Consider the following 69,898-nt stretch of genomic DNA (forward strand, 5'->3'; position numbering starts at 1 on the left):
CGATTAAAAGTCCAAGTTCCTCCGCTGGGTGCGGAATCGCATCGTCCGAATCCCTGTGATCGTGTATCAAGAGTTTATTCATTGCGCTGACGAAATCGGAGGGGAACGGTCGGAATGACTCAAGCCGTCGCGTCGCCTCGTGTCCATCATGAAATCCTTGATAAGGATTCAGTTGCAGCAAGATTAGATCTTCACTGGTGATTCTTTAGCCGTCCACGAAAATCCCGGTGTTTCAATTGAGAAGCGAACATGGTGAAGGCAGACTGCTCGTTCGACATCAAACCCCGATTTTAATGAGGCTCGCGAAACCTACTCCGGAGCTCAGACCAAAACCCGAGCCTTCTGCCGACATGTCGGCGCACTGTGATTTCCCGTGTCGTACTAGGGATGTGATCTTGTTGTTCATTGCCCTCATGTTCCTAGTTCCGTTCACCACTGTGAAGCATGAGGCATGATGACTGACGCTAAATAGTGTACGGAAGCGAAGTCTGAGAAGGACGAGAAGTACGTTACGTTTACAAACTTTATTGAATTCGATCACCATCACGATATCGCACTTAGAGAGGAATAGGCAAGGAAGTAGAGTTGAGCAAGAATCACCGAAGAAGAGAGAAGGAGTAGGAGAGTCGGAGAGTGGGGGGAAGGAAGAGAAGGAGGAGTTTCGAGATGTCCGAGCGGAATGAAGAGCGAAGTAGAGGATACGAGAAGAGAAGCACGGGATTTGTATATGTACATAAATGAAAGATTGAAGTCTTTGGCGTCAAGCCTTCTCGCAAGAAAAGCGACACCCTCATTATTAATCATTACAAAGAAGATAAATATCGGAGTGATGAGCAGGGCGCATCCCTTGCGACATGTTCATGGAAGCACGGCTCTCCGCGGTCCATCGAACAGGTTCGAAGAGCGGGGCTTCGACCATCAGCGAGTCGTCGACAACATCGCGCCAGTGGAGATTAAATAACATGGGGCCACACGACATACAACCTCACAACCATTATTAAACTCATTAATTATTGTTCGCCGATATCGAGTTCATCGTCGCCTCGGTTTCCGAAAATCGTGATCATTGACATACTCGTCATTAATATTATTAATGATATGATTATTATTTTTACGGTGATTTTGTGTTTTTCGTTGTCTTAATAAATTATTTACATTCAGTTATAGAGTGTGAACAGCCCGAGATCGGCCCCGTTGAGCGTTCTGAGAGGCAGGTCAGACCTGGAGAGAGAATGTCGAGACGGGCCGCTCAAACACAAAATAGAGGACTCAAAACATAACGCCACAAAAAGGCGCCGAATTCTATCATCGATGTCAAAGTCGAGAGGCGGACATGGGGCCAGTCATCGAGGCAAGTCCCGCCGCGGTGCCCGCACCTAGGGGGATTTGTTTCCAATCGGAAGGAAGCTCGTCCGTCTCTTGAGTAACGTTGGAAATCTTCACTAAGGAAAGCAGCTATGGTCGGATGTGAGCCGAGTCGGTTTTCGTAGAGGAAGAACGAGGAGGAATCCGTCAGAGGCAGAGGGAGGATATGCCTGCCAGTCGGAGGAAGAGAGAAAGCCCAGACGGATCCCTCCAGAAATCCCTCCGACGGAACGGAGAAGATCAGGGTATAGTGGATTAGATAGATTGGATTGGATAAATAATCGAGTGATGGAATAAGAGGAGAGGAAGGGAGAGCGAGAGAGAAGAACGTGAAAGACAGTAGCAGATGAAATTAGGAAGAGAGTTGCAGAACGCAGACTGGAATCTAAAGGAGTAAGACTAGGAGGACAGGCTGATCTCTCAGTTCCCACGGAGTACTTCAGATCGAATCCGACTGCAGAAGAGAATATAGAGCCTATAGACGGAGAGTAGAAAAAAATCAGGAAATTCAGTCAAGGCGCTCGCGAGAAGGAATCGAGCGTTTCATGTGAAAGTGGAAATAGCAGCTTGAAAACCGACTCGTCATGAGGAAAATTCCAGGGAATGAAATGGAAATGACTTGAGAATAGAATCTTTTCTAAGGGTGAGAAAGGTGATAGAATAAATTAGGGGGAGGGAAAGTCCACAGTGTAGGAGAAGACCGGAGGGTAGTCAGGGGGAGTGTAGGAGATAGGGAGAGAATGAGTTTCCCAAAGAAAAGCTCCAGCCAGAGTTCTGAATTGAAATCGTAGAGCAGAGAAATCATGGAATGAAAGTATGGAAATTGCAGAATAGAAGAAAAGCCTAAGAACCCATTGTAACTAGCGTTTAACTAGACTTCTTCGAAGCGGAAGCTGCCGCCGATGACGACGATGAGGACGCCGACGAGGAAGAGGAAGCTCCAGCAGCAGAGCTCGGGCTGTCCCCGAACTTGAGGGAAGAACCAACTGTTCTCGTAGACTCGAACGATGCGGCTTTCTGACCGTATTTTGCTGCTTGAGGAGCGCTCTCGGCGTATGAGAGGCCGCCGCTGTTCGAGGAGTATCTGATCGAGCTCGATTTCACGGGGCTGGAGTAAGCTGCGACTGGTTTCACAGGTGTTGAGTAAGAGCTGCTTCCGCTCGACGAGCCGTACTTCGAGCTTTTCGAGGAGACGGGGGAAGCGTAAGAGCTCGACGAAGTCGACGAAGACGTTGAGTAGCTCGTGGAGGTTGCGTGGTTAGACTGAGGGAGTTGATGGTTGATCGGTACTGCGGGCTTGCCGGGAACGTACTTCACGTTACCGTTGGCGTAATCCTTGAGGGCCCGAACGAGAGCCTCGTTGCCTTGCCCGGAGCTGTAGCCGGATGAGTAGGCCCCTTGACTACCCGACGGGGAGTAGGTCGCGGAAGGGCTCTTGCCGTCATACGAGAGAGATGATCCGACCACGTAGGTCTGACCCTGTCCGTAACCGCTCGACTGTTGCTTGCTGACGTCAGCGGATGAGCCATAGCCGGTGGCGAGTCCCGAGTAGCTCTGTTGCTGGCTTGGGTGTCCAGAGACCTGTTGCTGATAGCTCGAGGGATACTGCAGGGATGACGTATCGATCTGATATGCGGGTCCGACGCTGCCGGAGCCCTGACCTTGGCTGGAGTGAGTCTGGAAGCCGAGAGTGACTGGCACGCCGATGTCATAGCCGGCGATCTGGGACGGGGCCCCGGACGCTCCGGACGACCCGCTCTGTTGAGCCATGAGAGCCTGAGCTACGGAGGCCTGCGATCCTTGCGACGCGTACATCGAAGGGTCGAAGCCCGAGGACGAGGGTCCGGAAAGAGAGGGCGCGATTCCGCTCGCAGAGGAAATCTCCGAGTCGTCACTGGATCCGTAGCCGTGACGAATACGGGGCGGGGCCCGATCGTACGGGGACCCGGAGATCTCGTGGACGCTGGTGGCTGCTTCTTGCTGGTCCGATCCGGAGGACATCGAAGATCCATCGAACTGGCCGCTCTGGAGCGCGGAAATCACGTTGGGCGGCAGGCCAGCGAATGGGGATGATGAGGAATCAGATGAGCTGTAGTAGGAAATGGGTCCCGAAGCGGACGCGGACCCCGGACGTCCGAAGAACGACGGATAGTGGCTGCTGGCGGAGCTCTCAGAGGCGAAAGACGGTCCGAAAGAAGGGCCCGGACCCCCCGGGCTCGGGCCGCCGCGCGGGGGCTTCGCGAAAGAGAAGAAGCTCGGCCGAGGAGCGCTGGCGGACGGCAGCAGATTGCTGAGGAAGGCCGGAGCGCGGATTCCAGCGATCACGGTCTTGTGCAGATTACTGGCAGCGGCCAGAGGGTTTCTGAAGAACGAAGGTCGGGACGGTTTGGGTGTCGGAGATACGACGTAACCATATCCTGGATTGCCTCCGGGTCCCCCGGGGAAGACGGGAGGACTCCCCTCGGAGTGATAGTAGTTCTGTGCGCCCACATTCTGGGCTAGGAGCACTGCGGCACAGGGAACGATCTGTAATTGAGGACGGAAGTCGTTAGGGAAAGGTTTTCGGTTGTTTCGAGAAGGGACAACCGGACGCGAGTACCTTCCTCGAGCACTGAGCCTTCTGGAAGTCTCTGTTTCCGAATAAATCTAGTCATCCATCATCACCGCCAGCCGCGGATATCTAACATAAGTCTCATCTGGCGTATCCGCCGTGTCAGCCGGCAAAGCCGGCTGATCGAAAAGGATTTGGCAGCGAATCGAATTCTACAGTCTGGCCCAAATACTCGAAATAGAGCAAATATCAGCCGCGCACGGAACGAAAACGAGAGGAGAAACTGAAATTAATTGAGAGGATTATCTCCCGTGTTGGCATTTCTGTGTCAGGCGTCCAACGCTTCTGGAAGCAGCCGCGGCGGGCGTATGAACGGAAACGAATCGACTGCGAGCCCACCATCGGGAAGGGATAGTCAGCCGTCGTCGACGACGACGACCGCTCTAATGATCAGGCGAGCCGTACCTCGACAGATTCGCAGCGGCGGCCGCGACATCGAGCATCGTCGAAAGAACCGGATAAACTTGCCGAAATCAGGAATACGGACTTGTCTGTTCCTCCTTCTTCTGGCTCACTGGGTCATGGCCTTGCGCCGGGAAGGAATTCAGAAGACCGGACTCATGAGAGATTCTGACTCCAAGAGAAGCAGCCTCGCGCCCAATATCCAAAGCGTCGAGCAGTAAAAATTCTGAAGGAATCTCTCCCTGACGATTCGATGAAATCGTTATATCTGAACTATTTTGCCCTCTGCGATGAACACGAGGTTCTTATTGGGGTCAGGGCCACGCCAAAAAGAAAAAACTGGGAATCTCGAGTCAGAATCGTCTTGTAGGGGCGTAATCCCCGCCCGTAGATCGCGGAGTCCCCGCCAGAGATGTCAGCGGAGCGAAATCGATGTACGCAGGAGGGGAAATACCGAGAATCCAGGAGACCCGCTGTGTACTGACGCTCCACAGTGTCTCATCCAGGTCAGCGACGCATTTGAAGCGACATCCGTCGATAGACGGCATATGACTTTCTGGTAATCTGGTTACCGGGGCGGATTCGTGTCTCGCTGTCGACACGGCTGACTGACTGACTGACTGACTGTCTGTCTTACTGACTGGGTGACTGCTGGCTCCTCGACTGGTTCCTTTTTCGCTAGTGGTGTTGGTGGTGGAGGTTCTGGGTCCGGTCGTGTGCGCGCCAATTAAAAATGATGACCCACATATCGCAAGCGCTAAAGCAGCAAGCACGTCTAGCCGAGAGCCCGCCGCCGCCAACCAGCTCCAGAATCGTTTTCCATGACGAAGATCTGTTGTATTTCGAGGCGCTGCCAGCGGCCGGGAGCCGGGCAGCGGAGGAAGTCACACCACCGACAGCATCAGAAAAACGATGAACAAACGCGGCTGCTCGGTCGGTCCCATCAAGTCTGTCAATTTCTTGGTCACATCGACACCGATCGCTACGTGCCGGTATCTGTGTCGCCGTCTGTCAGATGGATAGATAGATAAATAGATAGATAAATGGCTAGTCAGTCGCCTGCTTCTTTCGCTGGCTGGCTGGCGACTTGCTAGGTAAATAGATAGATAGATAGAAAATACAGCGAGCGAGAGAAATCGGTCGTTATACAGGCCACTAGGCCAAGCGGTGAGACGCACCGCGGCGTCAATGTCGGCGGGCTTTGGCTAAACATGGCATAGAAAATGATGATCAACTCCATTCATGGGCTGACCATTCGGAGGGGGTCCGCTTGACAACACGTTCCCGAGATGCATGGAATACGAAAGGACTGTTTACAATTTCGAATTAATTCATCGAGTCGCCGTTCCCTTTACTCCCTCGATCCTCTTCCTAAGGCTTCGGGGAAAATTCCCCTGCGGTGGTAACGACGAACGGTCGGCGACGAGCTCTTGCTTAAAGACCATCGTCCATGGCTCGATGATGAAAGATTTGAATGAGAATGAATAATTGGGACTGAGATCGGAAGAGTTCGATCGTCTCTGGATCGCAATCATCATAAACAATGAGAGGAGCATGAGAACGGACTGATAATAGAAGCGGAAGCGGGTGGCTCTCAATTCCTGACGCAAATATGAGCCGAGTCAATAGAGCGGCGTCGTTGACCATTAAGTGTTAGCATCGGAAGCGGCGGCAGCAGGAAGCAGAATAATCCGCGAGAAATAATGGTGCTACTGCTGCTGACGATCATATGGCGAAGATGATGATCATCATCATCATCGCCACCGTGAGCTTCATCACGAGCAACAGGATGATGATGTTCCCGCCGCCACCACCACCACCGCTGCTACTGCTACCGTTGCTGACTACGGCGATGCTGATGATCATGATGAGAACGGAGGCGCGAAAACGAACAAAGCGAATCTCGCCAACTTCCGAATCTTGCTGGAAAAAACAGCCAACGACTTGGGAGGCAACGCAGGCTTGCACGAATTAGCTCCACGCTCGCCGAACTCTCTTGGAAATGCCCTCGGCTCCATTTCACTTATCGGCTAACCGTCTTCTTCGCGATCGAGGAGACCTTCGACTGGCGATGCGAAGTCGCTCCGAGAGTGGATCGCGACGGCGCGCCGGGAATCAGAGGCATCAAGATGTGAAGACGCACACCGGATGGGGGACAAGAGACAGGAAGAGATGGTGACTCGAGCATTTCAGTGGAGTCTTCTGCGAACGAGATTTTGATCTTCTTCTGAACGATCGCATCTAGATCTGGACCAATCGATAATTATTTTATCGTTTTTCCTACGGAGCGGAATCTCTCGCGATCGTAAACTCCAGCTGCGGCTGCTGCTGCTGCTGACTTCGATGTCCATCCGTGCTTATTGCGGCGATGAGGCAGAAGCAAAATCGTCATCGGACACACTGAATGAGGCAAGCAGGAAGTGAATGGGCAAGCGGTTCAAGTCCGTCATCAACATCATCATCATCGCCGTCGTCAGCCCAGCGGCAATCATTCTCATCATCGGGCTCTTCATCATCGACATGATCGCAATGGTGCAGCCTAAGCGCGGTCGCTGCGGCAGACCGGTCGGTCAGTCAGTCAGTCAGTCAGTCAATCCGACTGGCGAATCAGTCAGTCAGTCAGGCAGACAGACAGACATATAGATAGACAGACAGAATTCCGGGTAACGTTTCCGACGTGAAAGCCGAACGTAATGGTGGTCGAGCTCTCTTCCCGAAACTGGTCCGCTCGCCCGCTTGCTCAAAAACACAGCTTCACGGACAAAAGTAGCAGCATAAGGGAAAGTAGTTTTTCCTTTTCTTCCTCTCGAAGATTGCCGACGACACGAACATGAGAGTGAACTAAAAGAAAGAGCAGCGGAAAAGAATCAAAACAACGTTGGTGTAAATTTTGACCACGCGATCAGCTTCCGAGGGAAGGGGGCAGGGGGGCATCTCGTCACGACTGCAGTCATTGGCCGACATCAGGAAGAATCGGGGACTTTTTCCCCTCATTGCCTTCGGACATCAACGACCCGAGGAGCGGCGCTCGAGTATCCTAATCGCCTATTACAGAAAGGGAAAGCTCGCTCCCGGTGATTTCCCCGGTCTTCTTCGGGCTGCTCCGTCAACGACTCTTCTTAAAACAATGCATGAGAATGGAACTCGGATGTCTGAATGGACACCGTAATGAAGGAGTCTCAAAATAAACGAGCCCATTGTCAACAGAAAGCGCGATATACTATCTTGGACGAGCCGGAAACGTTCAGAAGCTCCGTCTGAAGTGAGGAAGAAAATCCTGCTTCAAGTTGATCTTTCACGTGGACTTCACAGATTGCTCCCATCAGGTCCATGTTCCGGTGACCGGGTCTTCCGTCAGAGAAAGACACCGTCATCTCGGGCACGAGCCCTTCCGATCAGGGCACGATTGAACCGATTCTCGAACGGTGGGGAGCATATTCGAGCAACAGTATCCCGTTCGGTTTGGCTACAAAAGTGTCCGGAACTATTGCTCCGGCATTGCCATAACCGGTCAATACTGGTTTTTCCCCGCGCATATGTTCCGGAAGGAGCTCCTCCCTCGGAAAATGAAGGAATTGCATCGCTCCAAAAACTCCGAAGATCCGGAGCCACAGATCACCACGGGGATAATCACAGAGCCAGTGATTGACCGAGGTGATTGAGGAAATGAGCCGATAGAGGATCGATGGATCTCTTCCAGCCGGGACGGCCAGAAGTGAGCTCCATTCACTCGATGCTCCGCATCAGATGACAAGGGCGCCCTCGACTGATTCGCTTTTAATCCAGAGTAGTTGAGGTCTCGAAAGATCGCACTGCTGAACCTGTACGCCGGTGGAGAGATGCTCTATCACGATGCTCACCGAAATTAAGAACCGCATCGTTGTCACGGAGTTTGGCACGTTAACACGGGTGCTGCAGTCACAACACACTCCGGGTAGCCTGCGAGTATCCTGGGAGTTGAACGCCACTGGCGTCCTGTTTCCTTGCTCACGACGTGGATTCTGGCGCAGCGAGCCTCGCCTTCGGATTTAAACCCGGAGCGCTGCTGCAGGAAAGGGAACCGTCGCTGGATGACTGACCCAGTAGATGGAAAGCAAACCCTCGGAGCGTCGGCAAAACCTCGTGGCAACTTATGCCCACCCGGATCAACGGAAACGTCGCAGCGGCCAGAACGAGGGACCAGCAGACCTACGGACGGACGCACAAATCGCGGACAAACGGACGAATCGATGAACCCTCAGAAAGTACCGTTCCCGAGGTATTCGGAGTCTTCTCGATCGCCGTAGTGTCGGCGTGTCCATTGCCACCGCCGACACTTTCATTGGTGAACTCATGCTGGAACGAGACTGACTCTGACAAGACGTTATGCGTAAGACAGTGGAATGTCAGGAATTCAGCAATGGTCTGAAGTTGGAGAATTCGACTTTCCACGAAGCGTCGGATGTCACATTCCTTCTGGTACAAGGAGGGGAGCTCCGCGCGTTCGCCGTGTAATCCTCGGAAATTGACAGTTTCCAGAGTTCCCGGCTGACTGACTTCATTCCTTCATAAATGGTCGCCGGGATGTCTCCGTTTGTCTTGAGAAATAATCTGGCAGCCCGACCCGGCTCGTCTCGGCCGGCGCATTTCACCGCTCGCTGGAAAGATTGGGCGATCTGTGACAGAACTACGCTCACCTTCGGCCTTTCACTTTCACCATTTTTCCCGTCCGCCGTCATCCCAGTGAAACTCTCGTTGACTAAGCCTGGAACTTGCTCTCAGGGAATGACATGCATATATGGGACACCGAGTTGCTTTTTCAGAATTTTCCTGCTATGTAAGCTGAGCGGCTTCATTCTTCGCGGGGCTTCCAGACTGTGAATAACGGCGGACGAGATACGTCTGTTGGAGTCTCTGCTCATTCGCGAACTCGGGAGGAATTTCTCAGAAGATTCGAGTCTGCTTCAGTGCACTATCGATTCCCACGGTGCATATGCCGTGAGAGGAGCGTTCGCGCCGAATATCATCATCATTGGGAGCCTGCTTCAGTCCGTCTGGTACAGGATCATACCGGGATGGTGTGGGAGAGATCGGCCCAGGGGCTCTTGTTTATGATTCAGAGAGGAGTCGTGGGACATGGACTCTTTGAACTATAAATCATCTCCATCGGCGCGGAAGATCGCGCTCATTCTCTCGCCACGGTCAATTCAAGTCGCTGTTCAAGGGGTTGAAGCAGTACAGCTCGATTTCTCCGACGCAGTATCAACTCTGTCCCGCGGATTTTTCCACGAGCCTTACATTGCAGCCAGACGCCACCGATTTGTTCGGTCACATTCTCGCCGGTCGCGATCACGATCCGGCATCCAGAAGTCGATGTGAGAATGACTTCGGAAAAAAAAGAGAAAAAAAGCAAAGCTGACAATGGGCAACGATTGCAACCTGGAAGTCGTTCGTGTTCATCACATCAAAAGTGGAATATTTCTCTGTCGCATCAGTGGCACAAGTTTGCAGATCATTCCTTCTTGTCCGCTTACTCCGTTTCCGGTAATTCTCGTTCTAGGTGGCGGCAGCGGCAGCGCTGGTTGCTGTGGCGGCTGCGGCGACGCCAGCGATGGCTTGCGGTAGCGGTGAGCGGAGACGACGTGAGTGTGTCTCGATTCTTCGTCTTTTATTTTGTGTCTTGAAAACTTGGCCATTTAGGCGAAATTGCGAAGGGATGCCCGCTTAACCGTAATCCGCGTCCACATCGAACGGAGCCTATTATCTCTCCCAGGTTCTGAGAAACTTTTTGAGAGGCTCGAAGCCACGCAGGCCTCCATAACTGCGTGGTGCGTGGTCGCCCATCGACTGATAAATCGTTCCGGCTCTCTATCTCCGACTGTTATTTGGGAAATCAAGGCTCATCGACCACACGATCAAGGGATCAGAGGAGTCTCTCGAATTTTCTGAGCTTTCTTCTCTCCATATATAGAATTCATCATCTACGTCAAGCTGAGGAACATTGGTCGGTAGCCGGATGGAAATACTGGGGGCACTGGAATGCCATGGGGGGTTGACGGTGGCTCCGGTATCGCCGCATTTCCACATCGACTACAAGCGCGTAGAGGCGAGATCCCACGGACAGAAACGGCTTCGTATCCGGTACGTAGGCCGTAGTCTTCTGCCCCACAAACCACGCGAGGAAGGATTTCCACTCTGTCTGGGTCACAAGCTCCCGTGGAAGCGACGAAAGCGACAGATCGCTATTGGAATACGACGAATAGTCCGATGGTATGGACCGTGTCACTCAAGCGTTGGGCTTCTGAGACACGCATTGCTCGGTCGAGTTTCTTAAGCAGCATTAGCGAGTCGGAGGCCCTTGAGGGGAGGGGTGTGTAGTGATTCGATCATCCGCTTGGAGAATAGAGTTCAACGCTTCCGGGCAAGCGGCACGGTGATTCAAGCCCCGATTTTCTTGGGGCAACCGGCTGAATGCCCTATCCAAACAGCTCGATTGAGCGGAGCGTAAGTCTGCGAAAGGAGACGTGTCGCCGCCAATGTTGCTCGTCGCGCTCGGTAAAGCGGGGTAACGACGCTCCTAATTCAACAGTCTCCGCGTTTATAAGCCTATGTTTCTGAGCTGGACTCGAGGAGACTAATCAATCAAAGCATCGCCGTCCACCGCTGGATAATGAGCGGACTTTAATCGTGAAATCAAGAGGGACAAGAATAGTAGAGCATCCGATCCGGAGGTGCATATTATATGTCGTATTATTTAGAATATCATATGGAATATACGTAGGGATATGTGTTCCACACTTCTACATATTGTACTCGTGATTTTATGACCGAGTGCCGGTCTGCGACAAGAAAGGTAATCTGGTATATGCATCTCAGTCTGTCCCCCTCGTAAAAGCCCGAGTTCGGAGACCCCTGCACGGCGATTGATGATTTCATTCATGTGAAGCCCTCCAAGAACAACCGTGTGGAGACTTCCAGGCGGCGGGCTTCGGAAAAGTTCTTCTCTGCGTGAATAATCAGTCGGTTCCAGGCCGGTGGTTTATCCCCGCTATGACATCCGAAACGTTCCGAAAGGAAAACGTTTCAAACGGAGGATAAAAGTGGAGGCAGCTGTCAGCTTCACAAACAGCGCAAGATCAACGGAATACACCTAATCCAATGTGGTTCAAGTGACAGAAAAAAGCAGGAAGCCCCCGTCATTCCGCCGGAAGTGACCGAGCCAACGGATCCAGGCGGGGAAGCCAACACAAGGATCCACAGTTCTCCTCGTCGAAGTCGTCAGTTACGATGAGGGAACAAAGTAGAAGAATACGCACCAAGTACCGAGATGAGCAACTCGTTGCAAGGGCTCGGCGCGTATGAGGAATCTGCGAGAAAAGTGAATCTTGACCAATCGAGCTCCAGTTCGAATGCCGTCGAGTGTTTGAGTGGTGCCAGCCCCGTGTATCTTCCTCCGTTCTCGGCGGATTCCCACCAGAACGATCAAACCAAAAGCGGCGACTCCAGCGGGCGCGGCATCCCCCTCTTCTGTATCAGAAAAGAGCTCCATCTCCACATGACGACACTTCATCATGGCTTGTCGGGACGATTCGATGACCGAGTGCCTGTCTGCGATTTACCATCCTTCGTTTACTCCTCGTTGAAACGACGGCATCAGATAGAGCTGACTGGAGCTGTCCGCAACGCATCGGTACGGAACCTCTCTCGTTCCGAGGCCCGACCGGCAAGATGTTCGTGACACTCGCCGGGAAGAATGAGCCGGCGATTCCCGTCCGGAATCGGACGCCGCTCGATGCGCTTTCACTGACCGCTCGGCGGACTAACTACGGCCCCCGCGCGAACCGATCCTTGCTGCGATTAATCGGACCGATTGTTTGCTCAGTGCTTCAAGTGTTGTAGATGATGGTGTTAACGGTGTAATCGGTTTCGAAATACATTTGTCTTCACAAAACTTTCCCGCGAGCCATCCATCCATCGGAAGACTTCTAGAGCACTTGTATGAACCCGGCTGGGAATCGACGAGTGTGGCGAATCTGTTTCAAGACCAACTCGGCCCGTCCGTCGCCCGTGAGCCGACCGGCCGATGAGCCAACGACCAGGGAACAGGCGGGCGGGCCGTTGGTCGGTCGGTCGGTCGGTCGAGCCGTCGGTCTTGATGAACGCCCGGAACAAAAGCCAGTGCGAAGAAGAAAACGTTCGTCACAATCCTGTAACGGTTACGTGGTTACTGAAGCGATTAATGCCGCTGCTGCTGCTTCTACTAGACAAGATAATATCATCATCGCTATCTCCATCAGCAGGAGCAGCGGCGGCGGCGGCGGCGGCACAAACTTCATCGATGGCGTCCAGGTTGCTCGGTTTGCTTGCTCTGCTAGGGTTTGGCGAGGTATCGTGCACAAGAGATGACTTTTGCCGGATACAAGAAACTTCAGCCAAGCAAGCGAGAAACTGCGAGCGCAACAATTCGGATAATCTAGTCGTCGATTCGACTGCCCGTTCGTCCGTGAGTCTGTCGGTTCGGCCGTGTTACCCAACACCGAGAAGGCGATCGATCCTCACCGTCGAATCCCACCGTTGAAGACAGAACTCATGGAAAGTAAGTCCGATTCGGAGCTTCAGGATCTGCCGAACTGACCATGCTCCCAGGACTCCCCATCCCTTGCGGTCCTCTGACGAACACAAGACGGTCACGGATTTTTTCGAGCTCTCGCCGAAGATCGGACCGAAGATGGTGAAGTCCGGTGCAGGCCAGAGGGTCAAGACTGCGGAAGCTTGGGCTGGACAGCTCATTGTTACTCGGCTTAGAGGAGAGATATTCGATTCAGCGACAGGATACTCGATTTAGGATAAAGGACGATAAGGAAGGAATCAGAAACAGCTTCTCGAGCCCCAGGCTGTCACGTCGGAGTCCGCAGTACGCCTTGCGGATGACGGATTTTAGGAAGTACATATACCGATCTACCTCTTCCTCAGAGGTTTCCTCGCTATCGAGACGACGACATTCTCAGGACGATTTCCAGCATGGAGCCAATGATTATTATGGATCCGGAGTCAACGTTCGGACATCTTACGGATTGGTATGGGATGGTTTGTCCGCGGTCCGTTCACCAAACTGTCCAGGCAACCAGTCATCGGAGCAGCCGACCGGATCCGGACGACGTCTCGGTGGTGGTGAACGGCTGAGGGATCCCGTTGACTTGGATCGGAACGTGCTCCAGAAAGCGATTTCTCTTTCCGTTGCAAATATCAAGCACCGCAGCCGCACAGTCTTCGGCTGAAAGTCATACGGGGAATCGATTGTAAGAAGTCCATTCGTTCGACAACTCTTCATTTCGCGAATCGAACCAACCTACTCCGACTCGGCTTCGAGCTCCGATCTTTCCGCTCTGGAAGAGCTTCACGTACGGTCTGTCATGTTTTCCGAAGTCGGACTGTCAGAGCCAGCCGGAACACACCGATCAAGAATGGAATTCTATCAGAAACTTTCTCTTCATGAGCGCGTTCGCTCCATCGAGAAAATACAGTGCTCATGGTTAGATTATTTCACTCGGATCGCCGCCAAAGAAAAAAGAAACGCGCGGTTCATTCAACCTTCTGAAGAGGAAGGAAAAGTGAAAGCCCATGTAGTCTGTCTATGAGGTGGTCACGGAAACCGACTTTGCCAAGATCGCACCTCCCTTTCGATGCCAATGATTCCGGCGCCGGCCCGCGGCGAAGTAACGGAACGCTGTTAGCACTGCGAGCTGGAACAAGGAGGAATCGTTGAAGCGACTTACTTGACTAATAAACTAACTCACTGGTGCTCGAAAGTGTTGCTGAGCGAGCCACGTGATAGGAGGATGCTAAGCCGCCAATAATCATGTCCTGTCTCGGTTTTTTCTTCTTCTTCTGAATTTCCCTCTGTATCCGCTGAATCGCCGTCCGTCGACGCTCCGTGTGTCTATCCGACGGTGTCTCTGCCGCTCGTTCTCCTTCTTCAAGCGCCGCCGTCCACAGCAAAAGTCACCGTCGACGCTCGCTTGCTCGCTTGCCTTCAAAAATGGGTCGCGCGCCGATGGTATGATATTTAGTGAGTGACACAGTTGCTGCAGTTAAATCACATCATGAGGTCGTCAGACTTAATTAATGAGGAAGGAAGCCAGTGAGCGAGCGGGCGAGCGAGCGAGCCAACGGTAAGACAGTCGAGCAGACAGTCGACGCGATAGGAGGTCACGACCAGAAATTACACTGCCGCCACCGCCGACGACGGCGACAGCGGACACACTGGGGGGAACCTTCCTCCACGGAATAAGTGAGTAGCAGGCAACGTCGTGTTCAGATGTCGCAGTCGCCGCTGCTACTTCGCTCCGTCCACCGACATCCCATTGTTTTCCAGACCTAGAAACGCAGCTCCACGTACAACACCGCATACAATGATTTTTTTCAGAAATTGGGAAAAGGACGCTAGTCCCTCTGGGCGCTGGGAGAGCTCAGACCGTGAGGGAAGACCCAGTAAGGAAGTCGCGGCATGAGGACCTCGTTCCCCGAATTAATTATTCTCACTCAGATATACTTCAAGCACATCTTCCACCAGGGGCTGCGTCGGAGACAGTACAGGTGCGAGCGTCAGATATTCACGAGAAGGACTCAAACAGGGACCGCGAGCTGTCGGTTCCGCGGTCCAAGGCTTCCGTGGTCGGATTCCGGCGCGATAGAGGAGACCGGGCTCAATTTTCCGGGAGCTCGCACCGTTCCGCTGATCATGCAAGAGGCCAGAAGGAATAGACAAGACACGGGCCGTGAACGGTCACGGAGTGGCGATCGCTTGCCGGACGTGCCAGAACAAGTTGGGAGAGGCGCTCGAGCGATCGCCAATCGTCTCGCGGGTCTGATGACCTCTGTGTATCTAAGGCTTTTGGGTGTCGATCCCTCTCTCCATCGATCACCCCCTCCGGAGCTTCCCTGATTCCGCTATTGCCCATGCGTCCGTCGATCGAGAAACTCAATCGAGAACGCTGACCAAACCCGTGGAACATATATCCCAGACGCGGGAATGGCCTCATCATCACATCCGTCGAATATCTTCATGTCAGTTTACAGTCAAGAAGCGCGTGCCTTGCGAACCAATCGTCCCTCACGGACGAAGGTCTCGAATCTCGAAGCAAAACATTGCCGAATTATGAGAGCCGAGACCACGCCGAATCTCGCAATGAGAAGGAGCCCTAAATCATTCAGTTCCTCGGAGAACAAGGAAGGGGAATTCCTCAAGGATAACGCCGCCGGAGATTCGGAAAGCTCACAAGTGAACCGAACATCAGAGTGTTTCGGATGGGAATTAGCGGTAGGAATCGCTGCTGCAAGCATTGTCGTAAACTTGAAACGCAAGAACAAGATCGCTAAGAAGATTTCATCAACTTGAGGAGCTCAATTCGGGGAGGGCAATCGAAAAGAGATCATCATCTGTTGCGGGTGGAATCATTGTTTCATGACACGTCATTCGCGTGGCAGCAGGTGCAAGAGGGCCTATTGCGTCGACGGGAGCCTCGCCGGGAAAATCTCATGAATCGACAAACTACAATGCTTCGCGAAGTTGATGATTCGAGATCGTGATGCGCGATCCTGCGGTGGACCTCGCTCGAGGTCATTGGCGTAATTTGCCCTCCTGCGGTGGCTTAAGCGATGGTAGATATGTGTCGGCTCTCCCCAATGTCCTCAGTCGGGGAACGAATAAGACCAAGGAAAGTTCGACAATCCAGCAAGCAGAGTACCCGAGAAACCGGTGTCGGTGCACCTTCCCACGGTAAGGGGGATCGTACCTCGAGAGGTCTTGCAGCATCCGCCTCCTTGCGGCCCCCCGCCTCGGAGTGAAGCCAGCCAGTCAACGAAGAGCGAGAAGCGCGTGTCATACCAATCGGTCATACAACCTGAGACTGGGATGGCCGATACCCTATGTCGGGGAAGATTCCCTGATCACTCTCTCAGGGCAAGACTGAATACCGTGATTCGAGATTCATGCACTATCCTACAAACGGGAGATCCATCGAACATCTTGGCTATGTTGGGCAGCGGCGTACGCAGGATATTTCCTCGGGGTCGGAGGGGGGCTAGATCGGGTCTCCGAATGGGTCTTGAATCCAATATGGCGATTCGCTCCTATGCCACGGCATTACGAAGGGAGCATCTGGGAGGGCGCTTCGGCCCTCTGTGTTTGCCCCGGTATCCGAGGGTCAGCTTGTTTTCATTGGATTCTACGCGCGATCTGCGAATAATAATGTCGACAAGGAGAAGAACTCTTCTCCTCCTAATGGTCGAGTCTCTTTGAATCTTCGGTTCGATTTCGATGAACCACGAACGATGCCAAGCGAGTCTGATTCCTGATTTGCTTTTCCACTCTGTGCCCAGGTCTGTGAGAGAACCGTATGTGTCGAAATCGCGAATCGGAATCCCTGGCCTTCTCCGAGCAATCATTCGCCTCGCATTTTGTTCTAAATCGATAGAGGCAACTTACTGAAATTAGCCGTCTCCGCCAGACAGGAAGTATTGCGTAGGGAGATGGGTTAGAATTGTAAAAAGAGCGATCACGTGATTTTCATTGTTACCTCCCTCGACGATAATGGCACGGAAAAGTCGATGGTGATGAAGATCTGTGTTCTCAAATTTTTCGGGGGCGGCCGCAGTAGTGGAGGTGGAGCGAGCGCGCGGCAGTGAGAGAACGAATTTACCTATTACACAACGGAGTCACTTGAGCGATTCGTCGTCGTTATTGCTGCAATCTGGAAAAAAGGGAAAACAGTGTGTTAATCCTCGGGTTCTTGCGTTCGGGCATCCATTCGGTCGTGGAAAAAACGGCTTCCCTCCTCCGAAAACTGGAGCTGCTTCATCGTAGACGTCTATCATAAACGTTCGGATCAAATCAATACTCGAAAGTCCGGATTAAATCAGTGCTCTTCATTGCAGAATAACTATTAGGCGGCGGAACCTATGGCGCGTCTCTGCTAACCTCAAACATCGTGTCACGTCACCGAGGATCCGTCGAGAATCATCAGTCCGACAAAAAGGAGTGATCGAGGTGGGCTGCCGGCCTCGCAAACGGAATGTGCTCTCAAGCCAAAGGCCCAAGAAATGAATTCTGGCCGTAACGAGCGTTCATCGACGAAACGAAGGATACTTCGCTCCGAGAGTTGTCTGTGATCTTCATTTTCTTGGCGTTCCGTAGCTTGGCGGTGGATGGCCCCCACGGAGCGTTGTTTGAATTATTTCGACGAATTGAAGACTGCAAGATTAATGCCAATCGTCCGGTGTGGAATATCAAACTCACTTAACAATAATTTTCGTCCTGTATGATAACAGAGTCGTTCCAAAGTAGACTGCTTCGCATCTAAAGATGATGTTTCAGATAGGGTTGACCGGAAGCAGCATTGACGTAATTAGGGTGGTGGCTTCGCTCAGCTCGCAACGCGATAAGCTCTGCGCTTCACAGTTCTTATAGGGCTCTCAAAGAAATATATATATAGGACATAAAGACCGCAGCAACCAATTATCGAAACCTCAGGCTTCGCATCAATTTCATCGTTCAGCAATGGCTCACTTCGTCGACTGGCTTCCTGTTTCTCGACAAGAACGGCGCTGAAAAGATGGGCGCTTCGGGTCGACTCAGTCAGAAAAAGTTGAACCTCATTAGCGCTTCGAGCCAATCGCCTGGATCGTCTGAGCGAATGACGGCTGTCTTGATCACAGCCCAAAGTCCGATGATCCGGGCTTCTCGTCAGTTCGATTGTTGCACCGGATAAGGAAGGTATTGTGGCCGTCGCAACAGCCGAGGCGGCTTCGGAAGCTTTTTTCCCCAAGTGAACGCCGCTTACTCTGACTGATTCATTCGCTGGACGGTCAAGTAGCCAGTCAGTTAGCTAACCGGACCGATGATCAAGTAGCGACCAGGCAGGCGATCCGTTCATTGCGTTATCTTATGTCGTAGCTTGACCGAGGTGGATGAACGGAAAGAAGAAGCCCCGCATAACTTTCACTGACGGCGAACGCGGCAGTTAACGGCTTGTGTAGTGAATCGACGTCCACTACGTCGGAGGGAGCAAAATCAATGAAATCTAATCGAAGTCCTGCGTCGGAATACGCGAGCGGTTTCCTGTGCGCAGATGAGTCGAGCAAGCCCAATGGTCAGTGCGGTGAGACGGCAGGCAGCTGACCGAATCGACCAGCAGACGGACCGACTGACGGGCAACCGGACAATCAGCGACAGTTAAGCAGCGGCCGGACGCGAAATCGCTCGCAGCTGGTCACGGCAACGGCAGGATCGCGCACCCAAAAGAATGTCGTCGTACGCCTCGTACCCAAACGATCAACGGGCATCCATCCCACGGACATATAGATGAATTGATGAGGGAATAGGCCAGCGCACGGACAGATAGATAGATAGGTAGACCGACCGGCTGACAAACAGACATGTTTGGCTTTACGCACAAATGTCTTCCTGCGAGCGTGGCTGCGTAAGACTTTCTTCAATGATCCGAAGGCGCAGCACCGTTCCTTGAATGAATGACTCAACAAATGAATCGATGAATGAACGAACAGACTTCCAAGCCGCTTACCCGAGTGGGCCATCAGTCTGCCGAATTCAGATTATCCTGCTCCAATCCGGACAAATGAAATCTCCCCTTATTCGCGGGTGAGGATTCAAAAATAGGCAAAAAATCATCCGAATGTGTCAACCTGAACTCAACTCTAAAATAATAGTTCCCAATGGTCGTCTCCGGATCGTAGCCCTGAATTACCGCTGAGCTGCCTACGATCTCAGCTCTTCCGATGTTCCCGAGTAGCCAGCGAAAGTTCGTGGAAGACGATTGCGGACGCGGGAGCAGAAAAAGCGAGGTTCGCAACGGGGATTAAATCGAAGCGCGCGGAACACGAGGAGAAGCTGTTCCGAGGTGCGAATAGGACCGGGGGGAGCGGAAGTCGTGAAATCACAGCGTCATTCTAAAATGGCTCCGCTTCTTCCCGTGAGAAAACGGTCGAAGAAGAGCAAACTGCGAAATCTTCTCACCAAGAAGATAAGAAACAGCGCATACTACGGGGCCAGTGAGCAGAAAGCAACGAATCGATCCGCCCGGGCCGTCGGTCGGACGACAGTCAGAACCGACCCATCAGCTGGTCTGGCAGGGAACACCCACCTGAATTTGTCACCCATTGCGTCCGTGAGCCTTCCGGCCCGTGATATCGTTTCCAGTGATCTCTATCCCGAGAGAAGAACTTGATATAAAAAATGGGCACGAGCCGGGCCCTGGGTTTCATTGACCAGAAACTCACCCCTCCGGAGGAAATCGTATCGACAAGCGCCGAGGATAGAGAAGATATTTCCTCCCTTCAAACGACACGTCAGGCTGGCTATCATCCCCGTTGAATCACTCGGAAATTGGGAGACGAATGAAATCCTTTTCCCCATGGGGAAGCAAAATCAGACATCCAAACCCGTGATACCGGTTGAAGCTCTCTTCTGATATCGCGCCCTTGGCCTGTGCCTGAATATCCTTCCGATCAGCCTTTAACCATGACTCCGCTGCGACAAGGGGAGTGACAGCGCGCCATGGCGAGCTTCCTCGCTCCCCCACGCGTTTGTTCCCACGGTGACGGGGAGGTCCGATCACCGACATCGGAGTTCCTGAAACAAGATAAAAAATCGTGACTGGATCGAGATCTCCGGAGATCGAATGATTAGGAACATCACAATACGGGGAACCGCGCGATTCTCTCAAAGCGAAGCGTGAACAGACGGCTTCACTCATCCGACTCGGAAGCAGTGATTCCGGTGCCCCGGATCTGATTCGATACTGATACAGAATGGATATGTACAAACTGAACCGTGTGCCTTTCCAGCGGCAGCCACGGTGGCTTCTTCCCCGTGGTTCCGCGTCAGAACGCCACTTCTGGGACGGACGCTGACTACGGTATCATCGGTATTTGGTCGATCCGGTCCGCCTGTCCGGACTCGTTTGCCGACTCAGCCCCGCTACCGTTTGGGGGATTCCGCCGGGCGGCTGGCAGGCGGGTCGCCTGACCAGTCCGTCGGTCGGTCGGTCGTCTCGCTGGCAACAGAGGAAGTCGTCAAGAAGACAAACGTCATCCGTTCGTTCCCTTGTCCGGCTGCTCGGCTTCTCGTAAGATTACAGCGCGCGACCCACACGCTATACGTTCGGCGATAAAGTTAAGATGGCTCGGGATCGGCTTCGATCGACCAGAATATATTATCTAGGAGCTCAGACTCTCTCTCACACATCAGTGACGTCTTAGTCTGACATGAGACATGCCGATCGAAGCGAAAATGGAATTGAGTCAGCGCGTCCTACAGCAACTACGCGGGCCAGCATTCATGCGAGTCACGGAAAAATTTCACTGGGGGAACGGAGTCCATTGATACGCGACTCCGACTCTGCGACAGCGCCCGATGCCCTCGAATGATTCACTCGGATACTGTTTCTCGCTTCCTTGTCTCGGTTACCTTCCACTAAACAATGCATAAGTTCCCCTCCGCAAGTCTATGCAGAGTCGTCTCGAGCGGTCGCATTCAATCAAACATCGAAACCTTGGACCACTCGGAGTGACTGCCCGGGCACGCCGGCGACGGTATATTGGTCGGCGCCATTTGGAACGAAGACAAGCGGAAGAATCCGAAAAGATCTGAAGGATGTTCTTGAGCTGGATCGTCGTATCGAATCATCACCATCATCGTAGCGCTGATACATCGAGGAAAGAGATCTTCAGGATCAGGCATGCTAGGGCCTATCCGATCTTCTGACCCAATGGGACAATAAGATGAGATTGCATGATAAGATTGAATGGAGAAGATTGGCCTGGAAGTGTCCATCTGCTGGGAGAAACATTTAAACCTTCCGGGAAAACATCTTCGAAGTGCGAATCGCTGGTGCAGTGGCGATAGTCAGTAGGAAAAGCGTGCTCGCTCCGCGAGAATCACGAGGCCTGTTGGCATCCTGACCCGATGCGACAGTGGGATCTGTTTCGGCCACGGAAGGCCTGGGGCCAGGGCTGTTCGGACACCGTTCACGAAGATGATTCGTGGATTGGCATACTGAGCGACATCCAGAGGCACATCAACGAGAGCCAGGGAACGGACATCTGCTTCGGTACGCGATTTCCTTTTCCGAAGAAGACCGTATTGATTTCCGGACTCGACCTTCAAAGATATTTGCAGGCGTTCATGGCACAAGTACCTTGTCAGCTATTAGTAAATCTGGCAATCGATTAGATTTATCGATTTTATGAACTTGTTCGAAGTTCTGAATTTCTGGTGAGTAAGATCCATGCAAGAGGGTTTCTTCTTTTCGTCGGATAGTGAGGCTCGGTATCGATCGCCACTGTCGTATGAGACCGCCTATGAACGCAGATATCCGGAGCTTGATCCTGTGGCTGGAAATTTTGAGCGTTAAGACTCGCGGGGATGACAACGGCGCCGATAACCCGCGCGTGGAGCACGGAAGAGTCGCCGCGCTGTGTGTGCTATGTGCGCGTGAGTGTTCGTCCAGACATGTCCGTGTGCGTGCGACTTTGCGCGTCTTTGCCACTTGATTCAACTCATCGAAGATGAGCAATGGACCGAAATCGATGATCCACTTCCGCTCGGACGTGGCAACGACCGGAAAAAAGATTTCAAAGTAGCCGAGCTTTCACTCCGCCTTGCGCTGCTGCCGACTTTCGAAGCCTTCGGCAAGTCAGCGGGCTCCGCAGCAAGAGGTCGTTTCACTGGCCTCTTCCAACTTCTTCAGCGGTTCTGTCCAGAGACCAGAAGAGCAGAGGACGAGGCAGCGAGATTCTCTAAACTTTATGGAAGATTTAACTTTCCGACTTCGACGCGGCTCAAAAAACATCTGCGCGATAAAGACGTGGCCTGGGGCAAAGTCACTTCCCCCGCCGCCGTTTCGCCTATGTTGTAGTGCTCGATGACCTGAACATACTATTCTACCGAAGCACCACCAGGATACCAACGGTTTTCGAGTTATTTGTGAATTTCGATTTTTGAGATCGAATCCGAGGATACCCCGAAAATGGTCGAGATTTGTGTGATGCTTCGGTAGAAAAATGTGCTCAAGCCACCGAGCCACATGGATGGGAAAATATGTTGGGTGAGAAGGAACGGCTCAGTTCTCCTTCGTCCATGCTGTTGAGCTCGATGACCTGAACACATTGTTCTACCAGACCCAGGGAAAGGTGACAAATCTCTTTCTCCAACTACCGCCCCATTTCACTTATCTCCATTCTATCCAAGTTCATGGGGAAAGCCATCAAGTGTCAGCTCCTAACCCATCTCGAATAGTCCCTCCTCATTAGTGATCGTCAGTACGGCTTACGAAGGGGTCACTAACCTGGCGATCTTCTTCTCTACGCCTTGCACCTTTGGAACTCAGCTATCGAAAAGCACGGCGAGACCCTTGCCTTTGCTCTTGACATTTCCAGGGCATTCGACAGAGTTTGGCATTCCGCTCTTTCAAATGAGCTATCTTCCTTCAGGCTCCAACCTAATCTCTGCAACCTTTCCATGAGCAAAACCCGGCCCTTAACTCCATTATTTCTTTCGCTTGCTCCCTCCATCGACAGTCTCTACTTCGAGCGTCGGGACTGGAATCTCACAATCACATAGCGAACATGGACAAGTGAATTTCTAAAAACTAGGGTTTTTCTTTCGAGCCGAGCGCTATTTTTCTCTCTCTGATCTTGTGTTGCTCTATAAAACCCGAATCCGCCCCTCTCTTGAATACTGTTCGCATGTTTGGGGGACACAGCTCCATCGTCCCTCTCTATCCTGGACTCGATTCGAAGCCGTGCTAGTCGTCCAATCGATGGCACAGCCTTCTCCTCTTTTCTTGAAACTTTATCCTCTCGACGTACCGTCACCGACCTCTGTCAATTCTATCGGTACTTTCAAGGGAAATGCTCAAGTGGAACTTCCCTCGTTCCGCCCATTCCGGTCCCAACTCGTGAAACCAGAAACAGTGCCAAAGAACGCTCTTTTCCTGTCCAACTTTCCACAAATCGTTCCGCTCTTTTCAAGTCTTTCTTTTCCCGCCGCACATCCCGTCTGCGGAATGCCCTTCTCAGTCACGTCATCCCTTCAACGTATGATCCCGAGCTCTTCAAGTCACGGGTTTATTTCCCCCCCCCCTCGAGCGCTCGCAGCCAGCAGGGTGGGGGTTTTTCATCACTCGGTGGGACTATCATTTGGGCAGAGTTCCAGCAAAATTAACGGGGGCACTCCGTAATGTTCCCTGTGAGTTCCATAACTTGATAGTATCAGGCAGCATTTATTCGGATAATCCCTGCTTTTTTTTTCGGTTTCTCTTCTGAGGGTCTGCTCCAACGCCAACTTCTTCAGACCTGTTGAGAGAATTTTCCTAGGAAGTATATCCTCACAGTGCGATACAAAGTATTGGTTCAAGCGTCTTACGGAGGCATTTCAGGAAGCGCGGTCGCTCTCTATGTTCTACCATTAGTATTCGGGCAGAACGAAGAATGCACCGCGAATCGCGAAAAACGCCTATCGATATACAATAACCAAATCTTCATATTCACTCTTCTCGGTTTGGGAACATCTATCACATGTCACCCACAGGAGAGCGGGCGCTGTATTCTTCACGGTGAGCCCTTCTGGCACGTCGCTTTTTATTGTCCCGAAAACCCAATGCTCCGAAAAAATCAGAGGCGCCTCGAAAACATCGAAGCTCCTAACGGGAGAGAAGCTCTCGCGCAGCCGGGGGTGGAATCCGAATCGGCGGATCGCCGGTGTTCATGTAGGTCAGAGGCGTTGCCCATAACCTTTTTGCCGATGGGACGTCTCGAGATTGAAACTTGGAAGTAGTCTGGAAAAGTCCGACAGGAACTCGGGTTCATGGAACTTGTATATTTCTGATACGGGCTCTTCGTTATACTAATATTATTACGCGAGTCGTCTTCCCTTAGCTAACAGTGTCTCTTTTCATTCATCGGGGAATGAGTTTTGATAATCATTGGTATTCGTTCTCGGAGAAATCCGGGTCGAGGTTCGCTGTATCCGAGGCACCTCTCATTTTTTCGGCGCAATGGATGTTCGGGACATTGGGTTTTCGGTGCAACAGAGGCAATGGGCACGTGTCCAGAAGCACTCACAAAATGCGGTGTTCAGCAAAAAAGAAAGCTTTCTTGGGACTTTCTTGAATTTTCACGAGACTTGAAGAGGGAAAGCAACGAACTCCCGGACTACTCGCGCAGACGTGGATTGGAGCGCTCGAAGGAGTGGAAGAGAGTCATTCGGCATCAACCCCACGGTCAATCAATCGTTCCATCAGTTTCTCACTCTCAAGAGCTTGCGAATGCCAAAGCAACAATGAATGAAAAGCTTTGCCGAAACTCAATCATTCCTTATCCGGTGCAAGAATCATATCCAGTCGAGTACAGTGCGACCCGCTCTACCTGCGACGATCGGGTACAAGCTCGTCTGACCGATTAAGCGCGTTTGCCGCGTAGGCGGATCTGCTGCATTTTCAAAACATGATACAGCACGGGGGAACGGGTGGCAGCGCGGAGAGCCGCACTGGAACCGCAGTGGAGAGCCGAGGCTTTCCCGGACATTTGCAGACTTAAGCTCCCGATATAAGCGATGAGGTATAGCTTCCTTGGACGGATCCTCAGAGCGTATGCACCCAGGGGGAACAAGGTCGGGACCTGCTTTTCTGCTGGCAAACGAACCCCCTCTTACGGGTATCTTAGGACGAGCCCATTCGGCAACCGTGATTGGTCTACGACTGAGGCCGAGATAGTTGCCGCCAGCGAAGCGGCTGAAGAGGCTGTCTGGCTCTGGCGTCTCTCCTGAGGAATAACGGAGTCAGATATGGTTCCCATGCTGTTTGTGGGCAACTCAGCCGCGGTGAGGCTCTCAGAAAATCCAGAGTTCCACAGAGGCGCGGAGCACATTGCAGTGCGTCTCTTTTAGCGTAGAACTACGCCATAGCCCACCCCAGTGGGTAGGGAAGGTGAGGTGCGAATCGCGAAAAATTGTCATAAACTTAATCCCTCGCGGAGAAAATTGTCATGGTCGAATATGCGTGACTCATAGTGAGGCATCGTCAGAAGATCATCCCGACCTCGAAAATCTCCTCGCCTGGGACAATAGACCAAAATATAGGCTCAGGACCATGATACTCGAGAACTACGCAGCCTAGCGAAAAATCGTTATGGGAGGAAATGTCCAGCCCAAGCAAAATGATCGCGGCTCGATTCCGCCAACTAGGCACGAGGAGAAGCGGACTCATGTCTCACTCTCCGAAATCTGTAATTTGGTCAATCGATTCGCGACCCATTCTGCGAATTCTTCACTTCCGGGGGTTCCGAAAGGCAAATTCATCTGACACGTCCTCCGAGCATCTTGATACTACGGGAAGCGGAGCTAGATCGAACCGGAACTCTGGCCCGGAATGAAATCATGGGAAAAAATTTTGGCTCTCATCGAGCCAGCCTTCGCACATTGGTCATGTGAGAAGGCAGTATTGTACTAAAACAATTTCATTTTCAAGGGAATCTTCTAGCTAGCGGACTATGACATCATCGGAGCACGCGAAAAGTCCTCAATCTGGAACGCTCTGTGGGGCACGAGACCATCCAGGCGTATGGAGCGGGGCATGGGGAAGAATATATACTGAATATAATAACTTCTTCAGTTATTTATTTCGTATTCTCTCCAAATCGGCATTTTCCTGTCCTAGTCCTGGCGAACGGGCTCGAATCCGAGCTCATTCTCATTGGTCGCGCCGTTTCCTGTCCCTCTCTCGCGCGCGCTAAATTCGAATTCGCGGGTTCATTATCAAAATGACTGCAGCCTCGAAGTGCTATCCCGGTTGGGGAACATCTACTCGTGTGAGAATTTTTCTTACGGCGCGGCGGTAAGGTTCGGCGGAAAGTGGAGCGTTTTGGTAGGTCGCCATTATTCAGTAAAAATGAAGCAGGAACTATGAACTATAAGGTGAGATACAACAGACCCCTGAATTGTATGGCACGCTATGGGACAGCAGTGCGCTCAAAAGTCGGCAGCCTGCCAAAGAGCAGTCGGCTCGTCTGAACGGCCAGAAAGTCATATCCAGAGCTTATTTCATTAAATGAGGGGATAGGAGTCCACTTCACTTCCGAGCACCCTCCGTTTCTCGTTTCTAGCTACTTTAGTTCTAAAATATCCAGATGTTCCTCCGTAATCGTGGCAGACGTTCTGACGTACTTCATAACGACTGCATAAAGAGATTCCGCTGCTTTCGAGCATCACGTTGACCTTCCTATCCTCAATCAGCTGATTCGGAAGTAGTCAAGAGCTGAGAAAAAAGCTTCTGATGAGATCCGCGACTGATTGACGTGAGGGGAGGCGTGAGGATGACGACTCGAATTCCCGGCTTCCAGCGACAGTGGAGTTATCAACGCGAGCATCTATCCCTGAATCGTGGAAGTCGCTCCCTGTCATCGTACGCGTGGATTCCAGCTCGAGTCTTGCAGTAGAAACTGGAAAACTTTTCTCTTCCGCTCCCTAGGTCGCCCGAATGCTCATCGAGCTGTACAGGATAAGCGAAGGAGAACGGAGCCGTTTTTTCGCCTTTTTAAAAAAAACGGAGCCGTTTTTTCACTTGACATATTTTCCACCCATGTGGTAGAGCTCGATGACCTGAGCATGTTGCTTAACCAAAGCACCACTCAAATACCGACGGTCTTCGAGCTATTCGCGAATTCCGATTCTCGGGATCGAATGTCTGCAACAGAGGCGGAAATAAACTGGAGCCGTTTCTCCGCCCTTTGAAAAAAAAATGGGGACTCGTTTCCGTGAATCAAAATTGTACTCCGAAAAGGTTACGTGTGGCAGAAAATCTCCGCTTTGAGGCACGATAAGTGTTCCCGACAAGAGCCGAACCCGGAGCGTGCTCCTTAGCCCGCAGGCTCGATCGAAGCTTGCCTAACCGAATCATGCAGGAGCCCCTGCCGAAAGAACTGTCCTGCTCTTGAAGTGGTTTCCATGCACTGTCATACGGGAGGGGGCGGACGGTCCGGACATGAGGCGCTACAAGCGCAGAACTTGAGATCATCATTGGTTGTTGTCATGGCAGTATCCCATTCGGACTTCGGAATTCCCCGGTTCTAGGACTCGGGCGAGGGAGAGCCATGCACTTCGAAAGGAATGACCCGCGCGTCCCTCTAGAGACTCCCAATTTGGCCCTCGAGATTCTCGGGAGGAGCCTACAGTGCGCTAGGTCTTCGATGAAATCTACGGCAGAGGAATGTTATCTCCCGACAATCTTCATGAGATTCCAAACCTGAGCTGGGCAGACCCGCGTCAGCAATTTTATTCCACGCTGCAACCCGAGGCTCGTTTCGTCTCATTCCTCAGGAGAGAAATTCCTCCATGGAGGATCATTTTACGTGGATTAGTATTAATCCGCCATGTCATTCGAGACCTATCTGCGGGCACTTGCGGAACGGGTCTCGACTCTGGCTGCTCCACCTTGTTTGAATCCATTCGTTCCCCTCTCAGCACCATGCGGAGGGTAAGGCCGCCCAACGTACATAAACTCCCTCCGCATGGAGGACTCCCTCTCGCTCTTCCGGAATGACCTCTGTGTCCCGACAGAGAAGATGCAGCTCCGCATCGGATTCGTTCTGCTCTGTCTAGTGTTAATGTTTGTCGGAAGCCACTGCACCACGGAAGTAAGTAAACCGTTCTAACTCGACCATGCAACAAGCAACCGATACAATCACCATCGACCCCTGCGCTGGTCGAGGGAAAGACTTCGGTAGCCCATGTCAGCAAGGGCCTCGATCATTCGGGTGCGGCGTCTAGCCATATGATTGATGTCATCGGCGGAAATTTTGTCCTGAGGCAGGAACTTTGTTTGCAGGCAACTACTCGAAAAACACGCTCAGGATATCGCAAACTAGGTCTGTACATCCTCGCGAATCCTCAGCGGGGAGTGCTCTCGAGAGTGCGACAGACCTGCGGTCTAATTCGCGGAATTCCAAACTATAGTTCAGATCCTTCTATTTCTCCGCTCACCTCGCGAAATCGAGGGACTATGACTCTAACTATGATTTCTGTCGTCTCAGATCGAAGAGAGATCGAAGAGGAAGAGCTACGTGTCTTGGCTCAATTCGCAGCGAGCACACTCGCAAAAGCCGAGAAAAAACCGTATCATGACACCGTGCTCAACATCACCGAAGCTCATCAGCAAACCGTGGCCGTAAGTCGACAGAAAATACAAGTGGAACCGCTATTATTCGCGCGGAACTTGCCCTGATTATCGAACTTGATGTCATGCGGCGAAATGACGAGTATGAGTCGATATTCCTTCCAGGGATGGAATACCAAGATGAGACTGTTGATGACCGAGACCGGCTGCCCGATCCGCAGTCGATTCGATGCCGCTCACTGCCCCCCGAAAAACGGTACCATACCGCGCAGCTGCGACGTCGTAGTTTATGAACGCCCATGGGAGCACATCAAGGAGCTGACTTCGTATTACTGTCACGAGCAACAATCATCCAACTCTACAACAGTCTAGTTTCTCAATTGAATTTACTCTTGTGTCAGTTTCAATCTCTAGCGAGGTACCTCTACAGATGGCATTCAATAATCTCTGCTAGCCATGAAGGTTACAAACAGTGATACAAAACTAGCAGCACCACTTAAAAGTTCCGCCCAACCGTCCAGCCTACAGCTCATGTCGGCGACAACTTTTTCTCATTCCATGACGATGAAGTTGATGGCAGCTCTCTTCTCACCAAGAGTTTCTTCTTCTACATGTGAATGTTCGTAGGTACACGGATTACAGATACGAGACGGAGCATTCGGACTACATCACGCGTAGCAGACATATCAATCCCTTTCCCTTTGGGTATTTCTTCATGATTGAGGGTGGAGGGAACGTAATTCGTCAATCGCCACCGTCAAATCAAGGCAGCTCTATTTATTCCTATTTCTACAAATATAATAACATCGAGATGATAGTAATCTACTTCGAAGATGTTGGCTCTTTTCGATGTGCAAAGACCACGGAGCAGATGCGACATCTGCTATGAAGAGGAGTCGATGTCGACTCAGATAAGAGGAAACTGGAGAAATAAATTCATCGGCGATGAGGACCCTCATGTATTCGTTCTGTTTCTAGTGGGGTTGAGAACTGGCTATTGTTCTCTAAACGGGGATCGATCCACTTGGATTTATAAAAGCTTCTTTATTTTTCAAGTTCTCGGAAGACAATAATAAAGCTGCTCTCAATATCCTTGCATCTCGGACAAGATGATTTACACTCGATGACCCATCCAATCCGGGGATGAAACTCCAACGAACTAGCATGTACCATGGAAAGTTGCGGGCTATGATGAGGAACCGACACGTGGATAATTGTCTGCACGTATCATACGTTTATCAAGCTGTGCGAAATTTCTAGATTCGGCGTCGAAGCTGAGGCTTACGAAAAACTACCGGTGCTGCTGCAGCAAGGCTCGTAGCGAAATCTCAGGACAGCACAACGTATTATACATATATATATATATAATCCATAAAACAATAGCAGGTATATGCAAGTCGACGCAGGTTCGACGTGGCAGCGACGAATAACTGTAACAATTTGACACCTGAGTTCGGTTCAGGATCGACAATATACAATACGGAGATAGATTGACCTCTCAACCAGAGAACCCTTTGGTCCTCGCATGGATTGTCGAGAGCTTCCGAGTTCGTTCCGACTCCTGGAGTGAGGTTGACGGGGAGGAACTAGGGATGAGGGAAGAGTGACGCGAGACAACAGTGCAAGCCAAATAAATCGTGCGCGGTTCCCACGGCGCGCGTCCTTCCCGAGACAGATGAGTTTGAGCAGGAGGGATTGCCGGGAAATATATGAATCTCTCATGAGATGGAATAATATTCCTGATGCGCGACAGAGAGGTCAGAGAGAGAGAGAACTGACCAACAAAGCTCTCCTCCCTGGGAATGTCCAAATCCAATACTCCTGAGACAGAGGTCATCGCAAATCAACCATCAGCCCTGACGATCCGGGGTGTAGACTCTTATCCCCTACCCTGACGCCTAGGGACCGGTACTGCTGGGAATCAGGCGTCAGTCCGATGTGACGCTGAATGCAATGTCAGATAGCCAGAACATTCTGATGAGCTGGCGAGGCACAGAACCGCAGGAACCCGAAAGTCGCGACAATTTCCAAGGTCAGTCTGAATTCTTCCTATGACACGAGCTGTTTGACGATTCTACCTATTTCGCGATTGAAAACTTCTTGCAGGTCGCTAGAGGGTTCGCACCATTCAAGAACATACGAAATCATTGAGGATACCGTATCGCTCTTCTGGGAGTGGGGTATAAGATCCCGGTGACAAATCATCTCTCAGCTTGCGGCGGGCGCAACTCCGACCGAATCCACCGAGTCAGACGGCTCCCAGCAATTTACGTGGACTCCACGCATACGGGCTCGCTGACGTTAGTGCTGGTGGACACGCTGTAGATGAGATGGTATCTTGATCACTGATCCATCGGGTCAATCCACGAATGAATGATGAGCGAGTCGCACGATAGCCGACTCCCATGGCCGCCACCGCCGCCGCTAAAATCGATGTCGTTCCTTGATCTGGCCCGGAATTTTCTTCTTCCTCGTCATTTCTGCCCTTCTTCAATTAATTTACGCTCCTATGTACACTTAGACGCCACGTCCGTGAACGTCGCCTTGAAGTCTATGTCATTCGGGTCGATAAAGGTACTAGTCGCCCGTTCCTAGTTTGATGGACACGCCTCCGCAGGGGGCGTGCAGAGTAATTGCTATGTAGCATGAGTGGCGGACCCGCCTCCTCGTCCACCTCCGCTACCTTCTCAGGCGTCCTGAATCTCTTGCACGTATGTCTTAGGGAAGAAACCGAATTGATTGTTCAGCTGACCTTTCCACCAACCCCTCTCATCGCCTTCCTTCGACAAGATTGCTACTCGTTCACCTGTGGGAAATCGATCCACCATGTTATCGCGGAGAAAAAATCCCTCCCAGGAAATTATGCCAAAGTATCGCACGGCACCAACGAAAGGTTCTATCAAACCGAAATTACGCACCTTTGGCAAGCGGCAAGAACTGCGCTTTCCCCTGATCGCTGGATGCTGTATGGCTCGGTTCGAAGTCATGAACAACGAGCGCATATGAGATCACAGTTGGACCACCACTGACGGCTTTGTAGGGTGTTCGTAGGGTCTCATCCAAACCCGCGAAACTTTCCGCGAGCGTGTGGTCCTGGTACCAGTTGATCAGGTCGGGAATGGTCCGGAACAGCTTTTTCTTGCAGAGATAGAGGAATTCCCCCGTGCTCGAAGTTCCCGGAGCTTCTCCAACAAAACTGCACACCCTCATGTGCTTGACAGTGTCGCCTACTTTCAGAGATATAGCATACCCGGGAGCTCCCTGCTGGCCCGAAAGCTGCTTGTTGGAAATCCGAACCAGGAAAGTCCCTTGAGGACAGGGTTCCAGAGTAGCTTCGGCTCGCTCGCGACTCATCGTGCCTAATCAGAGGTCGAATATTGTCAACAAAATCGTTCAGCTCCAAACAAGATTCTTCCGTTTTCGAAGTGAGAGATCTGTCTTTGATCGTGAGAGCGACAGTACGGAGAAACATACCTGCGAACCATGGGTGCTCATCGAGATTCATTTGACCAATCTCTTCGACGTACTGCGCCGGGAAAAAACCGACGTTGTGGCCCAGACGTCCTTCCCAGAGAACGACGCTGACTTTCCGAGTGACATCAATGACGTTCCCTTTTTGAAGGGCAGATGAGCCTCATTGTTAGCGCCATTGTAATTCTGTTTGGCACGTGCAACGGCGATCGTCGGAGAATTCAGAGATAAGGGTAGGGGAGTGGAGCTCGCAGCCGACTGTATCTGGCAAACCTTCGAGTGTTGAATGCAGTCGCGATGGAGTATTTTGTTACAGCTGGAACGAAGAAGGGGAGAGTGAATTTTTTCCCTTTGCCTCGAGCACGGGGGGCCGGGCAAAAAAAAGTCTCAAGATTGACAGTAACACATCGATCAGAAATTGGCGAATGAGAACCCTCACCGACTACAGGAGTATCCTTGGTAGAAGATGCCCTTCATGAGTTTGTTGCAGTGCGAACAGTACGACGGAGCTTGGAACGTTGTCATATCGAGCCGCTCGTGGTCGGTCTGCCGCGCTGCCGGTGGATCTAAGTTGTCCCTGCGGAGAACCAGTCGTTTTCTTGCTTGTACGGATCGCATCATAGTGAGCTTTCGGGAGGACCATGAGCTCGAAGAGTTCAATTCCATAAGTTCGATTGACTCACAGAGCTTTCTGAATGCCCTCCATCCACTTCAATTTATCATCAAGGGTCTTCGTGGCTATCGTGTAGGCAGTCTTCTGGTCGAGATGTACCAGCAGGAACTGGAACTGCCACGACTTCGCGTTGACCAATGCGGAATTACTCGAGCTCGCGGCACCGCTCATGGGCTGGCAGTCTTCAACCCGGTAGGTGGACAAGGATATCGCCTCCTTATACACGTACTGGTCGCCCTAGAAGACGCGAGGCCGGATATGAATTTTTGTTGGGTGCATCTGACATGGAGGCAAGGAATGAGCCCGAAACCGGAAAGCCTGACACCGATGAGCAGTTTGCTCGAAAGCACGGGGGATGAAACAAAGTGACGAGGCGTCGGATCTCTTCAGGTACTAGAATCGATTACAGCACACCCAAATCCTTGCCGATGAAGCTCTCATTTCCGGTGAGATTAGTGCGCGCAATCTTTAGGTCGGACTAATGTTAAACGGGTTATTCTGCATCTAATCTACTCACCCCAAGCCACTTATCCACCATCTTAGCAGTTTGAGTAAAAATCAGAGAAATATCGAGAGTTAGAGATCGAAAATGTTAGTAAATCTACTGGAGGGGATTACGATCTTTCGATCAAGCTTGAAGCGAGCTTTGCACGACAGCATCATACCGAGAAAAGGAGTGAACTCGTAATCGAGCCCCCAAGGACCAATAAGGATTTCCGGCTCTGCTCGAAGAATTTGTATCGGTCAAAATAAAGGGTAACGGAGACGAGACGCAGAGAGAAAAAAATACAGAACTTGGGGAAACATCTCCCACGCTATGTTTCCAGACCAAGTCCGAGACATATTCGCAAACCCTTGGCAAGTTCTCAATAAACGGAGTACATAATCATCAATTTATGAAAATGTTGTGCAAAAAGTGCAGAGATCGAGTTTTGGGGTGAGAAATCCTGCACAACTTGGCATCACGGCGATGTCATCATCACTTCATACCCTATTCGCTAGATACCAGACCCGTTCCATGTACATATGCGATCAAAGAACAATCAACGACTCGACAAACTCATGGAGCACGCTACATGATCCGTAAGCACTCACCTTGGTGGCTTTACACAGCAAGAGCATTTGATCGAAAACAAATACGTAACGGTTCTTCACTCCTTGATCTTTGTGGCTTTTGACTTTGACTTCTCCGTCTTTCAGTAATCGCCCGTAATCTCTCAAGTTGACGTTTTTAGGCAGATTATAATCGGTGATCGAGTTCTGAATGTCTGCAATTATCTGGAGCATCTCTGAGTCTCGTTTGACCTCATTAATGTAGGCCGAAAGATCCTGAAAGATACGGGACGCAGAGTCAGAGGAGACAAACACTCATCCCTCCGGTCCTCTATGGAAGACCAATCGGAATGAAACTTGTCGAGCGCGGTCGACCGATGTTCGGTTGATCTTTCTGGGTATCCGTCCGGAGAGAATGTTGCCGATATCTATTTCCTAGACCCGGGCTTAAATTTTTCGCGAGCCACATTCGAGCGCCGCAGGTGCCCGCGGGCTAAATTTCGTACGGGCCACACACTTTCGTATAAAAGGAGAATATTCGCCTATCGTCCATGAAAGAATGCTTTTCCAGCCCCCGGATATCGAGGGAAAACTCATCGTTCGGTCTTACGGAGGGATTAACTCCACCGATCTGATTCGATTTCCAAGCATTCATTCGAAATGGTCGGCCTCGAATATGTGGGGAAATAGTGGCGGGCCACAAAAGAAGACCTCGCGGGCCACATGTCGCCGGAGGGCCACGGATTTGACACCCCTGTCCTACACCATCTCGCCTCTCGATGGCATCGATCGGTCTCGGGTTCGAAATGAAGCACGACGGAATAATTAATGGACGGAACAACGATGCGACTCATTGACCACAATATGAGAACTCTTGGAATGATCTCTCGGGACTGTGAAGCTCAAACGCGCCGATGAATTCCATCCTTCGTTGGGCGATCGTTTGATGTTTCGGACGAGCGACGAACAGGAGTCGCCGATTGACAGCATGGCAGATTTTTATGCTCCAACGACTACTCACCAGCATCGCGTCGAGTGCCTTCTCGAGGCCCAGATAATCGTCGTGTTGTGGCAGAGTATTCTTGACAAGCTCTTTGAGCAGCAGATGATATTTGAGTACGCGCTGGATCGGTACACATAGCAGAGTATTGAGCTGGTAGCGACCGTCATTGGTTTCCCGTTGGCACCTGGAAGAATTAGAGGGCCATTCAATGCGCGCGAAACCGCAGCCGGAACTCACTCTCTCGGCTCGAGACCGCAAGAATCTAAACCTCCCGGAAGAGCATCCGTTCCGTGGTCACTAGCTTCCTGTCCCGCGGATCATATGGGAGTATGAGAGGACTCTCACTTATCGATGGCTTGAGCTACAGCGTCGTTCTTGGCCAAGAGCTCTTGTAAAAGCTGCTGGGCTCTCGGATAGTTCGAACAGTATTCTCCGTAGATGATGAGCGAGTTCTTCCAGCGTAAGAAGCATTCTGAGATTCTGCCATTCGGGACCTGGTTGGCAACATGGAGATCCGCAAGGAGACCGGTGTGCACGTCGCTTAAGGTTCTGATATGCTTGAATATAACGCCAGCATCGTCGCGGCTCATCGCTTGCTCAAGGGGCTGTTGGAACTTTTTACGGATCATCTGGAGGGCTTGAATATAATTTTTTTCCGTTTCCAGGAGTTCTTGGATGCATAAATCACGTTTTTCCAGCGGCACCTGAAGGATAGGTATCATGATCACTCTCTCAGACTATTATCTCGAATTCGCCTTTACTCCGAGGGATTAATTATAGTCTCGATGAGTCAGAATCGATGAGGATATCAACATAAGATGAACCCTAGAAAATCATTCTACTCTGGCGAATAAAGAGGAGTAGGGCGGGAAGCCTTATTCGGGCAGGTGAAAACAAACAAACAAAACAAACCGTTTTGGGTTTCGGGGCACTTCTGGGAGCAACGCAAATTTTGTGATAAATTTCTTCTTCCTCCGTGACGCGAGGATGTTTCGGTCCATGACCATTCAGCCTGAACGGTAATGAAACGAAAAACAGAGTCGATCAAGGCTCCCGAAACATCTCTTCTAGGTACCTGAGGTTTTGGCTTAAGTTTCAGTGAGACATAGCAGAGCTCTTCGTAGAGGGCGTCAGCATGAGACTTCCCCTTAGAATCGTGGATTGGGAACGTAAAAGCCATGTGAGTTGCTTCACTGTCGCTGCAGCGTGCGGTTAATTCGAAGGTTAGTAGAGAAAGATCGGCGTTCTCTTGAGCTCAGTCCAATGAAAGGGTATCAAAGAAAACATTTGAGGCGAGGAGTCGAGTGGTCGCAACATTCCCACTCAAGATCTCCGCGTAGCCTTTAGCGATCAAAAATACACGGCAACTCACCCGTTGGTATCGAAGGAAGTCCCATTGTGAGGCGTGTCCTTGAGGAACACACTCTGATTATAGTATTCGCTATTCCCGACGGATTTCGGCGCGGTGAAGCCCCTACGAAGAGGGTCTAGTTAGACCGGCAGCGAGTGATTCGCCTCGGAAATTAGCTAGGAGCGGAGAGTAGACCGTCGTACGGAGTAGGTATCTTACACTCATTAAGGAGCCTCCGAAACGATTCATGGAGCACTCACTTGACACCGAATTTGGTCGCTTCTGGCGAATTGGATAAGACTGAGAGAGAATGCAAGACTTGTTTGAAGTCAGTGTATTCGAATAACATCTCGGGCTCGAACAAATCCATTGGTGATGTGATTCCTAGAAGGGAGGAGCATTTAGCGAGGCATACATATACTAATCGCTTCTGGCAGATTGAACGCCCTCAGATCGATAGCGCTTTCTGCGAAAGATTCTGACAAACAATATTCCTCACCGAAAGTATTTGTGAGAGCTTGTAGGAAAGCTCTGATATTCTTGTTGCACAGAAACTGCGACATTTGGGGTCGAAGCGACATATCCTTATGATCCATGCACCCAGGATGTAATTTCAGTGCTAAATTACACAGAACCACCCCGTCCCGGAGGGTGTATGCGAGGTTTTCCACCTAAATCATCCAGGGTATAATTTTCAATCAGATTGAAAGGTTTACAGACTTGTTCACGGCTAGGATCGAGACAAGAGCAAGAATCGATTTGGATTTATTCACTACAATCCAGCGAGCGTTACTTCTGTGCTACAGGGAGGTGTATCCCGGCTGTCGCACGTCTTTGCGAGAGACCAGTGGATCAGGTGGATCGCGAGCTACTCATTCCTGCATCTATCGAATGTTTCAAAGTTGCAACTATGCAATCCGGATCAAAATGAAATTCTCGCTTACCCTCGCATCGGGCCACGTGACTCGGTGGTCGGAAGGAATCATCTCAAGATCCACGAGCCACCGAACGGCTTCCCTCCACAAGACGTCATCGTCACTCTTCTCGAGCACGGGGCTCGACGGCCCCGCAGACGACATCCTACGATGACGACGTAGATCCTCACAGCTGCTGCTGCTCCCGTAGATCGTTCGGCATTCTATAACGAATCGGAACAGAACTATAGTCACCTGATTGACATTATCCATTGTTTCATCTCCGCGACAACCTATCCCGAATGCTATCTACGCATCGCATGGAACTTCAGCCCCGGAATCGCCGTCGACTGGAAGCAATTGATTCCCGAACGCGAGGATCAGAGCGCTGCGGGATCTCCCGGCGTCTCCCCGTCGTACTCGATTCAAGATGCGTCGGTAGAAGTCAGTCAATGGCTTGAATAGGGACAGAGGTCGTTTCTATTCCGGACTTGCTTCGATCCAATCGGAAGTGACCGAATCACGGCAGTCGACCGATCGGTGGGAAGATGTACCCTAACTCGACAAAGAATACCTAAATTCAAGTCTCGGGTCACAGCCGCTTAAAACTAGTGGGATGAAGAGTTTCTGAGAATCCTGTCTCCGAATCGCTGACGTGAAAATGAAAGCAACATTCCACCGAAGCCAACGTCGAATGTTTCGCTGACTGCGTGAATAGTCGCGAGATACACAGATTAGGAATGATCTCCTCGAGGACGCGATGAGCGACCGGCTTCCGTTTTACTGCATGAATAGACTGACCGACTGGTTGATCGTCCGATGTGAACAAGAAAAGCGGCTGCATCCCATGAGAAGGAAGATATCGAGTTTTGCTAACAGCGCAGAGACTTCGCCATAAACATTGAATCGGCAGTTTACAGCACAGCAGGAACGGAGGACGATGAGCTGGCCCCGGCGGATCTCTCCACAGAAACACGACCGGCCATTCGTTCCTTCGAGTGAACGAACCAGAGAGCCTCCGGCATCTCTGCCCCCGTCCTTCGGAACGGCTGGAATTTCCGCTCGCGGCAACTCTCGAGACGCGGTTGATATCCGGTCGTCTCGGGAATGGGAATGATTCGTCCCAAATAGGATCAGGAGAAGCCTTTGCCAGCGTAGATACTTCTAGGCACCTTCCGTGGTCGCATTCGGAGACGCTGTTTCCTGCACAGTACGTCGCCGGAGGCGTATCCGGAGGTAGTGTGTCAATGCGTCGATCGAGAGATTAATACCGGTGATATGTTTTCTCGAGTGGTTTCTTTCGGCTCCGGGCCAAGGATTGGACTTTGAGCCGATCTCCCGACGACGAAGTGATCTGTCCTGTTTATCCAGTAACATACGCTGCGCAGCGCGAAAAGTTGTCGATCACCAGGCGATATCTGTGTAGATGAAGCGCCGTCCTCTTCCTCTGAAGTCTTCTTCGTAGAAGGCAACGGGATTCCAATTGTGGAGAGAGAGTAAGAATTCCGTGGCGACCACTCCGCATAGGTGAAAAACCGCTCCAAATGGGTTTCACATTGTCTCATTCGGATGCTTGCGACCTATGGAAATCTTGGCGCTCAATCTCTGAAGAGCTCATTGATTCCTCTTGATCGCCCTACCGCTGTCTTGAGGGAATGATCTCGGAGTGGAGCTCGAATTTCAGTGGAAACTTCTGACGCAGACTTTGCCCGATTGGGAAATCGGAAACCGTAGCCTCTCAGCCGCCACGCTCCTTGAGCTTGGGATAGCGGTTTCCTCTGAGCCTCTGAGGCTTCTTGCTCTGTTGCGCTTCAAACAGTAAGGAGATTAGGGAAGAAATTAATGACCTGACACCTGTTCCATTTCTTGGGGGCACGAACCTTCTTTCCGAGTACAGAGAGAAAGCCTCCTCAAATCGGAGCCTCACACACGCGTTGGAGGGTCATCATTCCAAGGCACTCCGGTGCACTCTCTAGTTCTTTGTGAATTATAACAACACACTCTCTCGGCGGAGTGACGTTTCGTCGTCGCTCGAGAAAGAAACATACGGAGCGGCGCAGGTCCATAGAAGCTTCGCTCTGGGATGCAGCCTTCGGAGCCGATCTAACTGTTGCTATGTGCTCAATGCGTTCCTCTCCATGGAGAGGCTCAGGAAAAATGTGGGGCTCCGATTTCGAACATGACGGAGGCCGCTTCCGATGTAACCCGATTCAGATGGCCATTGAGTGTATTTTTGGGGGAAGCGTCGCCTGATATTCGATTGGCCCAAACTTTTCTTCTGCAACAAAGATCCTCTGCGTAGGATCACCTGAGAGCTATCCGAGCGCTCTCTCGAGCTATAAGAGATCGAAAGTTTGGCGCATCGGTGCCACGAATTTAGACCAGCTGCCGGAAATGAGACTCGAGAGATCGTTCGAGCCTCGACAGAGATCGGACAAGGAATCAGCTGTGAGCGGCAATCAGTTCTTCCATTCGCCGCCTCCTCCTCTTCTCTGGATAGCTTCTATGACAAGCCCTCGGCGTAAAAACTCGCGGTTCAGTGTAGGACATCGGGCTTCTGATCGGAATTCGGCATACTTGTCCTGGAGAATGGATCTCATTTCTGGGAGTCGAGTAGGGAGGAGCTCTCTCAGGGAAGCAAAGGATAGGGTTCTTGTCTAAAGATTTCGGTGGTTTGAATGCTCGGGAAGAGGGGGCCTGTCAACTGTCTACCAGACAGACTCAATGAGACCCAATGATGCCCATGATCCCCGATTGCAATTCGAGGAGATTCAGGCGATCCCGGTGAATCCTCGCCATTCCGGAATCTCCGCCTGGATTGTGAATGGGGGATCCGGGCGGCTGCCGCGGCTTTTTCTTCCTCCCATGCGGGAAGCTCAGAGAAATTGCCCCTCATACTCGAGGCAGCAGCACCCGTATCTATTGGAGCGACGGCGCGGTGCTCTCGTATTTGGTTGGCAACTCTATTTGTTATCGAGCCGGGGCATTCTGCGCTGTCGAAACAGAAGATCCCCAACCACTATCCAAGATTAAGTCTGGAGCGTTAACCTATGCCGGAGGAGGAGCAGCAGCGATGAAGGGGGAGATCCCCTCCCCAGTCGGCCCGTGCCCTATCGCTCGAGCACCTACTTCCGCTCCCGTGTAGAACTCCAGGCCGTGTTTGTGATCCGAGGAAGAACCGGTGGAACTTGGGAAACTCCGCTGTTTCACTTCGTGGATTGTGATCAGTGATCAGACCTGAGGATAGAGCCGATGCTTGAAGACAGCGTCCAAATCTCCGACGACTGCACTCAGATCAAGCATCAATTACTGCGAGCTTCGTGATAGAAGACTTTGAGATCTGGGCGAGTTCTTATGATGCAGCTCGTATTCCCAGACATACGGCTCTTCGGGTGTTCGACGAGCCGACTAACCCGAAACTTCTAATTCCGGAAGGACTTCTCTCATCGATTCTTTCAGAAACTACTGTTTGCGCTGAACGAGAGTCTCCTCAGACCCAAGAGATCTAGGCATTGGATTTCGTCGGAGGCCGCAACGGTGCCACTCGAGCGCGGGTTGGCACCGGCGCCCATACCGCCTAAAGAAAGACCCGTTCGCCGTCGACTACAGACCCATTGCATGCTCCGGCGATCCACAGTGCTCGAGGGAGGTCGAGCACCAGAAATACCTATTGCGAACTCCAGGAACGATGCTGTTCCGCTCACTCCTCGAATGAGTCCTCGGGAACACGGATGCTTAGAGCCTCAGAACTGGTCAAGGAGATTTGATGCCGTAGTTTTTGGCCGACCCACGGCCCGCCATGCACTTCACAAGAAGTGTTGCTAGCGGAGTCCGTGATCGCGACGCAGGACACATCGGGGCCGATCCCGATTCCCTCGGAGGACTTCGTCTGCTGAGTGGCTCAGGGGTCCAAACTAGACATCTGGTCGATTCGGAAACGGCTCTGGGAGTCCTCCCTCGGAGGTAGGCTTCAGGTGTTAAATATATACAATTGTATATTGTGTATTATATCATGAGTACTTATCCAGTCCATCTTCTCGGGTTTTCCGCTCGTTCTCCCCGTGCGGGAGCATCCGCAGGATCTCGTCGATGAACGGGAGAGTACAGTGAATTTACCGACCGGCGGAGGAGTAGAGGATGTGCCGGGGTATCTCGGTCGTCCCGCTTCCCCACTATCCGAGGCGAAAGCTTTGGAAATCTTTCTTCTGACACCGGCCCACAGATTCCGGAGCACCAAGTGCTCTGCATTGTCGCTCAGAGTTCGAGTTTGACGGAAAGCCTCGGAGTGTGACATTGAATAACAAGAGGTATCCTAGCGTCTCCTGCTCTAGATTTGAAGTTCTGACGGAATTCAAGGTGGATCTTACCGAAGTTTCCTAATGTGTATGCATAGAGTCGGTTGCTAGCGCGGCGAGCGGCTCTGCATACATGCGAGGCGCGTTTCGGGTGACGGGTTATTCTCAGGCAGGGATCATCACCATCATCTACGTCTGATGACTGGTCTGCAATCGCGGTCTCATTCAACTTTCACTTCACGAAATCTCTCCCTTCAATTGTACGATCGAGGGCCCTCTTGGGGACGCATGCTCTCGCGCCAGAGAACCGCAGGTCCGGAGAGCACCGTGCCGCGCTCTCGTATTTTCCGGAGTCCCGTTTTCTGACTGTGTATACTGCGGGTTGCGGCGGTAGCTTCATCCGCCTCCTCTCTTGTCAAGCTAGCTTCTATGACAGACCTTCGCCTCGATGTTCCCAGCAGCGGCAGCAACACCACCACCAAGGAGCAGTAGAAACCGTCACAAGTCACAATCTATAGGCCCCATGGCTCCGCCGTCGAGTGTTGTGTCCCGTCGCAAATCTTGAGCCGGGTACATTCAATAAGAATGGCCGGGGATCCTCAAGACTCCAGGATAAGGTTTGTCGAATTTCGAATTCTCGAAAACGTTCGAAAGTTCCCTTTTCGGGGTCAAGTCGGTGCCCTTAGTGGTCAGCTGTTTTGTCGTGAACTCCGTCGGGAGGTGATGTGGAATCAATTTCTGATGGATAATCGATAGTGATACCATGGTGGATTGTGATCTCGGATGTGATTTTCAGGTTGGAGCCCGACAGAGTGTTCAGTCTTTTTGCTGAGGTCGCGCTGCCGACGCAAAATAATGAGCAGCCGTGGGTGCTCCGGACTTTTCCTCAAAATTTTGACAAGCATCAGATTCTCAAAATGGTAAGTGCTCTCAAAGCAGCCGGTTGGACGGTAATCAAGTAGACGAGATTGAGGAAGAGCTCTCTATTCCTGCTCGAGATCCCCATATGGGCTGTCTCTATCGATAAATGAGCGGCAAGCAGGAACGCCGTCTAGATATCCATTCGCCGAGATCATGCGTCATTCCATCCAGTTCGTTGTCCGCCGTTGATTCTTTCATCTTCCATCTATGCCTCGTGTTCGCGAAGTGGACCGTGTGAACACAGACCCAAATAAGAAATGTGACGCAATGGACGCCAGAGATCGACCGAACGCGACGGAGTTCGATTACACCGACAGCGTGTGAAGGGCTCGTTATCGAAGCGGGGACGGGTTGAGATTGTCAAGGATCGGGCTAATATCGCACTTCGACACTTTGTGGCCATCTTCCGATGCGGAAGTTCGGGGGCGTCTGTCTGTAAAAGTAGTGGGAGGTCTCGCTTTCTTGCGTTTCGCTGATCTTGTTCAACGCACATTTTGCGGACTTACCGCTGTGTTGCACCGGCCCGGCGCGCTAGTCAGACGCTTCTGACAGGCGACTCCGTTGGCACAAGAAGCCAATCGTTCAGCGAAAACTACGAAAAAGATGTGAATGGCCGACCCAATATCTGATTGTTTGTCGAGGATTTTTTCTCCTTAGCCGCGATCTGAAAGCTTGAGGATTTTTCGGTCTCGCTCGTCGGCTAAAACGCTCTTTCACGAGAAAGATTCGTCGGACCCGCATACGCAGCTCATGGGATCCTAGAAAAATTGTCACGCACCTTTCCCGAGCACTGACGACCCTGAACTCCGATTCCGAAGAAGTCATGAGCAGCCTACGGCTCTCGTGATCGGAAGAGGAACCGATACGTTTCACCGGTGGAATACTCAATATCCGTTATGAATGGCGCCTTCCACGAGCGTAGTAACTTCCATTGATGATGATATAAGATGATGGTGATAAGATCAGCCTCACAGATACCGCGAACTTTGAAGCGAAATCAAATCAAGGATTCGCGACGGTTCTTTGATCTATCATCCGGTTGCGGTCGCCTTCCTTGGAGCTTATCACTTATCATTATCCCTTACGAAAGCAAGTCCGCCGGAAAGTGCCTGAAACTCTAGAAACGAGATGAGTAACTCGGCTTCGTGGATTTTCCCTCGACAATGAATGTTCGCTGTACAGATCTTGAGGACGAAGAAGACACTCGCGCGGAGGAGCTCGCATGAACGGGGAAATGCTGAGACATGATCTGGCTTGTGACACGCGTCGGGTAGCTATCGCTCGCTAGCGATATTCCTTGCAATATCGGGTTTCGGAGGAAGGGTTCTCATCGATAGCAGACCTCGAATTGTATCCGTCGCGTGAGAATAAAGGACCGATGATGAGTCTTACTGGTCAATGAATTTGTGTCTGGAACGCCCTTGTTAACGTTCGTGGCCCGCGGAGAACTGTTTGCAGCTTTTGTTTGCCACTCCATGCCGACACCAAACATTGACTCAACCCAAGGTGTCATCGAACGTTCTAGCCTCGTCTGACTCGACTTCAAGTTGAGATCCCTCTGTCGACGGGAACATATTTTCTATCGGTACAGATATCATTTAATATTCTGGCCGCTTGGTACGGGTCCAGATAGGCGTTGTTTCGGCATCACGAAGTGAATTAGATGTGTACAAGAAAGATTCGTTTTCAGGTCGCACAGTCAGCCGTTCCCGTATCGGCCGAGCATGCCGCCTCAATTTGTCAGGGCATGGTCACTCATTTTTCCTTTGTCATCACTGCTGTCGACTCAAAGTGGAGCTTCGGTTTTGTGCGGCATACGCCTCAGGCCCCTACATGCCTGGTGAGTAAACAACAGCAAATTGTTTTTGTCGGTTCCCTCTGAGCGTGTTGCTTCCGAGGAACGGTCGTTCGGAGCTGAGTATTCTATCCGTGTCCGTCTATGCTCCCGGGAGCTGCCCGATTTGACCAATTGATCCCGCTCACCTCTGGCGACGGGAGCCTCAAGCGCCGTATATCTGTGCCATAACGTCCCGGAGCTAATGGGTTGAAAGACACCGTGAATCTGCATTGACCGTTGTGCGGGAGTGAGACGAGAATCGAATACGAAGCGCTGTCTCCTTCCATACACGGGTTTGATTTCCGAGAAGTGACCGCAGCTCATTGGATGGAAAGACGAAAGTCGATTGGTTGTCCGTAGCCCGGGCCCAAGCACGCGCTCCACCTCGAACCGTCTGCGAATGGTAGATCGGGCAACTCCTCCTTATCCCGCTCAAAGGCATGAATCATGTGGCTGGGGACTCCCTCACGATAGCTACAGCCGTGAAACTTCCTTGTTCATCGATAGCCCTAGACTCATCTTTCTCCGTTCGCGAGAACTTCTGCGTGGAAGATCCGCGAGCGGTGATCGTCGATTGCGCTACGGGTGGCAATACTTAGGAATTCGAATGGTTGCTCCGATCATCGTCTCCTTTTTCGATTCCGGCGACACATCCGGTGTCGTACACCCAAGATTCATCCAGAATTAATGATCTCAAACGACGAGATCTCCCGGATCATCCATCGCCCCTCTAATACTTCGAAACTTCCTCCTTTCCAGGTTCTAGTCTCTGACCTCCCTTGGCATGACACGTTTTATCGTCTTCTGAATCACATCGCCGACTTGACTGCGAAACGAGAAGACTTTCTGGCGGAGGATTTTCTTGATAATCTATACAGAGCGGCCGTCCCTCAGCCGGGATTTCAACTGGTGAGGCTTGTGTGCATGCAGTGAAACCTGTCTATTCGAACCACACGCGGTTCCATCGGAACTCGGGGCGATAACCCGGGTGGTCCGATTACGCGTCCAGTATATTGCAGGCCTCTATGGTGGATGGTTGCGGGGGAGACGGTCCCATGAGCCAGGTGGTGACTTAGTTAGGTTTCAGTGAAAACATATTTGATTCGCATCCAGAGATGCCTTCAAAAGTAATTACAGTCTCGTGGAGTGTGAGGGAGATGATTCCTCCAGATCCGGGGGGAAGCGGGATGGGAAACTCCTCGGGTCTGGGAATTCAAGCTCACGAGAGTTCCAATCGTCTGCGAAAGCGAAGTTCATTCGGTCCAGTTTTTCTCGACAATGCGTGGAACTCCAATCCACTTTTTTTGTCCGAACCGGAGGCGTCGGAGTCACTCAAGTGAATAAAAAAAAGTTTGCGGCCTTCTGGCAACTGATCTAGAAACCCTCCCAAGGTCAGAGCTGCCATCCACTTCACGCTGCAACGCTCGAGGGTCCGATTCGCGGCTTTTAACTCTTGAGGCAGCCCCGTAGTCTGACTGTAACCTTAACTCTCGTGCCAATCGAACTCCTTGTTGCTTGGAAGCGAAGATCTTCTGGGAATCCGTTTTCGAATCGGAGCATAGACATTCTGATCATTTCGCGCTCATTGTCGTTGGAAGCTTCGACTTACTTTAACATCCCTCTGTCAGTCGGTTGATTTGTCGATCTATTTCCCCCACTGTTTGCTCGGCGTCGCTGTCGGCGGCGAGTTGAGACAGGTGAGCAAAACCGCGTTGAACTCTTTGCTTTTTTTCTGTCTTGACCTAAATTCGGCAGCGGCAGCAGCACCAACCCCGATCGGCAGAAGCGCTCAGAACACACCTTGTCGGGCGGATCGGAACATTCAAGACTCTTAACGAGATGAGACGACAGAATTGTTCCGTCTTCTTCATCTACTTCGACTCCATCAGGCCGTCCCGCAATTTTGAAGTGGCTCCTCGATCCGTCGATATCGATCGTCTTTCGATGACAGGACCAATCGACGCTACACAAAATCGGAAATCTCCGCTAGCGGAAAAGGTCGAAAAGTGGCACGAAAACTTGAAGAGGTCAAAGTGAATATTTTGATTACAGTTGATAAACTATAATCATGGACGGTCCGCCTGGTCCTGTATCACCTGTGATCATACAGCAACACCTTCGATCCCGGAGGATCGAAATCTTACCGAATATTATAACGCTTGCGATCATAATATTATGATCCAGATATTCACTGCGATGTTGCATGAAAGAAGGATTGTCATTGTGTCCAGGTGGGTTTCGGAATTTGCGAGGGTGTCCGAGGGAAGAATCCTCACCCCGTTTCCGTACGTCCTAGCCGAAGCGCTCGACGGGGATATTGCGGGGCGTGTACACGTCAAGGTTCTAACTCTCAGTTCTCCCGCAGACGTTTGAATCGATTGTCCTCGTGTGTTCAAGCCGCCAATTTGTTAATATATCCCATGCAGTGGCAACACCTTTTCATACCGGTTCTTCCGTTGGGACTCGTGGACACCCTCAACGCACCAATGCCTTATCTGATTGGTGAGTTAGTCGACTTTTTCCACGAAGTTTCGCTACTCAAAAGGTCTTTGCTTGGTACCCCTATTAGTTCTCTCGTGATTGTTCGGTGGTGTGTATCGGCAATATTGAATACCAGGAATACGTACTTTTATCAATATATCGTGCAAGTTTCTCATTCCTTCTCATAGGGTCCTTTTGGATAGGGCTTCCCGCAAGAATAGCTGGGGAGATGATCTTGACAGAATATCGTCCGTCGACCGGTCGCAATGATTTCTGTATTCGTGCTTCGCTCCAATGATTACCAGCTAGAGCGATTCGATAGCTGGCTCGATCGCAGATTCACATCCGACGAACAAGCTGCTGCTTAACAGCAAGCACAGCTGATCTGCTAACAGTCGAGAGCTGAACGTATGCATATTTTCGGTTCCTTGTGAACTCGAGGTCTCTCGCACAGAGGGGCTGGCGATTGAGGCGAAGCTAGTGCCAGTCAGGAAGTAGTCGGACCGTTCAATGACGTTGAGCACCAGCGACTCGAGTCTGACCAATCGTTGTTTTCATATTTCTGTCTGCTTGATCGTGACGCTTCCGTTTCGTTTATAGGTGTGCCCTCTTCGACATGGGAACGCGTCCGTCAGTCAGAGATGGGTGATGTCGTCATCTATCACGCGGACCAGAATGTTTTTACGAACCCGTTCCATGACCGGCTACCTCAGGACTTGGAACAAAGCTTGAAACACAAGTTGAAGATACCTGACGCTCAATTAGGTATGGAAACGTGGAGGCTGCTGTCATCGTGCGCCCCTGGCATCGAATCTGATATGATCCAATTTGCGACCGATTCGCCGGCCATCCAGGTGGTCATTCGAATCGGGGTCATCGTATCTCCGGACGTATACTGTGAGAGCATCCATCCCGGGCCGTGAAAGACCCGGGACACGGTCGAATCACGAAATGACACTTTATGATAGTCCAAATGAGGAGAGAACTTGAGCTGAACTGGTAATGGACCAAGTCGGAGTGTTGTGCTCCCGCCGGAATCATAAATCAGACGAGTGACGGCTCCTTGAGCTTTCCCGAACTGGGGACTTCTCACATATCTTGCTGCATTGGACGTGGCGGGAAGTAATTATTCACGATAAGGCGACAATATTTCGCTGATGCCACCGAAAACGCGTCGGCGCATCGAACGCGCGGTGATGCCTCGAGCCGTCGTTCTATCAGTTCTATGTAGTGGAGGATTCACCGATTCCCGTATTTGTGTCATCCGGCCGTCTTCGTAGCTTCATTCTACCTCATGGATGTCCATTTTACTCGATACGAGCTGCCCGCGCTTAAGCGTAATGACCGTTCTTAAGCGCTGCTGTTATAAGCGTTCTTACACGAGCCGTTTTCCGCAGGTGATAATTTTGCTCAGGCATTCATGCACATCCTCGTCGTACTCATTGGCGATTATCGTTCCGGCTTCTGGATCAACCCCCAAACCGGAAGTGTGAGTTAATTGGACTCGATACCTGGATGGGGCTTTGATGGACTCGAGCAAGCCCCCGAGATTGCGCTTTCTAGACTCCTTATTCGGCAAGGTTTCGGAGCGCCTAAACGAATTACTCGCTTTTCAGGTGGATTTCGACAGGGAGCGTTTCTTGTTGTCCCAACCCTCGTCGTTGCGACCTTTTCTTGAAGGAATGCTCCAGCTGCAGATTTTCGCTGAATTTGTAGAAAATAGAATGCGTAGAGTGAACGAGCCCAACATGGATCGCTTCGAACTAGACGCTGCCATTTTCAAGAAAAATCCTCATAAGTGAGTTCTAGAAGTCTCGCATACGACTCATCGAGTATGAATCAAGTACCCAATGATGTCAGCCTCGATTGTTCATCGAATAAATAGACGATTCGCCTCTCTGCCAGGTTCAAGTACAAGGAGTGGCTCCAACAGAAACCCGCCTCAGCAGTACGCTCCGCATACAAGCAAGTGAAGCAAACCGGAAATCTGGTCAAAGATAAGGGCAAGAAAGCCTACAAAGAGATTCAGACCAAGATAAACAGCGCAGGTACGCACGAAAAGTTCCCGCGACGGCATTCCGGTGTGCCTCCGACCTTGCAACGGATGCATACTTCGCCCAGTATCAGGTTGGGTCCACCCGAGCGTCCACCCCCTCCTGAGCGACCCATTCCCCCTCGGAGGCCGACTTCTCCCCCTCCGGCAGTCCCTGTCGTGAACGATCTTATTTGCCTCGAAGATTCACCGCAGAAGAGTTACGCTCCGGAAGGTTTCGAAGACAGATTCGTTCTACCCACACAAAACGGCAATGGCGCGTCACAACTCTTGAGTAGTTCAGCTCTGCTGTTCCATCATTCCGCATCCGACAACGTTCTGAACACTAGACGCTATTCCATGGATTTCGATTACGGAGGAGAGCCGCAGGAGTACCTGACAAAAATCACGAATGGGCTCCGAATATCGTCAGAGCCAAGCCAAGTAAATCCCGCGAGGGTCCGAAGCGCTACCCGAGCGGGCTTGCCGATTCTGCAACCTCCACCACGGAAGGCGGACCTCAAGAGACCTTCTCATCACCCTCCGCGACCGCCTCGAGGGAGCGCACTCCATCTCTTGAACGACGAAACAAGATTAGGACAGCCTCCTCCTGTTTGGGCACCTAGTAGACCGCCAACCAATCCTTTCGCCAATCCAATATGAGTGACTGTCAATAGATCACATCCCCCAAAATTTCGCTGTTCCCCTTTAAAGAGATTATCCAAGGAAAGTAGAAGAATGTACATATATAAAAACATACCGGTTAGCTAGGAAGAAATCTGTTATCGTTAACTCTCTAGAAAATGAGGATATTTTGGAATACGACGAGACTGGTCGATATATTTTCGAATTACTGGTTTCCGAAGGAATGAAGTCGAATGTTAGGAAGACCGGACCATAAAGAGGAAATTTACTTTTCTGTGCCAAGCCTTATCTTCTCTTTCGCGAGGTTGTATTTCGATTCTCGTCTCATGGCGCTCCCTCGTCGTTATTTCCCGCGGGAATTCGCCACTCCAGAGGATACAGTCAGCGCACTGCCTGCGGAAGCGCTGCTGTCCGGCTTCTCCGTCGGCCACGCCACGACTCCTAGGCCGCTTGACATCGACTGACTGGGACGATAGCTTCTGCTAGGGAGAAACGAGTCATTTTTCATAAGGGTTTATTTATTGTCATCATATATGATAGCAGACTATCAGGGTGGGTCATCTCAATCTATTGCTTATGATGAAACTCCATTCTAGCTTCCAACGTAGAGCCTAGGGTTGCCGTATCGAATGACCATTCGCTTCCTACATAGCGACTTCACGTATCGGGGATGTTGTTCATTAAGTTTCGGTATACCATCATTGCTTCATTCTCAGTATTTTTTCTTTCTTGTCAGCTCTTTCTCTCTCAATAATCGCTCCGAGAAGATGTAGGAGAAACTCGGATAGCGCATGAGTCCACCATCATGAATTAATGCTAATGTTCACCGTGAAGGGACTGATTGCGCACTTTTTCCATTCAGCGCTGGTCGGTTCCACAGGAGTCCCGCAGCGCCAAGCCCTGCACACCGGTCTGGGACGCCCAGCGATTTCGAATCGGAGGGTTCAATTTTTCTCTCCGTCACGCTTGCTTTATAGCCTTCAACGTCATATCAGTGAATAACCCACCCGGTCAAGGCTCAGTCTGCGAATGAATTGCATCAACTCCTATTACAAACATGAGATCTTCATGAAGATCGCATCGTAATGAAGAACACGTCAAAAACTCAAACAAAGAGACGAGGCCGAGACCTACAGAAACGTCGTAAATGAGATTCCTCATGCGGGGGGATTCACGCGTTGCGAGTCTCGATTGCCCCGACTCATTCCAATCTCTCGTGGAAACTAGGATTTTCCTCCTGAGGAAAAAGTCTAGCATTGGCTGCCATGTCGAACGAAAGAAATGCGTACCCTCAACGTCATCAAACAACAGTCAATCTATCAATCAACCAACCAACCAATCGATGCATCGATCCATCAACAAATCTTTCAATCAAAGACCAGATCGAGCAGAAAACTGATACATATCTACTCAATGAAGATCTCTCGAGATGATGACAATGTCGGACTCGACTATCTCTCGGCGAGTCTGGTCGCTACGAATCTGCCCGTTCGTCCATACGCATGATTCTCCGCTCTCTGTCCGTCGAATCGATGATCCTTTGCTCAACAGGGACACGATGACGATGCGGACATCGGCGAAATCGCGGGATATGAGATATGAGAGGGGTGGACTGTCAACAAACAAGCTCCAAACAGAACAAAAACCGCTTACATCTTCCACAAGGTATTTTCGCGAGCGAAGTGCCGGAGAACGGCCCTCGACGCAATGCTTCAAAACATTCATGCGCTCCGCTCATTCGATACTCTATGCATACTGGTCAACCAATGTCATACTTAACACACAGTGGCCTCAAGCCGGCCCAGACGAAATTTCCCGACAGGGAGGCAGAGTCCTATGATTTGCTCTATGCGTCAGACTCATTCAACAGTCGAGCCGGAAGTCTACCTCCGAGTTTGTCGGTGGCATCGAGCATAATCCGTCTCGTAAATCAACACATTCTCCTTCTAAATCTGGGCTCCGACCAACGAACCATGAACTTCTCCCGTTTTTCAAATTGCCTTTCGCCTGATCCATGACGGGCTAATCCGAACTTCTTACATCTATTGGTATCAGGCTGTCCTTCTGCATGATCTCTCAAGATCGCCATAGTCAGCGTCGGGAGCTCTCGGGAATCTCTTTACGGATCCTCGAGGATATCCAAGGTAGGGGGCGAATAGTCGACCGTCCCGGCTAAAACACCCGCTGTCGGCGATCCAGGCTCGTCCGGAGCCCGCTGAACGGTCATTGTTCTCCACGCATTCGAAAAGAGGATGTCGGATTCGAGTCAGTGATCGCATCGATTTTTCAAGTAGAACAGCTATGAATAATGATAAGGTAATGATGGCGTCAATATGACGGCGATGTCCTGATTAGACGGGGTGACGTGCTCCAGGTGGAAGCAGAAACAAACTTTCAACAGAGATCAACATCCCCCTCGGTGGGCGAGGCCACGTCGGGAGCGGGAGGTGGTGGCGGAGGAGGTAAATCGGGGGGCACATGCCCGTCATCCCCCGTCTCCATCGGCACTTCTTGTGGCGAGTCGATCAGCGGTGCCGGCGGCGGTGGCGGCGGCATCGGACGCGACGGGCTCGAAGATCCGTCCTCATCGGCGTCTTCATTGGCTGCGTCTTCGGCTTCGTCGAGAGTTATCGGAGGTGGCGGAGGCGGCATTGGCGGCAATGCAGGCGGCGCAGAGGATTCAACTTCAGTGGGCGAGTCGTCACCCTCAGCTGCTTTTTCATAGTCGCCTTTCTCGTCCTCGGCTTGTTCTTTTTCGTCCTCGTCTTTTTTCTGATGCTCCTTAGCCTCCGCCGCTTGCTGTTCCTCTCTCTTTCCCACCGCGGGTTTCCTCTCGATTGTTGTTTGCGGCTCTTCCTCATCGAAGCTGTCGAAGAATTCTCGAGGCGGCTCGTCCGGCGAGTCGATCACAATATTTACCTGTCGGGGCTGGACTTGTAATTCAGGAGTCCAGCGCAATGAGTTCGGGAGGTCTCCGAGAATTTGTTTTGGAATAGGGAAGGATGACTCATGAATATTTGGTGGAGCTCTAGGAGAGTGACTTACAGCGCTGGTCGGCACGGGGGCTGGGGGCGGGGGCAATGGAGGAGGCCCAGAGGGGGGACCGGCCTCTTCAGCGTCTTCGTCCACGGAACCGAGAGGTTCGGCGGTCTCCTCGCTCGGAGTCTGGACAGGCTTCGGAGGCTCGAAGTTCGGTGGTGGGGGGAGCCCATCGGGGGTTTGGACCATCGGAGTTACCGGAGTTTGGGGCTCCCCGGTGTGCTTCATCTCCTCCACAACCAGTGACGGGAAAGTTCCCGTCTGACGGAATGAATTAGAATTTTTTCATAACAAGGAACGGGAACGGCAAACTCTCAACTTCTGCCCGTAAGAAAAATGCGTCGTAGATGACCTCGAATTGAATGCGTAGATGCATACTCGTGCCGGAAATAGCGGAAAACATACCCTGCCGTTGAATTCTCCCGTCCACCAGCCGTCATCAACTCCATCGGATCCAAGTTTGCTGACGATTCTGATGACGTCTCCCTCGGAGAAGCTCAGCTCGTCTTCACATGTGGACTCATAGTCGTAGAGAGCTCGGCAGTACGGCTGTTGACTTTGTTGATGCGTTGCAGGTGTCAGCGACGCGGGCAACGAAGTGGGTGGCACTGGCGTCGCAGCGTCGTCGTACGCGACAGCGCTGAATGATTCACCTGTCGGTTCGGACGTGGTCTTAGACTTTCCTGTCCACTTTCTGAGGGCTCGGAATTGGAGGGAGCTTGGAGGGATTTCTTATACGTACCCGCTGTGGAGAATCCACCTTGGTTTTCCGATTGTTGGACGTAGTTCGCAGGGATGTAACCCTCCTGTCCTTGGGCGTTACGTGCGCGAATCCACCCGTCGCCATCGCCCTCTAGAGTTCCGAAACACATTAGAATTGAATTGCCGCTCTTTCCGCTCCTGGATTCGAATTCCTTGATATTGGACAACGCTCGCCAGAATGAAGCTCACCGTGGACGCATTCGAGCTCTTCGTTCTCGACGAAAGAGAGCTCGTCTTCGTTCGCGGCCTCGTACGTGTAAATCGCAACACAGCGACAGCCGGCGCTCAATTGGGCGGAGCTCCAATCCCCGCTGTCCTGGGCCTCTTCTTGCTGATTCCATGCTCCAGATGAATAATCAGCGCTTGACTCTCCTTCGAGAAAGTCGTCGAATCAGCCTTGTTTATCAGTGTATTGTTGATATGTATAGTTACGCACGCGTGCGTCAGAGGGCGATTCCCTACCGTAGCTCAGTGGTTGTTCAGTAGCTGTGACCGGGGCTGCGGATTCCCCCCAATCCACTGATGTGGGATCCGCGAGAGAGTTATCGACTTGCTCTCGTCCGTAGTCCTGGCAGTCCTCCTGCTGGTAGTCTTGCTCTTGGTAATCTTCGTAGCTCTGCAAATTCAACAACTATGAGATAGGAACCGATGTAATCACTCATGTCATTGGATAAGATCCTTCGGAGTCTGGTTGACTCCCCGGAGCAATGGTTGACCCTGTCGCCGACGAATAATCTCGGGTAAGTCCGGGATATGGGCACAGGAACGTAGCACCAGAGAAGCTCACAATGTCTAGATAGCCTACCTGCGAGCTGTTCCGGTTGTCTGCCTGAGCATCTTCGTCATAAGAATCTCTTTGACGAGTTTCTTCGGCAGCCTCACTGGATTGAGAATCGGGTCGCTCCTCGGCTTCTCTTGCCTAAGCGTGGGATCGTGTTAAATATCGAGCTATGGGTAGTGATTCGTAGTATTGAATCAGCTCAGGTCAGAATGTCGACTCGCCCGGCATCGATGGATCGGGATCCAAGAACTTTTGGTCGACCCAAATCCGTTGGAATTAGCCTCCTACTGGCTCTCTCCCCTTCTACATATCTCGAGCTGATACCGACTCTACAACCCAACTCTATGCAGCCGCCCTCAGATCGAGATGGCAATGCTTGAGCATTATCGAAAACTTCGGAGGATTAGGACGCTTTCCTTCATGCGAAGTGCAAATTTCCCACGCGGAATATGAATTGCGAGCTTGACTTACGTCGAAACTTCGTCTCGAAGCCGTGCTGCCTTTCCTGGTGAGCTCTTCAATCTGGAGTGAGTCAATGTCCAGAGAGCTGAGGTATTCGTCGACGTTGACTATAAAATGATCGGCAATTGAGTTCAAAACTGGAAGGCTGAACTTCCTTTGTGCTTGATGGACAGGGAACATATCCTGCTACGCACGACTCGAGAGTGAGAGTTATTCATCTAGCGGTAAGTGGAATCTCGTGTGTAGAAGGAAGTTAGCTAAACCCAAGCTGATTGAAATCACCTTGTCCAGCGCGGAGTGCGTTGAGTCGCGCCTCAGCTTTGACGAGACCAGTCTCAGCTCTTCGAATGATGTTTTTGTACTCTTCGATTTTCGAATCGATATCTTCGCTCTCGCCGCTGACATTCTCGACGGTCTGCAAAGAGAGCATCTCTCAGCCGAGAAGTGGAATACGTTCGCTGATATTCTTCAGCTTGAAAATTGTCGGAGCGGGGAATTCTCAGGGAGAAGCATATTCGCACCTTTTCTCCTTTGTCTCGTTTATTGATGAGCTTGTTGAGCTCCCGATTGGAGTCGCGGAGGACCCGACACTCCTTCATGTAGGCAGACGCCCAGCGTTTGGCGTCTTTCTGCAGAGCGTGCTCCGCTAGATGGTCCGTGCAAATGATACGAATTTCATCACCGTCGCATGCATCAAAGTCATAATCAATTTTCTGGCCCAGGGTCGGATTATCGGCGAGATACTGATCGATGGAATATTGCTTTGTTATCTTGGAGGCTTCTTCCTGAATTCGACCGAAAGACGAATTGCAAGCAGCCACGGTCAACAGTTCGGTGCGCGACATGAGCACGAGATATTCCCGAACTTTTTCCGAAATATCGCAGTCCAGGTTCTCCAGTACATCTGCATCGGTGGACACACAGAATTATAATCCAGTCCGACGAGCAGACATCGAGGTCATTAGCCCTTTTGAGAGGGTTAGGGACTAGGGAGCAGATGGAGCTTTTCGTGTAATTTCGGTAAGGAGAAGGCGTATTGCAGTGCAAAACATATATCGAACCTCGGAGAAGTGAATGGCAACGCCCAGACCCCACCCACCTCTGAGATCAGTCTCGTAGTATCTTTTCTGATGGGCATTGGCGGCGGCCAATGCAAGTATGTAATCGTTTCTGGCCTTTGTCGACTGTATGTCACAGGCTTCACGCCGACTTGAAAACTGAAATCCAAGGGAGATCAGTCAGGACATTCACAGCTTGTTACTGCACTCCACGTAATCCGACTTGCCTCCTGATTCTATCGAGACAGAGGGGCGGCGACCAACCTTATCATTCTTCTTCTGCAGCGACGATATCGATGAGAATATTCCTCCTTTCTTCTTCTTGAGTTTCTCTTCGACGTCGTGCGCTTTGCCTCGCGCGTCATGGGCCATGTGCTCTTCTTCGAAGTACAGTTTCCTCGTCTTGTCAACTTCCAGGACGGTCTGGCGGGATGGCGAAGGGACGAAATTCCACCGTATTAGGGTCAGATTCCTTCTGAGCGATCAATCCGACCAGAGCAGATAATCGTTGCCGCCATACTTGACGCTACCTCACTGATCCCGAATTCTCCGCATCGTATGAGAACCCACCTGTTGCACTTCCTCTTGGTATTTACGGAGAGCGTCGAAACATCGCTTGGCTATCTGAAGCTTCGCTTGTCGGGTGTTTTTGGCATTTTCCGAGATCCGGCTCTGGAAAACATCCGCAGACGCCAGCCTTGCTTTTCCAATCTTCTCGCTCTCGTCAAGAAGCATACGCCACACGCCAAAAACCGATCTGGAGCGAAAAAATCCCGACGCTGAATGCGCGTATTTCAGGACGCGGATCCTCCCAAATCAGAAAGGAGCCTGAAATGGCTGTGTCGCTCCGATGGATATAAGCATCATTCGAGTTTATCATAATCCCCGACCATGAAAGAGTGATCTTATTGCGAGCACGGGTTATTGCGCGTGTGAACGATGCCAGCGCAAGCGTCAAGTGGCTCCATTATCACAGAGCAGGATCAGATCACATTCTCGCAGGAATGCTCGGTGGACGATAAACCCACGGAATTCGCGCCGACCCCGGTCTTCGGGCACAAAAGGCTGTTCACAGAGAGATTCCCTTGTCGACCTCCAACGCCGACGTTTCTGAGACTGCTTCTGAGATCTGACTGAATTTTCCGTTGCTTGCGGCCTGATCTATTCTTCGCTCCGCCGATCCCATGCTCGTTGTTCCTCTCAGCTCTGAGGGAGATAGTTTTCCGGATGGGGGATCACACCGATCGTTATTTGAAACATCACGATTCCCCCGCCGACATGGAAAATTCAAGGACGCGCTGAGCGGTCAGGTTGAATCAGCGAGGAGTTCACGATGGCCTTCGCCTAATGGACTGCCTGTGGGTGTGGCACGAAGTGTGTGTATATTGTATAGAGGCACTTCTGAGCGGGGGAGAATCACTCCGCGAGATAAACATGCGGGTTAGAGGAATCTATTCTCTCCGATCATCTCGAGCGACGATCCACATCGCATTTCAATTCTATGATCTCCCGGATATCGCTTGCTCTTTTTAATACTCTGGTCAGATCTCCGGCCTCGGATGGAGACGCATGGGTCGACTCATCACGGCTGCTGCAGCGGCTTCCAGAGTCAATCACTATTACGAGGCATTATGTGCTGGTAACAATACAACGCCATCCGCGGAAGGATAACAATGATAAATGTTTGGACGAATATTGTCGCTATCTGCTGTAATGACTTCTTTCTGGGTCGCACCGGCTTGCATCACAGATTGACAGCGGCGACGAAGACGCGGCATCACAAAAACCGCGTGACTTCATTACGGATCTGCGAACCATTCACTCATGCGCCTTGTTTGATAGCGCATGATTATTGGAAACGTTATTTGACGCTCGTCGAGGGAAGCACCTCCTAGACCAGGAGCAGTCTGCTCACGGTTTCCCGTCAATCTCATATCAGCCACTGCAGCAGGGAGAGACGCGCGCGAAGCACTCCTCTTCCCGGGCCACGAGCTCCATCGTCCTGATCCACACAAGGAAAGAGCCCAACGGATTCATCCTACCCATGGGATGAGTGAAGGGAATAATAAGGGTAGTTGATTGCGGGAGCTTCCAATTGTGTACCACCTCGGAGGCCCAGAATGCGGAGTCACTCCGAAAGTTTCCCTCTGCTCCCACAGATTTTGGGGATGAGATATGAATGGAGATGTCTACGTATATCCTCTGATTTATATCGAAGAATCGGAACCACTCGTTCAACTCACTTTATATCGGCCCTGTCTTCAGTTTTGTAGTCTATTCCAGGCGGAGGCTTCTTGGCGAGGTACGTGGTTGCCAACTTCACCATCGCGGTTCCGTAATCCTTCTCGATTTGCGCTCTTATTTTGGTGAAATTCCTATCCGAGAAGAGAGTCTAAGTCAGAGTCTCGTCTCAGAACGGGTCGCTCTGTTTGCAGGGTTCGGAATTTCCTCTAAATGTCCAACATACCGGATGTCATCCAACAACTCGGTGTCCTGTTGATGCTTCAGATGAAGTTTAGTCAACTGTTCCGAATGCAAAGTTTTCAGATGATTCGACAGCTTCACCTGGAAATGCATCGAATGGGATCAATTTGGAGCTTGTACCCCACAGAAGATGATGAAGAAGCTCCCTTATTGATTATATGCTTTTCGAAGGATGCACGGAATCCCTTCATGAGAAGCGAGGACAGAAAAGTATGGCTACCTATACGGCTCTCAGGAGCAGATAGGGTGAAGACAACGGGGACGCTCTCTCAATTCCATAAAGAGGAGTCGGAAGCCAAGACTGGAAGTCATCGAATGTCTTCCATTGCGGGGCACAATAATTAGCATCATCGCCGTGAGCTAGAACGTCATCAGCTCCGCGCTTCTCATCGATTGAAATGTCAGCTCTCTCCCAGATACTGGGCAGACGTTGCAGACGATTCAAGCTGCGTGATCTTTACCACAGATAAAAATTCGCTCTCATTAGCATATGGATTCCGGCTTCGTGATCTGGATACCCACCTAGAGCCTAAATGAATCAGTAAACGAAGCTAAAACATTGCCAATTCGCAGATAGAACGGATATTTGAAGCTTCGGGCAACCACCTCACACAGAAGACAATCATTCGTCTGACTTCAGATATCCGCGATTCCGGAGCGACAGCGGCTCCCGCGAATTCGAAGAGATTGGCGCATGTGCTCGGTTGAGCGAAGAGCTGCGTCGGATGTGGGGAAGGCAGAATTCTCCCCGGAATATTTGAGCCCATTCAGCGCACGAATCTCAAACTCATTAGGAGTCAAAGCAGCAGAAAAATTCCGGAGACGCCTCGTCCGTCACTCACGAATCGAAAACAGTCTGAGACGAGCAGATATTTCGCGACATGGGAGCAACTTCCCGAACTTGTTCAGGCCTTATCCGGTTAGCTTGTTCTACAGTCTCTGACACCCAGTTAGCGCGGAGCCCCTCAACAAGGATCCGAGTCGCGATCTTGTGAGTACCGCTGGTTCGAGCGCGTACCGATAATCGGATGACACGGAATCCGCTTCGCTGCGTTGCCAGAGAAGCCTTTACGACGCAAAGGTTGACGCCGAATCAAGTATCGTCATGCTGCGCTACTCCGTCCCTCGAGGCTATCCCCTTCGGTCCCAGGGGACAGCTTAAACAGAGGGAAAAGATCGCGCCCGACCTAAGGATGGCGAACGATGCGACGGAGACCACTCACGTATCGGGGATCGAATGATACTTGACCGAATCATCGCTTATGATCATGGGATAATTTTTTTCGATGTGCATCGGAAGGAGTTTATCCGATGAATTATTCAAAGTATGACTGTGACATATCGCCATCATCAAGGGGTCGGGTGACAACCGGAGGAATCTTGAACGTCACTCGAATACTTCGAGCCATGAGCAAGGGACCGTGGGCCCTCTCGAATTTGGTCTGGCAGAGGAAGGGGCTCCCTGATGCTTATGATTGACGTACACTCCGCGAATGCTGGATCGCATCCGAGGAAATTTCAAAAAGGACCTCATATCGTTGTTGGGTCTTCCCCACGGACTACCTTTCTAGGTGGAGGCTGAGCTTTCACCGACATGGCTGAATGTGTTCCACTCGAATACTATGAGATATCCACGAATGAAGAACTCTCCCGACGGAGACGGGGACGTCTGACGTTTATCTTCCCGCGGTTCACACGGCCCCCATGTCGAGTCGAGGTCCTCTCTGGACTGGTCTTTACGATTTCTCGAGAATAATGTCCAAAGGATTTTCAATTTCGCATTCCCCGCACACGATCACCTATTTCAGGTGTCAGCGAAATCCTGAGAGAAGGGTGCAATTCTCACATTCTGTTCTCAACTGTGCTCGGATCACAACCCCGAACAGCCCACACTGTCCTACTAAGGAACAGGAGGAAGACCTGGCAACTGCGTCAAATCGAAACCACTGCAGGTCAAGTGGCCTTGGGCCCCCGTCGAAGGGGTGTAGCGCCAATCGCGGAACCTGGGACGGACTCGAGCTCTTTCCGCGAGAAAGAATCGCTGGACTGCTTCCGACCCCGGCCGGAGAGCCTCGGAGAATCTGAGGCTTATCATGTCCATGTTGCGGTCCATGAGCCCTCATGGCCCCCATTTTGAGCCCGAGCCCCATGCCCGCTTCTATCTCTCTTTCGCGCTGGCATGCTTCTCGGGGCGCCATTTTAGGGGCCTTTCGCCTTCCCCGGGGCCGCAGGGTAGACTCCAACCTCAGCCGACGGTGCTTCCACCTGGGGGTCGAGGGCCGATTGAGGCTCCCGCATGCGATGCGCCGTCAGCGGACGCGAGCTCGTTCAAATTTCGCTCGAGACCCTTCTATCCTATATCGTACTAGCTGGACGGAAAATTTCGCCAAATATTCGACAGTATGGAGTCCCATGGACAGGCCAACCCGGGCGCTCCCTCGTGAAACGGGACTTTCTTATTCTCGACTTGCCATACCCCGCCGTGTTCCTGGGTCTTGCCCTCCTTACTTCGCCTGATCGGATGGAATCCGCGTGGTCGAGAGAGATTCTCGTGTTCCGAGGGTATCGAGGATTCCTGGAATCTTCCACGCTCGCAGTATGCCCGGATCCGACGTGGGATTTTCCCTCCGTCGAGGACGAAGTTCCGGCGTCGGAAATAACTAACAAAGCGAAAATGGAAATTTTCCTCAAGGTTTTCTGGGCGCCTTCTACTTTTGAATCTGGAGTCTCTTGGGCGAGTATCACGCGCGACGGCGACATCGTCACCGGGATTGATCCTCCCCTCATGATTTGCTGGTTGTGCGACTGGTTACTTAGTTGGCAGACATGCTCGCAAACTAGCTGCTCGGCTGGCTGGCTTGCTGGCGGGCGGGCTGGTTGGCTCGCTGCTTGCTCGGGCGCTTCTTCCAGTCGCTCGTCGGTTGCCCGCCTGCCTGCCCGTTTGCTTGTGCCAGCGGTTCTAACCAGAAATAGTTAATCGTCGCTTGCGGAAGCCGTGGCAGCGGCTGCAGCAGCGTCGGCTAGTGGTGTGCAAGGTCATCTCTAAAGGAAGGGTCCAGAGGCCGAAACACACAACACTCATCCCTTGCGCTTCTCTCCTAGAGAAAAAGGACCGACAGACGAGAAGGAACGCGGCGGCATCAGCAGACAGCGATTGTCGAGTTACACAATCGATGTCTTGATCGGAATGTGGAGAAAAATGCATATTTCCCTGGTGAGTTTGTCCAATTCAACGGGCGAGGGGAGTGGGGAGATGTGTTATACGTATTTATGCTGTTCCGCTCCTTAGCGACCCATTGTCTCTGTTGAGAACTTCCCCATCTTGTCATCCATTCGAGCGATCGGGAGGAACCGAGAGTTTCTGAGGAGGGTGGACTTCCGTGTTCGGGAAAGCTGAATTGCCCCAGTGGAGCCGGGGGACTGGTGCTCATTCAGGGAGTTGACGGGTCAGTCCCTTGCCGGGAAGTCGTCGAGATCTATCAAAAACATCTCCGTCGACCGTTCCGTGAAGTGAACATCCTAAAATAAGTCATGACCATATCCCTACAATGACAGCCGGTCGCGACCGTGGCGCCTTCTAGTGACGCATAGGGTCTACGCGCAATGCTGCTGCTCCTAGCACTGTCGCCGCTGCGTCCGTATCGGCCAGCCTTGCTGCTATCCATCGGTTGGTTGGTCGGTCGATCGGTTAGTCCGTCGATCCATCGCTTGTTCGGTCGATCGGTCGGTCAGTCGTTTGCTCGGTCGGTCGATCGGTCGGTCGATCGTTTGCACGGTCGGACGGTCGGTCGGTCGGTCGTCGGCGGTGGGAGTAAAGCGGACGGACAGGCGAACGATCGAGCGAGCAGGCAAGCAGGCGGGCGAGTGAGTGAGTGGTAGAGTGAGTTCACGCACCAATAAGCGAGGAAGCATGCAAGTGAGAAAGTGAAAGCCCGAACGCTGCATGTTAACATGCACACGATGCCTTCAGGGCTCTTACTGCAGGACAACGAGCCCCCGTCACCGCTGCCGTCCCACCGAAGCCACACAGAGCCGCCACTCATCTCCCTACGACGACGACTCATCTCTCTAGCGGTCGAGCTGACTGTCTGTCTGTCAGTCAGGCACTCAGTCAGTGAGACAACGGTGGTCGGTAAAGCAGACCGTCAGCCAGCAGCACCCGGTTCGCCAGTCTATCATACAACTTGTCGTCTGACCGACGATTCGTTACTGCAAGCGTGAAGCAAGCGGCGTCAGCGGGCCGTCGATCCGCGCGAGAGCTGCCTACACCATGGTCGTTCTCCCCCTCCGTAACCTCACTTGATCGGATCCGCTCATCGACACGAGCGAACAGCGCAAGCGAGAACAACCTGGGCGACAATAACGACAACCGACGGAGAAACTCCTTACGGTCCTGGCGCTCCCCCAAGGGCGACAGAAACACCCCAACGGAAACACCGTGGCGCCACTTCGGCTGCAGGGTCGGATCTCGAATCCACACCAGCGGCCTCAGTGAATTCCCTTCAGTGGTTTCACTATTCTGAAGAAACGATATCAAGAAAATCCGCAGATAACGTGGAAAGTCTGGGTCATACATAAGTTCCTAGCGAAAACGTGTCGAGCGGCGAGTCACGCGGAGACTGCGGTTCACAAGGCTGGAGGAGGAGGCGACGACAGCAAAGCCGGTCTTCGGCGCGGAGCGCCGGCGACTCCCGCTGCAAGCACGGAGACGACCTCGACGACGGATTCTTGATCTTCGCTGAAAACCGCGTTGGGACTAGCACTGGATACGGCAGACTGGAATAAGAGACAGCGTCAGCAACACCGGGATCTGTGAAGGGTAAGCTTTCCCGAGCACTGCGGCTCAGACACCCGACAGCAACCTAAGTCGAAGGGGTAGGCAGAAACAACAGCAGCAGTGACGGTAATGTCCCTTGCCGTGAGAACACGGCACGAGAAGTCCCTCTGTCAGACCAGCATTCAGTCGATCAGCTGGCAAGCAGCGGCCAGAGCAGCAGTGACGGTAGCTGTCGCTCACGTTGCCGCCGATGGTGCTTGGTGTTTTACAGAAAGGAGTGAGTGCGTTAGTGAGCGGGCGGGCGGGTCGGCGAGTGAGTGAGCTAGCGCAAGCAAGCAGCTGAGCGAGTGAGTGCGAGGGCCGTATTGGTCGCGGCCGCAGTTTGTCTTCTCTCCGCTTCTCTCGCGGGCTCATCATAGGGCTTCTCTCTGCTCGCTCGCCACTCTACGTTGTCTCCTCCCGAAGTCGCTGAATGAAGTGCTCTGAGCTCCCCTGAGCGTCCGGAGTTCCGGTGTGTTCACAGTGAGTGTGTTCTGTGATCATGATGAAAACGACGATTGAGTTCCGAAGGATTCTTTCAAAAGTCAGTGTCCTACCCGGCAGATGGTTTCTCAGTCATTGTCACTTGACCAGTGGCTCTCACCGAGTGTCCCGAGAGTGTTCAGTGTGGTGACGACGACGGCGTTAACCTTCACGTAAATGTCGTGTCTCATTCTCCTTCCCGATGGACTCAGCTCACCGGCGAGTTCAAGTTCGTCGCTCGAGTTCCTCCCATTCTCTTTACTCCATGACCATTCATTCTGACGTTTCCGTCAACGCTTTACATTTCGATGGATGACGATGCCGCACATCTGCGATACTCTGAGCTTCCTACCGCAACCGCGAAGTGGCTTCGTCAAGTTCAAGACCACCTGCCCCATCACGTTGACCGTCGAGCGAGCACCGACCGAGTCAATGGCATGCACGTGAACTACAGGCAGCGCTTTTTTGTTCTGGATGACAACCCCATCTTCGAGGAGCTTCGGCTCCCCGAGGGAGCAAGTTCTGTCAAAATGGAGGCTGTTAAAAAATCTACCGCCATTACGTATCCCAACACCCTCTGTGCTTCCGACGAATGAACTCCCATTCTTTTGAAGATGTGGAATCCAATCCCGCCTTGAGATATTGAACGAATTCAATGCAGTCTTCCGAAGCAGACCTCGCGGGGGACGAACCCCGGGAGAATTCGGCAATTCCGGGGAATCTGGGGAAGAAGGGATTCGTTTGAGGGACGATCACATCTCCTAGAGACCCTCACCGATCAGCAGCTTCTGTTGACTTCTTCCAGAATCGTCCCTCGAGACGTCTTAATATTCATACCCTGAGGTGTCAGCCAGCAACGCACAGCCTCGAGCTCATTGTCACAAGATTTCTCCATGCTCTTTAAGGTAACCGGCTTCGAGCGGAGAGTTTTGCAGACATGCTGCGGAACATGATATAAATATGGGACGTCCTGATATATACTAGTCAGCACTGATGATCTACAGCCTCTTTGAGCGAGTGGATCACGAACGAATTTCCTGTTATGGGGAAGACGCGCAAGACAGCTATCGAGGATGATGACGAGACGTCAATGAAACAGAAAGCTTCGGGATTGAGTCAATTTTCCATTGACGGAAGGGCGGTTATGTTTCCCATAGAGGATGCCCTTCGAATTCAGAAGAACCCGTCGCGGAACCGAATTTTGGTGAGAAATCGCTCGAGCTTGGAATTGCACTATAACTGCGCCTTGGATTCCGCCCTCCCGATGGCAATTTCTGGCGACTCGAACTTCTCCTCCGCCATTCATTCATTGTTTCATTCAATCTTCCAAGCGATTAGCCAATCAGTCAGTAAGTCATTCGGTCTCTTCAGTTGTTCGGTCGGTCTCGCCAGTCGATCTGTCGGCTGATCCGGCCACCGAGTAGGTAGCGACCTGCTTCTGTCTGTTCCGTGCTAGCGTTGTGCATCGAATACATAGTCGGCCCCGACCTTGGGGCTTCTGTCATCCAGCGCCCGTTGGTGGGCTCGTTCAGTCGTTGGCTCGCTTGCGAACGCCCTCGCCGCCATCGTCGCTGACACCGCTGCCTCAAACCTAGGTTTGTGCCGTCGGATCCGTCTGGGTGCTGACGGATGGACGGACTGACTGACTGTCAGGATCACCTGGTCGGGCGATTTTTGGAATCAGAGTTGCTGCTCCGAGAGCAGAAGCGGGAAACCGCGCTGCGCATGCCACAGCGGAGAAAGCGCGCGCCGGAACAGAAAGTTGTCGTCGTCGGAAGACAATAACAACCGCGCACAGTTGTCCCTTTTTGGGAGAGCCGTCGACGGCCGCTACGAGGGTTCTACGTTGCCATTCACGGAGTTCTGGCGGACGAACGGAAGGAAGAAGAAGGACAGCGATCCAAAGACGACAATGACGACGCCGACCACCAACACCATTCTGAGAGTGAGCCCAAATAGCCTAACGACGGATCCAACGCTGCCGTGGCTACACTCATGCGCTCATTCCGGACGATTCACGCGAGCTTGCTTCAATTTCAGCGTCAAATTAGCTGCGGACGAGCATGACTCTCTGTCGACGTTCGCTGCGAGCATTGTTCGTGCATTGAGCACTCTGGAGACCATGCGAATTCTGATTCGACCGAATAATGTAAATCTGACGGATAATCAAACGTATCGGGAGACGTTTTCCGATCGGTAATTCAAACTCTATAGATTCTTCCGCGAAAGGTACCATGTCGCAATCTAATCGAAATCTCCAGCCTGCGAATCACTTCTCCGTGAATAGAAATTAACAAGTTTTCCCCTGACCCATGAGGAACGCGATTCGTGTTCAGCAAGGATTCGGTGCGCGGATCGATGCCGCAAAATCGTTTGGGATTTGATAGGGTTGAGACGAATCGTTCCGGCCGTTGGTCGAGCAGTCCATCCCGAGCGTTACCGCGCTGTCTGCCACGCAGGTAGGCAGACCTAGAGTCAGCCCAGCAGTCAGGCGGACAGGCGAAACGCGCTCGCCGTTTGACCTTGATTCTGGTTACATCACTCTCATCCTGCTCACTCTCGGAAGAGGAGAGTGCGAACCTAGATCTTCTTGGTGATCGAAGCTCGGATACCGACGTCTACGAATAAGCGTCTCCCTCTCGATTGAATACTTGGGGTTGACGCTATATCTAGAGATCGAGGAATCAATGCTCTCCGAGTTTTTTCAAGAATCCATCTCGGATACGTCAGATCTTGATTGGGGCGCAAATTCACTTTTCTGATCATATCCTCAACCCGAAACGAAGCAGAGAAGATAGAACTGCACGCGAGCCGAAGTATGTGCTTCAGCTGTCGTCCATGGGATGAATCAAGATCGGGGTGATGGCACGCGCAAGACGGCGCGAGCCATTCGGTTCGCGATGGGGTATCCCTGATTGTGAAGCCCGGTAAAATCCCTTCGGATCTCGCTCATGTAATTCCTGCATCTTTCGATCCGCAGCGACCGATTCTCGCAGGAAACTTCGGAGTTGTACTCATTATTCTGCTGGGAATATCATGTTCCGACGGGGCTCCACCGACGAAATGATTCGGTAGGGCCGGATGATATCCAGGAAAAAGGCCTGCGCTTCCCGGCTGACCTCAGTGGTCGTTTTAACCATCTGACAGAGCTCAGCTAAGAGAACCCTCACTTTAGGCTCGGAGCCAGAGTCTTCAAGAGCTTCTCAAAAGGCTTCGCTCACCAAGAGCTTCAGTGCCATCACGGATGCGATACCCGTGTGCAATTAATGAAGGTGGAGAATTTCGGCTCGAAAATCCCCGAATTTCGGAGGAGATGTGATCTGTCAACCGTTCTCTTGGTCAAGATACCTCGCTTATGTCGTCCGATCTTCCTCGGAATTGAGTGTCGTTCGGGAAATATAAAAAAAAATGCTAAAGATCTCTCGTAATCCTCCTTCTCCGTCCTCCACAAAGATGCGGGAGGATCGCGAGTTATGAGGGACCCCCTCCCGTCCGGCCGGCAGACCCAAGTTAGATACGAACACTCACGGAGAGCAATAGGACTTGTCTCATTTCCTAATTAGCGGGACTCAATGTTCTGCATCGGCCAGAAAGTCGGTGGGTGGGCCAGAAAATGGGTGCTTGTCCAAGAGCACGGCTCAGATTCCATATAAAGATCTCGGCTTCCGCTCCGTTCTTGATTCGCCGGCTCCCACTCTCTGCTGACGTGGGGCATCGTTACCTTTCGCTGTGAATGTCGCCGATTCCCTCGAGCTTTGATGAAGTTCACCAGCCTTTCAACCCTCAAGAATATCGGGCTCTTGGAGACGTGGCGGGGTCGAACGAGACCGAGACTCCCACGGATGGAGCGTTGGCTCACAATCTTTGGCACGCTCCCCGCTGCTCCTCTGAAAGGGACGAGACGTTCTAGAGTCCGTCACCAACAACAACCCGATGCTGGATATTTTGTTTATCGGGGAGTCCACGGCTCACGGTAAGACTCGGGAGACGGACGGCGGGGCGAATGCAAACGGCGTTTTGCTCGAGTTCTTCCTTTTCCCCGATTGGCAGCGCGATCAGTGATCCTTCAGGCAAGCTTCCCGCGTGCGGGCGATCGTCTGTCTGGACCAAGTCCATCGCTCAAGAAAGACCTCACACTAGGTAGGCTATGAGCCAAATTTGCAGTTTGGCTCCTGACCGATTGATTCGACGGATGAAAGTCTCTCGGCCTGCTTTCCAGCCCGCCCTGATGCCGGTGGTGGTTGAGTGGGAGCTGCAGCAGCGTTGCCTGAAAGTCGAAAAGTGTTGGCAGCTCGGTGACTGTGATGCTTAACTATCAGATGATAATATAGCCAAGGTCGAGCTGAGCCAAGCCGGCGGCCGGCAGACGGACGGACGAACGGGCAAGCGAGCGAGCAACCGAACGAACGCTAACTATCACCAGCCAACAGCGGCCGCTCTTGGCAGTGCCTCTCTCCACGAGCCCAAGGCCATTCACGAGCGAGCACACTCACGTCGGACGAACGGACCGACAGGGTGGCTCGTTGGCGGGCAGGCAGGCGTCCGGTCGTTCGGAAAAGATGGACAAGAGAGACTCGGCGGCGAGTCGCTCTTAGACTCGGGTACTCCCCCGAACTTCCCCTCCCGCTCGCTTTCAAGCGAAGCGATTCCTCCGGCATCTTCCGGACGGCCCTAGAACGATTATCTCGGATCCCAATCTTAGAGCGGATCGCGCCGGCATTCGAGAGAGACAGCGAAACATTCCCGAGTACTCGTATTTCCAGAGCGGAAACAAGGCTTTGGCTCGGCAAACGTCACGCGACTCGGGGAAGTCCGGAAGTGCTGAATGACAACCCCAGGGAAGAACGTGCCACGTTCTGGAAGAGAGTGGCCGATATCAGGCTCAACGATGAACGTGGCTATCTCTCTGCCTTTCCACCGTTGTGCGAGCGAACTCGGTCTCGCCGTCAGTGCATCGGTCAGTTACTCAGTCAGCCTGTTTGACCGACACGAGGACCTTCGGTCTGGATGCCTGACGTCGGAAGAGCCCGATCTTCCTTTCCGTTGACATTTATTGTAGAATGCCTACGGCAGCGAACAATCAGATGGATTTTCTCTTCTTCCTTTCTAGTCACTTCATCGCTTAGTTAACCAGGCGGTTACGACGGCGGAACAGTGGCTAACGATTGGCCGGTCGACCAACCGGGCGGCCGAGCAGCGAACCAGCCGGTTGGCTGAGCCTGTCGGGAGAGACCACTCATCGTTGGTCGACGTCGATCTTCTTCCTTGTTGTTTTTTCGCCGGGAAGGATCTTCTGGATTAAGGTTGCTTGTGAGCGAGTCGTTTAAGCGGTCCGCTGGACAGCGAGCGAACTAGCTGATTTGCCCATGGTCGAACTATCTTTCTACCTGGAGGCTGCAAGAGAGAAATATGAACAATACTCTTCTGCTTCTTCCGCTGCCAGGACTTCGCAAGGTGGTCGCGGTGAAATTTCGGCATGGATCTCTGACACGCCTCCCGAGTGACCGTGCCCGGCGAATCCGAAGAATGTGAAACTAATTTCCCCACCGATCCCCGAAAGTCCGAGCCTGGAAGCTCCACATCTCCACATCTCCCCATTCCCGAATCTCTTCTCTCCCGATCGGCGAAGCTTTCGCTTGCTCGGATGCGAGAACGCACAGATCTCGTCGGCGAATACATGCAGGCAGCAATGGATCGGCCAGCGAGCCGGAGAAGATCGACGGTCCGGCGCAGCTACCACGGTCACTCCCGAATTGGACTCAGCTCGCGAACGAGTCCTTCGAAAGGGACCCTCGCGAAACGGACCTTTTAAAGAAACAGCCGTAGCGATGACTTTCATAATAGCCATTTGGCGAGAAGAAGAACACGGTCGAGCTCTGCGTGCGTTTCCATGCACTCCCTGACGATCATGGCGGCGATCATTAGCATCGAGAGATAGCCAGCTGCGATTTCCATTCTTTTCCTCCGAGGAACTCTATGAGGTTCCTCGATTCACGGATCGGATCTAGCTCTCCGAATTCATCCCGTTCGATTATCCTCTGGAGTGATGATAAGCCTAGTCGCGCTGTAATCCAAAATAACTCAGAGAACGCGAACATGGCGAATGACTGAAGGCGAGTGACGACGCGACGAATGTTCGTCAGGATGACGAAGAGGCTCTTGTGCTCCGACTTGCTGATGCTGGTTAGTTATGCTAGAAAGGCGTGCAAAACGCTCAGAATCAAAATCGTGTCCCGACTAGTCTGACCTTGGCCTTGAATTTCACTTTTATCGTTGTCTTCTTTCTCTTCGCGTCTTTTCTGTGTCGGATGTTCCTGTGACGACGGCCGCTGCGGTGGCGGCCGCGGCGGCTATGGCAGCTCTCCATGCGCGCTTTTCTCTTCTCTAACATAACGTAACGAAACGCATATTCCGAATCGCCGACATCGTCGACACAGAACCGATGAGGAAGAATACAGATTCTCTGGAATCGAACGCAGTGACTATGAAAAATCACAGAGAGAACAATCCAGAATCCGAAACTGGGAACTCGACAAGAAACGGAGATGTCAGAGGAGGGTCACTTCATGGGGCGATTTTTTTCGGGGTCTTCTTGGAGAGCATTCCCTCCCGGGTCGGGATGACCGGACCCCGATCAAGGAGCGACCTCGGCCTCACGCCGATCGGCGGTCCAGTTCGGCTTCATGGCTTTTCCCGGGCATACTTGCTGTTGCATAAGGTTGATTTGTTCTCACATAATCGCGAGGGCCGTCCACCATCGCCGCCGCTTCGCTGGCGGGCTACGAATTGTTA

At 51.8% G+C, this 69,898-nt stretch overlaps 5 protein-coding genes across 5 annotated transcripts; 2 read left to right on the forward strand and 3 right to left on the reverse strand.

Moving 5' to 3' along the window:
- Positions 1-2,232: 2,232 nt before the first annotated feature.
- On the reverse strand, positions 2,233-6,244 carry LOC108864361 (sericin 1-like). Its single transcript, XM_018639845.1, has 2 exons — positions 6,143-6,244; positions 2,233-3,891 (listed from the first exon to the last, which is right to left on the reverse strand). The coding sequence occupies exons 1-2, from the start codon at positions 6,242-6,244 to the stop codon at positions 2,233-2,235; spliced, it is 1,761 nt and encodes a 586-aa protein (XP_018495361.1).
- A 21,732-nt stretch (positions 6,245-27,976) lies between these two features.
- On the forward strand, positions 27,977-29,503 carry LOC100897344 (uncharacterized). Its single transcript, XM_003744121.1, has 4 exons — positions 27,977-28,066; positions 28,258-28,297; positions 28,463-28,596; positions 28,711-29,503. The coding sequence occupies exons 1-4, from the start codon at positions 27,995-27,997 to the stop codon at positions 28,915-28,917; spliced, it is 453 nt and encodes a 150-aa protein (XP_003744169.1). The 5' UTR covers positions 27,977-27,994; the 3' UTR covers positions 28,918-29,503.
- Positions 29,504-30,953: 1,450 nt separating this feature from the next.
- On the reverse strand, positions 30,954-37,175 carry LOC100906215 (protein vav). The gene is given in 15 exon segments (XM_029111699.1): positions 30,954-31,351; positions 31,464-31,904; positions 32,020-32,160; positions 32,163-32,332; positions 32,456-32,593; positions 32,700-32,926; positions 33,207-33,227; positions 33,785-34,018; positions 34,764-34,929; positions 35,091-35,449; positions 35,821-35,944; positions 36,118-36,219; positions 36,357-36,480; positions 36,596-36,767; positions 37,041-37,175. Coding segments are annotated over 15 exon segments (2,673 nt in total). The 3' UTR covers positions 30,954-31,232.
- A 4,650-nt stretch (positions 37,176-41,825) lies between these two features.
- Positions 41,826-49,239, forward strand: LOC100906358 (DENN domain-containing protein 1B). The gene is made up of 10 exons (XM_029111700.1): positions 41,826-41,922; positions 42,102-42,225; positions 43,917-44,066; positions 44,823-44,972; positions 46,116-46,294; positions 46,429-46,565; positions 47,145-47,309; positions 47,942-48,033; positions 48,161-48,342; positions 48,450-49,239. Exons 1-10 carry the CDS (start codon positions 41,891-41,893, stop codon positions 49,237-49,239), a joined length of 2,001 nt encoding a protein of 666 aa, XP_028967533.1. The 5' UTR covers positions 41,826-41,890.
- A 2,376-nt stretch (positions 49,240-51,615) lies between these two features.
- Positions 51,616-59,403, reverse strand: LOC100906505 (FCH and double SH3 domains nervous wreck). The gene is made up of 16 exons (XM_029111701.1): positions 59,371-59,403; positions 57,791-57,888; positions 57,567-57,698; positions 55,894-56,080; positions 55,588-55,746; positions 55,365-55,482; positions 54,787-55,169; positions 54,548-54,680; positions 54,275-54,372; positions 53,828-53,941; positions 53,485-53,638; positions 53,212-53,394; positions 53,017-53,113; positions 52,666-52,915; positions 52,267-52,521; positions 51,616-52,140 (listed from the first exon to the last, which is right to left on the reverse strand). Exons 1-16 carry the CDS (start codon positions 59,401-59,403, stop codon positions 51,616-51,618), a joined length of 2,919 nt encoding a protein of 972 aa, XP_028967534.1.
- Positions 59,404-69,898: the final 10,495 nt, after the last annotated feature.

This window comes from Galendromus occidentalis, unplaced genomic scaffold (genome assembly GCF_000255335.2).
Source record: "Galendromus occidentalis unplaced genomic scaffold, Mocc_1.1 scf7180000077460, whole genome shotgun sequence".
NCBI classification, from domain to species: domain Eukaryota; kingdom Metazoa; phylum Arthropoda; class Arachnida; order Mesostigmata; family Phytoseiidae; genus Galendromus; species Galendromus occidentalis.

Excerpts from the sequence above, each read along its gene's own strand:
- LOC108864361 (XM_018639845.1), bottom strand. The coding sequence starts at position 6,244 with ATGATCATCAGCATCGCCGTAGTCAGCAACGGTAGCAGTAGCAGCGGT. Across the intron at positions 3,892-6,142 it reads TGCTCGTGATGAAGCTCACG|ATCGTTCCCTGTGCCGCAGT; the intron begins GTGGCGATGATG and ends CCTCAATTACAG.
- LOC100897344 (XM_003744121.1), top strand. The coding sequence starts at position 27,995 with ATGCAGCTCCGCATCGGATTCGTTCTGCTCTGTCTAGTGTTAATGTTT. Across the intron at positions 28,067-28,257 it reads GAAGCCACTGCACCACGGAA|GCAACTACTCGAAAAACACG; the intron begins GTAAGTAAACCG and ends CTTTGTTTGCAG. Across the intron at positions 28,597-28,710 it reads CTCATCAGCAAACCGTGGCC|GGATGGAATACCAAGATGAG; the intron begins GTAAGTCGACAG and ends TATTCCTTCCAG.
- LOC100906358 (XM_029111700.1), top strand. The coding sequence starts at position 41,891 with ATGGCCGGGGATCCTCAAGACTCCAGGATAAG. Across the intron at positions 42,226-43,916 it reads AGCATCAGATTCTCAAAATG|GTCGCACAGTCAGCCGTTCC; the intron begins GTAAGTGCTCTC and ends ATTCGTTTTCAG. Across the intron at positions 44,067-44,822 it reads CTCAGGCCCCTACATGCCTG|GTTCTAGTCTCTGACCTCCC; the intron begins GTGAGTAAACAA and ends CCTCCTTTCCAG.
- LOC100906505 (XM_029111701.1), bottom strand. The coding sequence starts at position 59,403 with ATGTCGGTGAAAGCTCAGCCTCCACCTAGAAAG. Across the intron at positions 56,081-57,566 it reads GAAGACAGGGCCGATATAAA|ATCGGTTTTTGGCGTGTGGC; the intron begins GTGAGTTGAACG and ends TTTTCGCTCCAG. Across the intron at positions 54,373-54,547 it reads CGCACTCCGCGCTGGACAAG|TCAACGTCGACGAATACCTC; the intron begins GTGATTTCAATC and ends ATCATTTTATAG.